Here is a 72,089-nt window from a genome sequence, read left to right as displayed (position 1 = left end):
AAATAACTGGTTTCAACTAATTCAACCGAGACTATTGCACAAGAGTAACAGTGAAAGTGAAAAGTGAAGTATATTGTTATTGTGGGTAAAATGAAGAAATAAAATTTGTTTTCTTAGATCCATATTTCTTTATCAACTGCATGCAAATATTATTCGTAGCATCACACAATATAAGGGAAATGGAACCAAAATGAAACATAACATAAAACAAAGGCCAAAATTGTAAACAATAAAGTTTATGTAACAAGTTCACATTCTAATTTAGAAATCCCAAAGTTCAAACTCAAAACTAGTGTTCTTTATTTATATGATGAAAATGGTGATCAAACCCAAAGTTCAAACTCGATTTGTTAGACGATATGTGACAAATACTACCTGCGTAAGCGATTAGCCAAATGGCATGAAGTTGGAATTAGGGGCTAAGCCTAGGGTTTTGCTTTCAAAAGACGGACCAAGTGATTTTGATCCTAGGGTTGCTTTCAAAAGGTGGATTTTTTTACAACAAAAATATTAGAAAAAACTTCTTACACCGGAGGGCGTGGAAGGAAAACTTCCCTCACTTTTGTTGGGTCATACCCCTCTTTCTTTCCTTTCCTTCACCTAAAAGCCAAGGAATGAGTGGGAAGCTTTCCCTTACTTTTTTTTTAATATTAAATAAAATAATTTTTTTTATTTATAATTTTTAAATTAATATCAAACATAAAATTTAATTAAAAGCAAAAAACATTTCATTAATTAAAATAAAAATTACATTAACCCTAATATTTAAATAAGTAGAAAAATAAAAAAAAAAAAAAACGCAAAAAAAAAAAATCAAATAACCTACAACATAGAAAACATAATTAATATCCTAATTTTATTTAAACCAAAATACGTCACTCGGAATCATCATCTTCGTCATCGCCTTGATCGTCTGCATCATTCTCCCCAACGTCACTCTCGTCGTCGAAATTTTCACTCTCGACGAACATATCATAATTCTCGTCTGATTCGTCAAACAAATCATCGTGAGATAACTCGTGCGGGGGCTGAATATGAGCCCTATAAATGTGCTCCACCAAATCAGCACGAAGGGCCTGATGAATGTCGCGATTGTGTACTTCTCTTCTATTCACCCTATACTCTTGTGTACCAACGACTTCTCCTTCGACATTTGGCAAAACTTCATTTTCGTTGTATCGGCATATCGCTCTTCCTTCGTCTTCAAGAATCATATTATGTAATATGATACATGCATACATTACGTGTTGTAACCTTTTCACCTCATATGACCTTGCTCCGACCGTTAGTACTTGCCAACGTCTCTTACGTACACCAAATGCTCGCTCCACATCCTTCCTAGCTGACTCTTGCGCCTCTTTAAACTTTTTCCTTTTCGGGTCGTTAGGACATGTAAATGATTTCACAAAAACAGACAAGGGAGGATATATACCGTCAGTAAGATAGTATTCACGCTTATATGCTACCCCATTTGCTTGAAAAGGTACATCGTGTGACTTTCCAAGGTAGATATCGTTGAATACCGACGATTGGTCTAGTACATTGATGTCATTGTTTGCACCAGCTGGACCAAATAATGCATGGCATATCTAAAGATCATGTGATGCGATAGCCTCTAGAATGATCATTGGCTCTTTGTGGTCGCCTCTCATGTACTGACCACGCCATGCGTTGGGGCATAATGACAACTCCAATGCATGCAATCGATACTACCTAGCATTCCAGAGAATCCATGCTTGCCTTCATGCACCGTAATTGGTGGATATCGTTAATAGTTGGTTTGCGCAAATATCGTTGCCCATAAACCAAACAGACCGCTTTGCAGAACTTGTACACACACTCCCGCACGGTACGCTCTGACATCCTAAAATACTCGTCCCATTTGTCTGCGCCCATATCGTATGCTAGCTGACGAATTGAAGCCGTGCATTTTTGAATGGGAGAGACATATTTTTTCCCCTTGCATCCATTATCCATTGGAAATATGGAAAGCGGTCTTCCAAATTGCCAACAATACGTAAGAATAGTTTCTTCCTCACCCGGAACAGACGTAAAAACTTTACAGCGTAGATGACGTCATCTGCAAAATAATCTTATATAATGCGATCGTGTCCGGCTTGTTGATTTCTACGTTACGACGACTTTCTTAGGTTAGGTCGTGCACGTGATGTTTCGCCTAGTCGGTTTAATAGTATGCAATTGTTTTCGCCATGACGGAACGGATAAATTTAGCCTCCTCTATAGCCGTCGAATCGGATGATGAAGATGATGACATTTTGAATAATATTTTTTAGAGAGAAATATAGAGAAAAATATAGGTTATGGGTTAAAAAAATGATAGAATATTTGAGTATTTATAGGTTAAGAAAAGGGAAAGAAAAAATAATATATATATATATATATATATATATATATATATATATATATATATATATATATATATATATATATATATAGCCGTTTGGATTAAAAAAAAAAAAAAATTCGCACAACCAATGGTTAGAAGAGAAAGAGAGTAAGACTCTCTCCCTCCACCCTCTTCCCGCTACTCTTTTCCCACACCCACGGTGCGGGTGTCTTCATGCGGGAACCGTTTCCGTGGTTTCCCCGCGGTCCACTCCGTCTGGCCTTAGAAATAAAACGAGATGGTGAATTTGTGGAAATTTGGTTAAGCCGGGGGGCTCAAATTATAATCTCATATTCACAAACGAAATTGATTGTGCAAGCACTTCGCAAGTACTAGGGAGAGGATGGTGATTCACAAGATTTGATGATTTCATAAAATAATGTCTATAGAGAAACTGTTTTACTAATTTGCTATGTGAGTTTATTTTCATGAAATAATAATTTATCATTTTATAATATAAACCTATACATAGTCATTTAGTGATATATCACTTCTATTTTTTATATCTTAGTGAATAACAATAAACAATAAATTTTAATTCAAATCGAAACATACCAATAAACAATAATAAGTCATTAAGGGCATCTCCAACTCACCTCATACTTCATTTCTTCCCCCATTTATTCCCCAATTCTTCTCCAATCCTACCCTATTTTCACCTCTATTTTTAGAGATATGAATAGTATTCCCCAATATATGGGGGAATACTATTCATATCTCCAAAAATAAAGGTGAAGTTTGGTTGTCAATTTTAGTCTTTCTCATTTTTATTTATATATTTTTAGTTTATTTTATCTACTAATTATAATTTAAATGCAATGTTTAATATTTATAATATCATGTTGTATACTAATTTATATTAATTAATCATAAATATAGAGTTTAATCAGTAGAGGGGTGTATTTGACAATATATAAGTTATAAAAATGAAATATTCTAGAAATGTACTTTTTAGGGTAGTAAATGAAGTAAGGTTGGAGATGAAACACTATTTACTCCATTTATGGAGGAAAAAATGGAGATGGATTAGAGATGGTCTAAGTCGCATGATGATATTTTTTTCATGTAAAATGTGTTATATATTTAATACATATTCAATGAAAATTTATTCAACATTTTAAACTTTCTTTTTACATCGAACTTTTTTATTCGAAACATTATTATAAATCTAGTTGCAAATATATTAATTTTCATAAAATTTTGAAAGTGGTCTTTGTATTAAGATACATTTTTCTCTTAGCTAATGTATCTTGAATTTTTTAGAATAATATGAATTTTAACAGAATTAACAATTAGTTATTGAAATTTTAATTTTTTTTAGAACGGATTGCTCGAGGCTTATTAACTTAAACTTTTGCACAACTTTCCGGCTCAAAATTTTGTGAGGGGTCGGCTCGAAAAAATTTATATCTTTCATTTTGACTTTTATGGGACAGTTCCATACATTGGAATTCTTTTACTTGGATTTAGGGAATAATCAAAAATATCAAAAACTAATCATGTTTAATTAAAAGTGATATGCAAAATAAAGTAACTACAATTATTGTACTAATCTATATTTTCAATAATAAATTATACGTAGGCCATCACTACAACAAATAAACTAAAAATTTCATAAAATATTTCATTTTTTTACGAAAGAGATTCTAGATCAGTGATAAGAAGTGTTGTTCTTTCTTCTTAAAATTTGTCGATGTGTCAAAATCTTGTATGTGACATATAAAATTAAATTATATTAGATTTGTTGTTTTGACAAAAAAAATATCACATGATTTTAAGCCATGAAAAATTGTAAACAAATTTTGACGATAGGAAAATAACGGAGATAATGACATGATTGTACGAAAAATGAACACCACTAAATCTAGGGATTATCAAATGGACTCTAGGTATTTGTACCGAACAAAACCACGTATCGGGTAACCACCATACTTAAACACATAAGAAAATTATCAGCAAAACATGCTAAAGTGCATATATCGATACTCACACCCCTATGAGCTCTTTAGTCCCTTGAGGTTATTCCTCGACCCGCGTACGAATCCAGTGCTTCCAGTAGTACGAGCCCAATACTAACTTCCACATCAACTCATATTTGTCTCGAGTCGTCCCCTCAAGACCCCAAGAACTCTACCTCCTCAAATCAGTTATGGACTCACCCTACTAGTTCCTTAGAACCACAACCAAGCGTGTAACACCCCGACTCTCAGGTATAAAAATTAAAGCTTATGTTCACATTCTTAGACCTACTCGACGTGTAGAAGCGGATCAGGCCGCATGATTTTAGGATGTCTACTCGACGAGTAGGAGGACCCCAACTCGACATATAGGAGCTGGAAAATGAAACCCTAAATTCCAGGGTCTTACTGTTGGATAAGGTGTCTAAGTCCATAACTATTTCTGGTCAGTACTTGACCCGACCCGGCATGGTCCATTTGGGTTGCATGGCACCATGCAATTGGATAGACTAAATGAGAGAAATAACACTTGGAGATTATTAATATATTATAAGTTCTAATATATTAATAATATTATTTGATTAGTTTGATCAAGAATTAATTTAGAATTAATTAAGTGATCAAAAGATAACTAATTAAATATATGGGTTGATTATGTAAATCATCCATATATTGTATAGTGGACTAAGAGGCTCCATGGACTATCAAGTTGGGTTCCACCCATAGGATGCTCCATGGGAGTTACAAACCCATGGGTCATGGAAATGAAGAGTCATGACACATTAGGGTTTACATGGTGTAACCCTAGATGTGTCAACACTATATAAGAGTCTCATTCTCTACCAAAATCGGCTACACATATGAAACAAGAAGGCTAGGCCGATTTTAAGAAGTGTGTGTTCTCTCAAAAGTCTTTCCCAAGAGCATTTGGTGTTGTGTGAAGCATTTGAGGCAACACACTTGGGGTGCTAGGTTCACAAGGTTTCAAGGAACATAAGCAACAACAAGGTAAGTTATTCTATCTTTCATTCAAGTTAAAATTGTTCCTTATGTATGCTAGATAGGAATATAACCTTGGAATTCAACTTTGCATGATAATTAGACAAACATAGATCCAAGGTTATTAGGGTTGCATGTACACTTAGGAAGTGTTAGAATGCTCAAAACCCATCATTTACATCATATTTAAAGGGTCATTAGCCTCCCTCTGACTCCCTTACCATCCCCCTTGAGCTCAGAAAACCCTAATCGTGCCATCTCTCCATTTTTGTGTGTTAAGAAGCTTGGAAGGTGGATTTTGTGAAGAGAGCTTGAAGTATAAGGAGCTTGGAGCAAGGAGAAGCTTGTGGATCTAATTTCTACTTCATCTTAGCATCATCTTGAAGGTAACAAGTCATTACCTTGACTTCTCTCTAGCTAGATCTCTTCATGCAAAGTTTTAGGGCTATTTCTAGTTTGTTGTGGAGTTATTCTGGTTTTAGGCATGATTTGAAGTTGTAACTTCAGATCTCTTAGCCCCTTATAGTCATAAAGTTCTAGTCTTTAGCAAGTTATGGCCTTCTCCTTACCTAAAACCTCTTCCTTAGCTTGGTTTTGGCCTTTAAGACCTTGCATGCACATAAAGTTTACAACTTTATGTGGTAACTATTGTGACATCCCTAAAATCACGGCAAAGAAAGACCGGTTTCATTTATGCTTTTAAAATAATTTCAGAGTAAATCCATTGATTTAAAAGAGTTGCAGAATTTGTCTCCAAAACATTACATGATAAAAATAAGATTTATCAAAGCATTTCTTAAATATCCTCGTCTTTTTACTTAGTTATTTGTAACTACTTATTTGCTTAAATTCTAATTTTGGGAAGAAATTCCTTCTAAGAAGGGGATGATGTGACAACCTGAAATTTCTATTTTGTACAAACAATATCAAGTCAATAGAAGTCAGAATAGTTGTAGTAAATTTTCAGACTTTTTAGTATAAGTTTGAGTATTTTAGGATTTACAATTAAAGAGATATCAGGAGAGAGGATGCACTAGGGTTTTGTGCAACTATGTTATTCCAAAACTTCATGATATTAGAGTTCATTGCTTGAATAAAATATTTTCTGCCAAAAACCCCAGGAGTATATATATATATATATATATATATATATATATATATATATATATATATATATATATATATATATATGGTTCTTAGCAATATTCATTCATTTGTTACATTTCCAACTAGAGAAAAGCCGAATTCTCTCTCACGGATCTTTGGACTTTCGTCCCAAAATGTGAGTACTTCTATCTAGGTGTATTATAGAGCTTATTATGTGCTTAATAACCTAGAAATCATATCAAAACAACAAGATTAAAGAGTTTACGGCCCAAGAACATCTTAGACCGTAAACCCTTCCTTAAGGGACAAATGAGTGCCTAGTCCTTTCCTTTTGCAATGAAACAGGCCTAGACTCGTATCCTAATGTATGTAGGACTAGAAAACACCCAAGAACACCAAGAGTAAGGTGTTCACGGCCCAAGAAGTTCTTGGACCGTGAACTCCAAACAAAAGGGCCAAAAGTGTGCTTTAAACCCTCCATAAGCCTTGGACACTAGCCTAGATTCACTCCTAGTTAAATTAGGGACTTGAAATCACCAAAAACCGATACCCATGAGAGATTATGGCCGTAATCTCTAAGGGAATTGGTCCCAGGCCTGTGAACTCCTCAAAGGAGTTGAAAGGTTCCCTAATATCTTCCACGGACTAAGCCATCAAGTAGCAATACTTCTAAGGGACATATAAGACTTCAAAACACCAAATAAACTAAGGCTTAAGAGCTTACGGTCATAAACTCAAGGGTTTACGATCGTAAACTCCTTGTTGTTATGGTATTGGAGAGTAAACTCAAGAATGGGGTCCTTTGGAACCCTAAACCCACTAGCCTTGACCTACAACAACTTAGATGCCATCCTTAGGGCTAATAACACTGATATAAAGTGTTTAGCATGTCTAGGAGGTCTTAACATTATCAATTAGTAGTTTAAGACTAATTGGGTACATATATGTGTGATTATATGTTAACTAGGATCATAGAGTGTGTTCAGGACTTCACTTGACACCTAGCAATCCTACATCTTCAGTACATCCGTAGCACTCACTACAGGTGAGTTCATACCCCTTAATCAATGGTTTAAATGTTTTTAAATGCTTTATGGGGGGGGGGGGGAATACAAGTTGAATACTTATAGTTATTACATCAATCACATGTGATTAATAACTACAAAACCAGTGATTTTCTTACTGTTCAAACTGTTTTACAAATTCTTATACTTATCAAATACATTTACTTAAGCTCTGTTATACTTATTATAAAATGCATGTCTATGTATGTATACTTATATAAGCAATGTTTAAAAGGCTTAGGAAGGCCAACCCGCCTTATTTTCTTTTCTCCGTTGGGATGTGGTCCGGTGGGGTATCGGGTGTCTGTCCGAAGGTCGTTTAACTATTAGTTATATATCATGTGTACATATATAGTCATATAGGTTCTTCCAGTCCATTCAATACCCTTGGGTATCAAGGGTATACTTCCATGTTCATACGTACCAGTTACATCACTAGTAAGTTACCATAGGGGTAGCACAGGAGGATACAAATACTATTACTAGAACAATGAAACATACAATGAGTCGGTTCATTCATGAGTCAGTACATTACTATACATGCTAGATAGAGAGAGAACATACATTACAGCTAGCACACGCAGAACATTTCAGTACATACAGGCTAGACAAAGAAAGAGTACACTTTCAGTTAGCACATTCATTACACATACATTCATGCAGTTATGTGAACCATTGAGCGGGTCATGGCATTTCCTTCCATGACCGCTTTTGTATCCCGAATCTCCTTAATTGGGGAGCGTATGAGTTTGCGTATAGATCTATACTGGATTGACTATCCTACACCTTGCTGCTCGCTACAGTGGGACTTGCAAGTCTACGGGTGCCAAATGTCATTTCTTACGGCGTCTTACATCGTCCTTTTACTAGAGTCGGTAGCAGGATACAGGTCGATCACATGTTACTTTGAACACCTTTTGTTTTAAGGTAGTTAGTACCATGGTAGTCACTTATTACAAATACTACGGTACGATAATATTTTCCCATTACATTCACTCCATGAATATTCACACGATGCACGGTAATGTAGAAACTATATTTTTGGTTAATGATAGTCAGAATTGGGAAAACACACACTCTAACAAGAGACATACACACATACACTAGATGCCTTGGTAGAAGGCTACAGTTAGTAGGAAACATAGGGTTTTCTAGGAGAGTTCGAACATTGTACAAAACATCTTACAGAAACATCTTACAAATGTTTTCATACAAAAACAGACATTAATATACTTATGATCTCACCAACATTAAGCTGATACTCGCTTTCAAATAACCTGTATTCTCAGGTCACCACTAGACAGGTACAGGTGCCAGGCTTTTGAGAAGATGGAGTTCATTCAAGACTCATCTTTTATTTTGATATGTATATTTTTGATGTCTATAACTTTGACAGAACACACATGTATGAAATTATATTATTAATGCAATGGATGATGTTGTTGCTTGTTTACTACTATTCATTGTTGTGATACTGTACATGACGTCCTCCGCCCCAGAATGTTTCCGCCATTCATGGTTTTGGGGTGTGACATACTAGGATATGATACCCGATACCATTAACCATTTGACCTTTGGCGTTTGCCCTAACTAATCTCAGTATCTCACAAACAAAATTGAATAAACCCTCTCTCGCTCTCCCATCTGTGATGAACAACAGAACGAACTCATGAAGAACGACGACATGCATGATTGAATCATTATCGAATGACGTTGATGCCTGAACGTGAACGAAGAAAACACAATGCAGTAGACAATCGATTTGATGCGATCCAAACCACAAACACACGAACCAAAATCTAACCCACGGACCCAAATCTGACCCACGAACCCGCCAACTTGGGAACCCGTATAAATAAGTGGGTTGACCGGTCATATATGGGTTTATGTTCCAAACCCGCCAACTCGTGACATAGGTATAGTTAAATGGGTCGTGTTCGGGTTGATATATTTTGACCCGCCAACCCGCCAACCAGAACACGACATGATTGCCACGCCTAGTGACAGTTAATATAACTATCTAATAATGAACCGAATACATTATGAAACTACCCCTAAGTGTAGATTACATTTTAACAACTCATACTAGAAGCTACATTAATTTTTAATGTAAGATACTCAATTGGGAATACATATGTTTTGCACATAAAGAACGACAGAACGAACTCATGAAGAACGACGACATGAATGATTGAATCATTATCGAATGACGCGACGCCTGAACGTGAACGACGAAAACACAATGCAGTAGACAATCGATTTGATGCAATACAAACCACAAACACACAAACCCAAATCTAACCCATAGACCCAAATCTGACCCACGAACCCGCCAACTTGGGAATCCGTATAAATAAGTGGGTTGACCGGTCATATATGGGTTTATGTTCCAAACCCGCCAACCTGTGACCTGTATAGTTAAATGGGTCGTGTTCGGGTTGATATATTTTGATCCGCCAACCAGAACACGACATGATTGCCAGGCCTAGTGACAGTTAATATAACTATCTAATAATGAACCAAATAAATTACGAAACTACCCCTAAGTGTAGATTACATTTTAACAACTCATACTAGAAGCTACATTAATTTTTAATGTAAGATACTCAATTGGGAATACATATGTTTTGCACAAGCATAAGTAGAGTGTGATATGGATTACGCTAGATATGTTGTTTGTTGTCATGAGAGTCAACTTAATGTTTGTAGGAGACCATGTCAAATTATATGAATTGACATATATAACTATTCCTAGTGACACGCGACATGTCGTTGATGTTCCTTATATCATATTGAAATTTACAGCTCTGTGGTTTCCTTCTACATGGGCAAGTTTCGCTTTTTGTATGGTTAGTCAATTAGTCCCTTTGGTTTGGTGTTCTCGTTCTTTTGTTTGTGTTATGAATAGAGGTTCAAGAACTCATGGAACAATATATGGTGAAATCTTTCTATTCACTCTTAAAACAAAAATGTTTCTATCGATCTTCATGAAAAACAGAGCTTGAAAATCCTAGACATGCTTCTATGAAAAAAAAAACAATACATCAATCAAATGTATAAAATTATTTTTAATCTCTGTAATCGGCATTACATTCATTTCAGTCTTTGTAATCCAACAATGATTTAGTATTTATTTTATCGGTTTTTCTTTTAATTGCAAATAAACAGTAGCTTAAACGATTTGCTTTTAATCGGTTTGTTGGTTCGGTCCCTTGAGGTTGCTCGTCATTGATCCCATATATATATATATATATATATATATATATATATATATATATATATATATATATATATATATATATATATATATATATATATATATATATACACTAGGCGAATGTTCGCACGTTTCGCAGAAACACTATATAGTTGAAATCTTTACAAATATATGTTTTTTTAAATATAACAATAACGTTGTTGTTAAATTTGATATAATAATTAGTATACTAAATTAATATAAAATATTGATTATTTTGAATTATATGATATTACACACATCTATTATAACTGTATAATCTCAACCATTTGAATGACTTCTACATGCGAGTTACTCATGAATAAAATTAAATATAATAAATGGCTTAATGCTATTTATAGTTTTTGTTATTGATAATTAATTTTTTAAAATTTATTTTCTTAACGTTTTAATTTCTATCATTATAATTATTTAAAATATCAGACATTGTTTTTTATTTTAAAGGTAAACATATAATCATTTATATAAAATAATTTTTAATTATTGTTATTGTAAGTTATTTTGAATTACTTATTTGAAAACTTTTAACGATTATACAAATATCTTTAGGAAATATGTTAGTTAAATTGATATTATAATTTTATTTTTTTCATTTAGCACTACAATTTATCACTTTTAGCTATTCAAAAAATATTCATTGGATTTTTTAAGTGGAACTAAAATTTATATTAAAGTTGACACTATAATGTTATATTTAAATTAACAGTTTAAGTATTTTGTCCAAACTGTTCCAAAGTTGTAGCTTTAAATTGATAATGATTTATATACAACAACATATTAAATCTAATAAATTAAGTATAATATGTTAAAAGTTAAAGACATAAATTTATAAATAGAAGTAAAGATATTATTTTAATGTTGAAATTTAGTTTATTTAAGATTACACTTTAGGTTTAATATTTATTTAATCTTATTAACCAAATTATAATCATTATTAGAAAGACACTATAATTGATCACTTTTAACTATTTACAAAATATTATTTGGGTTGTTTAAGTTAAACTAAAATTTATATTTAAGTTGGTCATGTAATGTTATATTTAAGTTTATAATTTAAATATTTTATATAAATTTTCAAAAGTTGTAGCTTTAAAATGATAATGGTTTACATCCGACAACATATTTGACCTAATAAATAAGTATAATATGTTAAAAGTTAAAAACATAACTTTATAAGTAAAAGAAAATATATTCTTTTCATATCGAAATTGAGTTTATATATGATTACACATTAGGGTTTATATTTATTATCTTTACAACATATTAGATCTAATAAATTAAGTATAATATGTTAAAAGTTAAAGATATAACTTTATAAGTAGATGTAAAAATATTATTTTAATATTGAAATTTAGTTTATTTTTATTACACTTTAGGTTTGATACTTATTTATCTTTATTAACCAATTTATAATCATTATTAGAAAGACACTACAATTTATCACTTTTAACTATTTACCAAATATTATTTGGGTTGTTTAAGTTGAACTAAATTTTATATTTAAGTTGATCCTATAAGGTTATATTTAAATTAACAATTTAAGTATTTTTATACAAATTGATCAAAAGTTGTAGCTTTAAAATAATAATGGTTTACATACAACATATTAGACCTAATAAAGTAAGTATAATATGTTAAAAGTTAAAAACAAACTTTTTAAACAGAAGAAAATATATTTTTAATATTGAAATTTAGTTTATATATGATTACACAACCAACTTATAATAATTATTAGAAAGAAATTAAAAAGTCATGGGAGTTTGAAATGAATGTGGTGAAAAGAAAAAAATGTATGGGAGTTTCAAATGAATGTGGTCAAAGAAAAAATACAAGCTTTATAAGTATATAATGATATATACATATATATATATATATATATATATATATATATATATATATATATATATATATATATATATATATATATATTATGTGTGTGTGTTCAAGTTCATTTGAGACCATGTTAATTTTGTGAGACCGTGATGCCAAATCTAAAAATAATTTTAAAATGCCAAATAAAAGGAAAAATCCGAAAATTCTTTTTTTAATTATTATTTTCGTCACTTTAATTACCTAAAGAAAATAAAAAAAAATTACGTTTTATTTTTTTTTTGAAAAATACGTGAAACATTCTAATAGAATACTAAACTGTAAATATTCTAATGTGATCTTTAGAATGTTAGAATATTCTACTAGATTTGTCAGATATGTAAAATATTCTACTATTTTACTAGAATATTTAAAAAAATGTATTATTTATTTATTTTTATTTATTGGTATTTTTTTATTTCTTTTTTTTTGGAAATAATAAATGACGAAAATAATATTTGAATTTTTTTTTTGAAAATTTTCAATTATTTTGCATTTTAAAAATGTTTTTTTTATCTACAAAATGAGTGACACTGATTGCGTCTCACGGTCTCACAAAATTAGGTCGTCTCAGATTAACCTAACCCTATATATATATATATATATATATATATATATATATATATATATATATATATAGGGTTAGGTTATTGTGGTCTAACTATCTATTGTGAGCATATATGATTAATTCTGGACAAATCATTTTAGTTATTTTAATAAAGTAATTAATACATATTACATGTTGAAGATATAATGAGTATTAATCATTTTAGGGTTAGATTATAATGTGGATAGACAATTATTGTGTGGACATGTGGACAATGCTATTCTATGAGAATTACTAAGTGAATAAATTTTTTAGTAATGCGAATACGTTAAATCTTACAAAAATATTGTCATTTTCATGCATTCTCATTAATTTTTATTTATTTTTGTCCTCAAACATTGTTTTTCACTCATTTTCATTCTAACAGAATAAGACTCAATAAACATTTTAACAGAATGAGAATAATAATAAAAAGTCTATAATAACTTTATAGACGATTTAACTAGTGAGAATTCGTGTTAATAACAATAGTTATGTAAAATTAAACGTATTTATATTATCAAGCAACTTATTTTCTTTGTCATTCTCACAGAATAACAGTGTCCAAACGAACACACAATAGATGTCAATTCATATATATATATATATATATATATATATATATATATATATATATATATATATATATATATATATATATATATATATATATATATATATATATATATATATATATATATCAAAAGGAACCCACCAAAGATATATTGGTGGGAAATTGGGTCCCACGTATAAAAATGAATCAAGTGAGAATGTCTTTTTCTTGAAGGAAATTCCATTGCAACAACTTCATGAGTTGAATCATTGCTTTGTCTGTTTGAATGAATCCCACACTAATCATCCCTTAATCTTTAATTACCACTCAGGATTCATCACCATCTCACCTTTTTTTTTTGCTTTTGCTTTAAATTACAGTTGTTTTGTTTCTTAAACTATTCTCATCAAGCATTTCTATGACCAACATGAATAAAGATAAATAAAAATCATCAAAATAGTGTAGTTAAAAAAGCATTAAGAAATAGTATATATATATATATATATATATATATATATATATATATATATATATATATATATATATATATATATATATATATATATATATATATATATATATATATATATATATATTTTTGCAAAATAAGTATGCCGGTAGGATTCATTGATCATTTTTGAGTTACTATTTCCAAAGCATAAAATATTTATTTATTTCCACATTTATATTTATTTCAGGGAATGCTAATATCTATCTTATAATTTTTAGCTTTTCACTTTTAAATTAATTTATTGGTATTATATAATTTACGATTTAGGTCTTTTACTATATTTTAATCTTATGGTTTTGGTCCTTTACATATTTTTTTATATTTTCTTTTTATTAAATTTTTTTAAGTTATACTTTCAAGTCTTATTTTCATCCGTCTCCTTCGTATATAATATTTTGGATTAAAACTTTATTTTGATATATTTATGGTCTATTAGATACAGTATAATTGTCACTGTGATATATATGGACTATTGATATTTGTATATTACATTCTGTATATGAATAGCAAATGAGTTACCACGCACATTAATGTTATGTTTCGTACTTATATAATTTTTTTTATATAGTTTGTATTTATTAATTTCCTTAAGATATATTTTCAAGTTTCATTTTCCATATCCTTTAAAAATAATTGTTTACATCGAAACTTTATTTTGATATTTTGTGGTCCATTTATATGGTTTAATCATCTTTGTGTTATATGTGGACTATAGACATTTGTAAATCACATTTTATATACGATTGCAAATGAGTTAAGTTCTGGTCTCTTACATAATTTCTTTTTATAGTTTTCGTTTTTATTATTTACAAACAAATTTTCCGCCACAATACGCGAGGGACTTAGATACTAGTTTGCTTCTAAATTGTCACGCTTAAGATATGACGGAACTTATGTTTACATTTGTATAAACATGGAAATTTTTAAGTAAATATAAGTATCACAAAATTTAGTACAATTACACGTGTGCATGACCCATGAGAATATGTATTTAAAATGAGTCCAATTTTTTACAAGTCCATGATCATGATATAATCATGTTCGACCTTTATTTTGAATTTATATTAATATTTAAAGGGTTTATATTAATATATTAACATGGAACTAAATTTATTAAAAAAGTTTCATGCTAAATTCATTCAAAACAAATGTAACATAACAAAGTGATAATGGGACATAAAGTTTGATTGTGACTAAAATAATAAAATTTCAATGATTTGATATTTGTTTTTGTTTTTCATATTAATTAAATAAATATATTAAGTTTGGCTCACTATTAAATATAGCAAGGCTTGGACATGACTCACTTATGGTTGCTAAGCATATTGATCAAAACATTGTAATAATTCTAGGCCTGACCTAGTGATAATGAGATAAGGAAATCAACCCAAAATGTTTATACAAATAGCCAAATCTTGAAAGTTTTCATCATTAGAAGCGGTAACTCTAATATTAAGAGGTGTTGATGATGGCTTTTGATCAAGAAATAACATTTCTTTATGGATATTCATATCATATACATGCAATTGTTGTATATGACCATAAGTACCTTCTCTATTTGCATATGCAACCAATGCAGATGATCAAAATACACAATGTTGGCAGTAACGTCACACTAGGTTCTTTACATCCTATCACTACTTTAATAGCAGTGATACTTATCAACACATCTTGTAGCGATATTTATTAATACACATTTATGATAGCCTGTATTGTTTTATTCAGAAATCATTGAAATTTCCGGCTATGTTTTAAGGACTAGTCCAACAATTAACTAATAATTGAAACTGTATTTGCTAGCTGATAAAAAATAATCTTCAGTAAACTAGTTGATAATTTAGCTGAAATATATAACATAACATAAAATACATATAGAAGATTGAGTTTTTTTAGTTGGAGTTTTGACTTAATTGGACATCAAAGTTTCACGATCTAAGCTCAGATTGTGATAATTAAATTATTGAACTCTCATTTTTGTTTCCATCTAATGGCATGCTACCGGCTTTGTGTGTTTTTACAAAAACTTTTGAATTAATTGAAAATCCACGTTATAGAAACGTCACAATTTAGTCATCTGAGTTCAAATCGTGATAATTACATAGAAAAGAATTTTTTTATAACTTTTAAAATTCTTTTAGAATTGTTTTATACTTATTTACAAAACATTTATAAATTTGTTTTATAATTATTTTTAAAAATTTGGTTTACCATTTTATAAAAATAATTACTCTTTCATACAACTTTTTAAACGAAATATTTAAGAATGTTATTTTTTTTTTTTTTTAATTTTATACACTGTTATACAACATTGTTTTACCATTTTCGTACAATCATTTCTAAAGGTTGTTTAAAATATTTTGTAAACTTTTTTTCCTTATACTTTCATTTGACTAAATGTATAATTGTCCCTCGTGAATGTGTCAAAAGTCACATTCAGTCCATATTATTAAAAATTAACCCGGGCCGTCACTATATCGTAAAAAGGTGCAACGTTGGTTTAAATTTGCGTGTTTCATCCCGTATGAGATATAAAATGACAAAAATGTCATTTGCAATTTATTTTTCATTTATTTGTTACATTATTGATTATTTTTAATTATTGAAAAATATTTTCATAACACTTTTCGTTTGATATATTATTGGGACATGAGCTTTGGGGTTGTACTTCAAAGCCATTCAAGAACTCACCCAAGGTTAACACTTAAAACTTAACCAATAAGCTCTAGGAGATTCTCCGACGATCGGACCATCACCACAATCGGATCATCACCACCAAAGGAGAAGGCATTGTCGCCAGAGAAGACAATCTTATCGTCACGTCTTTGTTTCGTTTATCTCATCATCCTTTTTATCCGATCTTAATGCATCCACTTCGATTTCCGGCGTGGACCTTCATCTTCTCAGATTGACGCTGCCTAGGGTTTCGAACATTCAGCTTCATGGTCTAAAATTTAAGATTGTCGCCTAGGGTTTTGAATCGCCACCTGTTTCATGATGGATTTTCACTTTTGGGGTTTCAGATCGAGCACCACCAGCACCAGTAATCTCTGCTTTCTTCGTGTGTGTAACGTCCCGATTTTCAATCAAAAATGTTCATTTTTAAAACATAATAGAATAACTCCAAAACCCTTTAGCAGAAGTCTTAAAACATAACTATTTCTTCGATGTGAGTATAATCACGCCGAAGCTTTCCCCTAATTAGAGGAACATCCTGAAAAACATTTATTCAACAACTGTAAGCGAATGTTTAGTAAGTTCTTCAAAATGCCACATACCATAATATACATACAAATCATACAAAATATGGCCTTCAACACTAAGTTGGTCTGCCAGAGTGTCTAGGCCTTTAGCACAAAGCTTGACCGCCCTCAACTCACAATATGATATGTCGACATATATAACAAACAAACAAACAATTCAATACAACATGCAACTGAATAAAGTAGTATCATTTCCTAACAACACTCTACAACATTACTACGTCCTAACATACAAATGATACATACTATAATATATAGTATAGTGAGAAAACTCACTTGAACAATCTCGAAGCAACTAAGTAAGTTGGTTTGAAGACGATTCAACCAACGTGTAACAACCTATAATAGACTATTACAGTTACTAACTTTTTGATCATAAAAAATGAATATTTAGATCATTCACTAATCCCAAAATATACTTTCATGGTTATCAAATAAGGACCAGCCAGTAAAGACTGTTGGGAGACAAGACCATTTAGACATATAGCTTTTCTAAAATCCAACAACCAGGCCAATGTGTCTATCTTAGACACATCTCCAGTAAGTAGACCAATCAGTACATAACTAGAATCAGTGACTAATCTAACTCTTATAGAATTCATAACAACGACTAAGAGTATAATCAGTTAAGCATAGAAGTAAGTGTAACTTACTTGATCTAACGAAGTGAGAGTAGAACTTCGATGCCTTCTTTCTTATATCTTTCCAAACTTCCAGAGCTTCTCTAACCAAACAACAGAACGAGAAGTCGTATCACAAGGACCGAAAATGCTCGAGGTTGAAAGAGTGTAACACCCGGAAACCAAAAGGCCAACTAAGAAAAGAAAGCCTCCAATCAAGAAGGCAACTCGTCGAGTTCAAGGGTGAGAACTCGACAAGTAGGAATGTTGTCATGCGTATTTTTGGAAGACCAACTCGACGAGTTGGACGGGGTTTGGGAAACCTTAGATCTAGGATTTTGCACCCTATTTAAACACTTTATGACTTAGGGTTTGGCCTCATTTCCAGCCTCCATTGTCCAAACCCTAAATCTCAAAACCCTAATGCTATTATGAGCCATTTTGAGTGTTCTTGGTGTGTTTTGAAGCTTGTGGAGGAAGGAGAAGCTTGGGGATTCAAGAAGAAGCTAGTAGATCCAGAGACTTCATTTCATTCTCATCCTTTTCTGGTAGGCAAGTATTAAACTTGCTTGGTAACTTCTTAGATCTCTTTATTATCATTTTATGGGGTTTTTGGTCCAAGAAGCTTGATCTTTATGTTATGGACGTCCCAAGGGAGTAAACCATCAGATCTGGAATCATGGAGGGTGATGGGATGTCAAGTCTACCAAGCAAATTACACCCTTTGTTTGCAAATAAAACGTAATATAATGGTAAAAAAGGGTATTGATCCTTGGGGAAATGGTTGTATTCAATCACCAATGCAATCTAAAAGAACTATGTAAATAAACTAACTAACTACAATTAAACTAAAAGGGGGTGTTATGATTGCTTGAAAAATAAAAGACTTGAATAACTAAAAGCTTGCAATTAATCAAGAAAGTGAGATGCTCAAATATTGGAGAGAATTGGTAAACCAAGGCAATTCAACACAATGAACATTTGTGTGTTTATCATTAGGATTTAACATGAAGCTTATCATTCATCCCAAATTGGTTATAGCAATCATGAAACATGATATGCCAAGATTTCTCATAGGTAGTATGGAGGTTGGGGAATCCCACAACACACCTTCTTAATCAAAATCAAAGATCCAATTGAAGCAATTGAACCCAAGAAGTTGATTAGCCTTAAGAATGAAGAAATCCCCAATTTCTAGAGGATGTCAATGCTTACACATCCATAAAAGAGTTATGATTCATAAGCTAGAGATGATTTCTACCCTCATAAAACCCTTGTTCTAAGTAAATTCAATGATTCAATGCTAAACCAAAGAAATAAACCAACAATTGCTTATTGAAGTACCAAGCTCATGATCAAAGCATTAAACAAGCATAGGAAATATGAACTAGAATCATAGACATAAGATAAATGATAAATAAGAATAAATCCTTCAAAAACCCACAAGCATTCAAAGGTTTTAGCCAAGGTTTACCAAAATAGAGGATTTAGCCACTCATGGCAATAGAATAATAATCACAAAAGTCTAATTGCATAAAGAAACTACCAATAACTTGGAAAGATGAAAAGAAATGAGTTTCAAGCTCCAAAATCGCCTTCTTCTGGTCTCCAATGTTGTAAAATCGAATTTATAGCTGATAGATGCCATTCCCCTAGGTAATGTCAAGCCAAATGATCAAAATGCCTAAAACTGGGCAGTTGCGCGGGTACCCGCGCGACGGAGATTCCACCCACGCAAGTCTTGCTGGAATGCTATTGGCTCATTTTTCCTCCACTAACCATACCACTACCAAAGAGTCCCTTGGTCTCCTCTATATTCCACATGATTCAAATTAACCAATCATCTTTTAGATTTAAATATGGATGCCCCAAGCCCAAAATAACAATCCATGATCCATCTTCAAAAGCCCACTTCATCCAAGTCTTTAGCTTTTTAAGCCTAAATCTCCTTTAGCGGATCTGCAAAGCCCAATAATGTCTCGGAAGCCCACAAAGCCCGTTCCAAGTTAATCCACAACCGTAACAAGCTCCAAAACCCTAAAAAATACCTCATGCAAAATAATAAGTCCCCAGTACGATCCATGATAAATAAAATACAATGCAATATTGATAAAAAGATCTAAAAATCTAAAATAAATTAATAAAAATAAGGAAATAAAATAAGCTATCAGAGGGCTATCTGTTGGAATAGTGTCTAAGGCTGCTTCTATATTAGGCAAGTATTTGACCCGATTGTGCATGGTCCTTTTGGGTTGCCTTCACCATAGCAACTTGATAGGATGATTTATTATGAGAGAATAGATATTATTAATATATTATGAGAATAATATAAGGAATAATAATATTGTTATTTGATTAATATAAGTCATAGATTAATTAGTATTGATTTGGTGACTTAAAGAGATTAATTAAATAAGAGGGTATAAACTGTCAATTGTTTGATAGTTACACTTTAGACTGTAAATCCTCCATGGATAGAGGATGGACGAATTCTAGGGCTTGGGATAGCCTCAAATTCGTCCAAGGCTTATCTTTGGTACGGATTTGGATTGCTTTGGGTAAGGATTATCCAACTAGGGTTTAAGGGTGAAACCCTAGCAGCATACAAGTATAAATAGACCCTTAGGGCATGTGAAATCGGTATCTCTTCTAAAGTAAAGTACCCCTGGCCGATTTCTTCCCAATCTCTCTCTCAAATCATCCTCTTTGCTAGTTGGTGTTTGTAAGCCATTAGAGGAGTGACAGTTGTGACTCTAGAGCTCCAAGACAACAAGATCAAACAAGAGATTCAAATGTAAACTTCTAGATCTGATTTTGTATTGTTATTATACCTAATTAGTCATTAGAAGTCTTGGATTCAAAGCATGTTTAATTAGAGAAAAATAGATCCGAGCATTAGGGTTTTGCATGCGCACATAGGAAAGTTCTTATGGCTAAAACCCATCAGTGGTATCAGAACCTAGATTGGTTTCTATTAAATTGTTGCTTGTTTGTTTGAATCTTACTTGCAAAATTCGAAATTTGTGTTTCTGAGTCATGGACTCGGCGAGTCCCATAGTGGACTCGGCGAGTTGGCCTGACTCGGCGAGACCAGAGTGGGTACTCGGCGAGTCCGAGCGTCAGGAAGGGCCAGATTCGGGATTTTTTGATATTTATCTTATGGAAACTTGCCTTTATCATATTAGATCAACCCTAATCCGAATTTTTGATATATATATGACTATAATCTTGATCTAATTAAAGATATTTATCAATTAATAAAATATTTAATTTCCTTATATGATAATTAGTTAATTATTTTTATTAAATTGGTAATTATCTTGCAAGAAATCTTAAATAAATCAAATATGGATAATTATGGAATTAATTGTTAATTAAAATTATTTATTATTTGATCCTCCATGTTTTAAATGTTTAAAATTTGCCCTCAAGTTTTGAAATTTATGTTTTGTGATTAAAAGTTTTAATTTAGGAAAATTTAAATTTCAAACCCTAGAATTTTACAAGTTTAAAATACAACCCTATACTAATATAATATTACAAGATTAATATATATATATATATATATATATATATATATATATATATATGTATAACTAAAATGCTAGTCTTACCGTTAGTAGGCCTCATTCACGAAGCCGATCTATAAGGTGGGTATAAGGTTGCGGCCTATAAAATGGCGCTTAATGGGTGTACACTCACACCCACCGCTTGCTTGATCGGTGGAGGGTCGTTAGCCGAACGGATAGGATAAGGCAACCTCATCCTCTCATTAAAAGTATAATATGAAATACAAAGTAACTACATGTTTTATAAAATTTCCCAATCTTAGTTACTTTAGGAAAAGTGAATTGATGCAATCCCATGAAATTACACTTTGCACCCTTGCTAAGAAGTTAGTGGAGCGTGTGTGGTTTACCGGCACACTAATTGGTTCTAAGCAAAGGGGCAAATGGTGATTCATTGTTTATCATAGTTCGATGGAGCGTGTGTGGTTTACCGGCACATCGAATAGGTGATCGTTACAATGAAGGCACCATGTGAATTTGCATGGTAATTCACACCCGCTTTGTGATCCTCGGTATCCCAGTCACAAACAAGAGGGGCATATCGAGATTTAAACATGTCATTGAAAAGTTTCAATGAATCTCATCTAAACCTAGGAATTCTCAAATTCATTTAGAACTTAAAGTTAGGTTTTCATGGTGGAGAATTAGTGAATCGTCATTCACTTACCTTCAAATTGTTTGCATGTTAGATTACGACATCCCTTTTCTAATATGTAAATATTGTTGTTGGATCCTAGCCCTAATTTTTCTTATTGGGTGATAATTAGGGATTCATATTCTAATGTATCTTTGTCCTTTCTATTTGTAGATATCGAACGCAAACAACGCTGCTGCTAGTTCATTCACATTGATGAGCCTTTGTCAAAAGGTCACCTTTGATGGAACGAACTTTAGCGAATGGATAAGATACATTCGCACCATTTCTCGCTATGAGGATAAGGAGTATGTCCTCGATGAGAAGCTCGAGAAAATTAACCCTGAAATCGCTACTCCAACTGAAATGACCGCTTTTGAAACTCATGAGCGCGATACGAAGGTACATTGCATCATGATAGCCACTATGAACTCCGAATTCCAAAAGTCCTATGAGGACATGTACCCGTACGAGATGCATCAAGACTTATTGGAGAGATACCACCAAAACACGAGACAAGAGCGTTATGAGATTTTCACTGACATGATTTCCGCTAAGATGGGTCATGGAGAGTCTCTTACGGTGCACCTGCAAAAGATGCAAAGGTATGTCGACCGTCTTCGCAAGTTGAATGTTGACTTTGGGGAAGACTTGGCGATCGACATGGTGCTTCACTCTTTGCCTCCAAGCTATAATCAATTTAGGATGACCTACCACATGAACAGAGAAGAGGTCACCCTAAGCAAACTCCAAGGTCTCTTGAGAGTCGCTGAGAGCAACTTCAAGGACAAGTCTGTTGCACCAACTCCCAACACACCCGCTGCTCCTGTCTTGGCTATTGGACAAGGAAAGGGAAAGAAGAGGAAGGCTTCGTCTAAGAACTATCGCAAGGTTAAAGCCCGAGATGGTGCCTCTTCTAGTGGGACCAAAGTTGATCCTGCTAAGCCCTGCCCTAACCCAAAGGAGGCAGAGTGCCACCACTGCCACAAGATAGGACATTGGAAGAGAAGCTGCCTAGAGTACCTACAAGCCATCAAGGAAGGAAAGATCAAGCCATCTTTCGCAGGTATACACACAATTAAATCTAATGATTCTAATCATGCTATTTCTTGGGTTCTTGATACCGGTTGTGGTTACCACATTTGTTCTAATGTGCAGGGACTAAGAAGAAGTAGGGATGTGGAGCAAGGAAGGATCAATCTAATCATGGGGAACAGAAGATCGTCGCCTGTGACCAAGATTGGAGTGTATTCTTTAGTGCTTAGGAATGGTTTAAGTTTAGATTTGAACAATTGTTGCTATTCGCCAGAAATGGCAAGAAACATCATTTCATTTCATGGTTTGTTTAGACAAGGTTTTAGATTTTCTTTTAATAATGAGAATGGTTCTATTTTAGCTTATCTAAATGGTGTCTTTTATTTTGAAGCAATACCGTGTAATGGAATTTATGAAACTGTTATGATTGTTGATAACTTAGGAAATGATGTTTTAAACATAGATTCTTCCAATAGTATGGATAAAGCATCCTTGTGGCATTGTCGTCTTGGACATGTCAACAAGAAACGCATAGCCCAACTCCAAAAGGATGGAGTATTGGAGTCATTCGACCTTAGGGAAGATGACACATGCGAGTCTTGTTTTCTTGGAAAGATGACTAAGTCACCCTTCGCTGGTTCTTGCGAAAGGGGTGAGGGTCTATTGGACCTAATACATACCGATGTATGTGGACCGTTTAGATCAACCACGAAGGATGCGAACCGCTTCTACGTGACTTTTACCGATGACTATAGTAGATATGGGTATATCTACTTAATCAAGCAAAAGTCAGAAACTTTTGAAAAGTTCAAAGAGTTCAAGAATGAAGTGGAGAATCAATTGGGCAGTAAAATCAAGATGCTTCGATCCGATCGAGGAGGAGAGTACCTAAGTCTTGAGTTCCACGATTATCTCAAGGAGTGTGGAATAGTTTCATAATTGACGCCACCTAGGACACCACAATTGAATGGTGTGGCAGAAAGGCGTAATCGAACCTTATTGGATATGGTTTGCTCTATGATGAGTCGTGCTTCACTACCTATCTCCTTTTGGGGGTATGCCTTAGAGACTGCCGCCCATATCCTTAACCGAGTCCCTACTAAGAAGGTTGCCAAAACACCTCACGAAATGTGGACAGGGAAAGCTCCCTCGTTAGCCCATATCAAGGTTTGGGGTTGCGAGGCTTTCGTAAGACGAGATACTCACAACAAGCTCGAACCTCGTAGTGAGCGATGTATTTTCATCGGCTACCCTTGGAAATCATTTGGATATCTCTTCTATAGACCGAAGGACAATGTTGTCTTTGTTGCGAGGAGAGGAGTTTTCCGAGAACGAGAACTCATATGCCAAGGAGACAGTGGGAGGCAAATCGAGCTTGAAGAGATTCAAGAGTCGATAGATGAAGGAACCTCTACCGCTGGCACTCAACCCGAGGAGGAAACTCTGGTTGATCCAATTGACGATTCCTTACCTCTTAGACGTTCCGAAAGAGTTAGAGTTCAACCCCAGTTTTATGTTTTTCATATTACTACCGAAGGGGACACGTATATTAGTGATGGTACACTAATAAACCTAGATGAACCTAATAGCTATAAGGAAGCCATGGTAGGCCCGGAGTCTGCGAAATGGAAAGAGGCAATGGATAGCGAGATCCAATCCATGTATGATAACCAAGTTTGGAATTTGGTTGATAATGTGCCCGGACGTAAGACCGTTGGGTGCAAATGGATCTTCAAGAAGAAGACCGACGTGGATGGAAACGTACACACATATAAAGCGCGATTGGTTGTGAAGGGCTTTACTCAAACTCCCGGAGTTGACTATGATGAGACCTTCTCACCAGTTGCGAAGATAAAATCTATTAGAGTGATGCTAGCGATTGCCGCATTTCATGATTATGAGATTTGGCAAATGGATGTCAAGACCGCTTTCCTTAATGGAAAGTTGGCTGAGGATGTTTACATGGCTCAACCAGAGGGGTTTGTGGATCCGAAGCATCCGAATAGAGTGTGTGATGGTATGTCAAGCCCACCAAGCAAATTACACCCTTTGAGTGCTAAATAAATGTAATATAATGGTAAAAAGGGGTATCGATCCTCGGGGAAATGGTTGTATTCAATCACCAATGCAATTCAATAGAACTAGTGAAATTAAACTAATTAACTACAATTAAACTAAAAGGGGGGGTTTTTGATTACTTGAAAACTAAAATATTTGAATAACTAAAACCTTGCAATTAAGCAAGTTGATGAGATGCTCAAAGGTTGGGAATAATTGGTTAACTAAGGCAATTCAACACAATGAACATTTGTGTGTTTATCATTAGGATCTAATACAAAGCTTTTCCTTCATACCAAATTGGTTATAGCAATCATGAAGCATGATATGCCAAGATTCCTCATAGGTAATATGGAGGTTGGGGAAGCCCACAACACACCTTCTTAATTAAGATCAAGGGTCAATTGAAGCAATTAATCCCAAGAAATCAATTAGCCTTAAGAATGAAGGAATCCCCAATTCCTAGAGGATGTCAAATGCTTACACATCCATAAAGGAGATATGATTCATAAGCTAGAGATGATTTCTACCATCATAAAGCCTTTGTTCTAGATAAATTCAATGATCCAATGCAAAATCAATGAAATAAATCAACCATTGCTCAATCAAATACTAAGCTCATGATCAAAGCATCAATTAAGCATAAGAATTGCAAACAAGAATCATAAACATGAAATAAATTGATAATCAACATAAATCCTTCAAAACCCACAAACATTCATTGGTTTTCAGCCAAAGTCAACCAAATAAGAGTATTAGCCACACATGGCAACAAAGTAACAAGAACAATAATCTAATTGCATAAAGAAACTACCTAAGATTTGGAAAGATGAAAGGAAATGGTTTCTAGCTCCCAAAATTGCCTCTTGCAGGTCTCTAATGGTGGAAAATCGTCAATGAGCCTCTAGATCTGATCCCCAAAGGTTATGGCAAGCCAAAAGACCAAAATGCCCAAACTGGGCAGTTGCGCGGGTACCCGCGCGACGAAAATTTCACCCGCGCAAATGTTGCTGTAATGCTATTGGTCCACCAAGCCACTCCACCCTTCCACTACCAAAGATTCCTTTGGTCCCCCCTCCCTTGTCCATGTAATTTGAAATGCACCAATCATCATTTAGCCACCAAATGGATGCTCCAAGCCCAAAATTAGAAATTTATGATCCATCTTCACAAGCCCAAATAATCCAAGCCAATAACTTTCAAAGCCCAATTCTTCTTCTTTGATTCTGCCAAGCCCAATAATGCCTCGGGAGCCCACTAAGCCCGTATCCAATCAACCCGCCACCGCAACAAGCACCGAAAAACCTACAAAATATCTCATGCAACATAACAAGCACCCGGTATGATCCATACTAAAGAAAAATAAATAAATTACAATGCATTAATGATAAAAAGATCTAAAAATCTAAAAATAAACTAATAAAATAAGGAAATAAAATAAGCTATCAGTGTGTAAGCTTGAGAAGTCCATTTATGGACTTAAGCAAGCGTCTCGCAGATGGAATCTTTTCTTCGATGAGAAAGTCAAAGAGTTTGGATTTGTACGAAGCGAAGATGAATCGTGTGTATATGTCAAAGCCAGTGGGAGTATAATAAGCTTCCTCGTTCTATATGTCGATGACATACTACTCATAGGAAACGACGTCCCGACTCCGCAGGAGGTTAAGTCCTGGCTCGGGAAGTGCTTCGCTATGAAGGACCTCGGAGAGGCTTCTTACATTTTGGGAATAAGGATAGTGAGAGAAAGAAGTAAGAGACTAATAGGACTTAGTCAGAACACTTACTTAGAGAAGGTACTAAAGTGTTTTAGTATGGAAAACTCGAAGAAGGGAGAATTACCGATACAAAGTAATGCCAAGTTAAGTAAGACTCAAAGTCCGAGTACCGAAGCTGAAATAGCAGAAATGAGCCGAGAACCATACGCTTCCGCAGTTGGCTCAATCATGTATGCTATGACTTGTACTCGCCCTGATGTAGCCTTTGCTTTGAGCATGGTTAGTAGATATCAAGGGAACCCTGGCAGAGCCCATTGAATTGCGGTTAAGAATATCCTTAAGTACCTTTGGAGGACGAAGAAATGGTTCTTAGTCCTCTGAGGGAGTGATGACTTGAAGGTGCGAGGGTATAGTGGCGCCAGCTTTCAAACCGATAGGGACAACTACCGTTCGCAGTCGGGCTGGGTCTTTACCCTGAATGGAGGAGCAGTGACTTGGAAAAGTTCCAAGCAGGAAACCGTAGCTGATTCAACGTGCGAATCAGAGTACATTGCAGCGAGCGAAGCGTCGAAGGAGGCAATATGGCTGAAGAACTTCATTGGTGACCTTGGAGTTGTACCTGCCATAAAGGAGCCCATAGAGATTTTCTGTGATAATGAAGGAGCGGTTGCCTTGACCAAGGAACCGAGAGATCATGGTAGATCATGACATATCGACAGAAAATATCACTTTATTAGACATCATGTAGAAGAAGGACAACTCGTAGTGAAGAGGATATCATCAGAAGATAACCCAACAGATCCGCTTACGAAGGGACTGAGTAGGGTTAAGCACTTGCAGCATGCTAGGAGTATTGGGCTGAAAGATGATATTAGCATAGATTAGATAGTATTAGAAACGTGTAATAGATAAATGTAATTAACATTTGATGATTAAATAAAGGATTTTTATTTATGAGTAATGTTACTGTCTTATGTTAATTGTTTAACTATTGTTTCACTTTGCATGTTTTGACTTCCAGAATAATTGAGTTTATTAAGAATAATCGAATTATTCAAAATTGTCCACAATCGTTCATATGTTGGAAGTAGATATGAATGAAGATTGTCGTGAATTGGTGCGTAGATTGTCTAAATGGTATTAGACATAGCAAAAGATTGTTGCGACGTTCATGAGTGCTTATGAACTAGTTTTGAGCATTGGAACAAACCTGCGCTTGCTGGAATCACCTTATGGAATATGATATAAAAGGGTGATCGCAAGACGATAATATCATATAGTCTTAAAACTTAGAGATATGGTTTGTTATTTGTTAATTAGTTGTACATTGATAATGCGAAAACACATCAGTAACTCGGTGTTATAAAATGCATTGTTGTGTATAGTTGGTTAATGAATAAGTAAATGCATATAAGTCAAAGTTTATCTGTAACTTTTATCCTAAGAAGGTAAAAGTGATATCTCGGCTGCTCGATGATTTGATTTGACTTATGTGCCGGGACCGGTCAGAACTGAATTGATGTGTTCGATTAAGTTCTATGTCGAATAAATCGGAGATCGAGAAACCTAAATGCTTGACTAATCATTCCATAGAATTGTCAGCATGATATCTAACAGATGACTGTACGATCCCTTATCTAAAGGACAAGATTGATTAGATCAGAGTTTGACAGCGTCTTTGAGAGCTACGATTGCGAATCGGATTGTACTTGTGCATATAGTTACTAGACTTATCCAAGTGGGAGACTGTTGGAATAGTGTCTAAGGCTGCAACTATATTAGGCAAGTATTTGACTCGATTGTGCATGGTCCTTTTGGGTTGCCTTTACCATAGCAACTTGATAGGATGATTTATTATGAGAGAATAGATATTATTAATATATTATGAGAATAATATAAGGAATAATAATATTGTTATTTGATTAATATAAGTCATAGATTAATTAGTATTGATTTGGTGACTTAAAGAGATTAATTAAATAAGAGGGTATAAACTGTCAATTGTTTGATAGTTACACTTTAGACTGTAAATCCTCCATGGATAGAGGATGGACGAATTCTAGGGCGTGGGATAGCCTCAAATTCGTCCAAGGCTTATCTTTGGTAAGGATTTGGATTGCTTTGGGTAAGGATTATCCAACTAGGGTTTAAGGGTGAAACCCTAGCAGCATACAAGTATAAATAGACCCTTAGGCATGTGAAATCGGTATCTCTTCTAAAGTAAAGTACCCCTGGTCGATTTCTTCCCAATCTCTCTCTCAAATCATCCTCTTTGCTAGTTGGTGTTTGTAAGCCATTAGAGGAGTGACAATTGTGACTCTAGAGCTCCAAGACAACAAGATCAAACAAGAGATTCAAAGGTAAACTTCTAGATCTGATTTTGTATTGTTATTATACCTAATTAGTCATTAGAAGTCTTGGATTCAAAGCATGTTTAATTAGAGAAACATAGATCCGAGCATTAGGGTTTTGCATGCGCACATAGGAAAGTTCTTATGGCTAAAAACCATCACTATCATGGCATAAAGGTTCAAACTTTATGGCCATTGAAGCCCCGTGCAAGCTATAGGATGTCATTTTGGCCTTTTAAGCTCCAAAAGGCCATGCATGGAGAGAAAGGTGGAAGCTTTACACGTTATTATAGTGTCCAGGGTCCATATCTCAGTTTATATACCTTGGTTTAAAGTATTGATGGCTTTAGAATCAAGATCTAGTTCCTAAAGAATTAGGGTTTGAGCTAAACCTGTTAGGTGAAGGTATAACGGGTAAAGTTGAAAACTTTACCCTTACAAGAACATTTTCAATGTACATGAGAAGTATGAAGCTTAGATATGAAGAGTAGGGGGTTAATCCATTAAGATGCAACAACAGACTGAAGAACTCGGCGAGTCTAGAGGGGAACTCGACGAGTTATGTCGATTTGTCCCAATTCTATACAAGGTAGAACTCGACGAGTCTGAGGAGGGACTCTACGGGTTGACTTGTTTTATCATGATTACGAGCAGTAAGGGAACTCGGAGAGTCAAGGGGATGACTCGACGAGTTGAGTCAAATCGGAGTGTTGACTTTGACTTTGACTGGGTGTTGACTTTGACCTCGACTTTGACTTGGACCAAGGATGACCCTGGAGGGTTAGGATGTATGGAAAGGGTTCAAAAGGGTTGAGTAGAGTTCATATTTTGGACAAGTGTATGTGACGGGATGGTCTTCTACCCGAGTGAGGACTTATGGTTAAGTTATGAGAATCCCAGACTTATCTAATTTGTATGATGATCAGTAGCTCAGGGAGTCGAGAGATCAGCAGTTTCGGGATGTGATAGCTATCAATGAGAGGTTTATTCATGGGATTCTACAGTCATCTTGTGAGGTGAGTTTTCTCCTGTAGGAACAGGTCGAAGGCACTAATGCCGACCCATTTATGTATGTTAGTATGTTCCGGGCTAAGGTCCGATGTCGGGCGGTGCCCGAGGAATGTTTGTATGCTTGATGTCTTTGTGATTCTTTCATGTGCTTGTTTTATATGTTTTCAGAATTCGGTCCGATGTCGTGGAAAGCCTGAGGGATAGTTGAATGCTTTTAAATTTCAGTTCGATGTTGGGTGGGGCCCAAGGAAGGTTTATAGGTATGTTTCCAAACTACGGTTCAATTTCGGGTGGTACCTGATGAAGGAATGCATGTTTAGTTATACTTGTTGTCTTTATGATACTTGTATGTGCTTGGTAAGGAGGTGAGTGTGGGCGGGGTCCCATATCTCATCACTAGCTGGGGGTGGACGGGGTTCCATCTCTCACCATTAGCAGGGTAAGGGCGGGGCCCATGATAGGTGAGGCCTTAAGACTAGAGGACATAGTGTTGTGTATGATTCTTTACGTATTAATATGATTATATATTATTGTTTGTATATACGTAGCGGGCAGGGCCCAAAGACAGGCGTGGCCTGGTAGAAACAGATTTGTATACCGATCAGGGCTCGATGCCAGGTAGGGCCTGATGTCGGACTTTGTCCGATGCCGGTCGGGGCCCAAGGAAGGGGCGGGGGCCCAATTTATGTGATTATGTGTATGGTATGTGGTAGTTAGGGAGACTCACTAATCTTCGTGCTTACAGTTTTCATTTTTGGTTTCAGGTACTTCCGGTAGCAAGGGGAAGAGCTCAGGATGATTTGCAGTGCACACATCATTGATTTAGCCTAGAATATTTATAATCTAATGTTTATTTGACAGATGTTTATGAAATTTTAAGATACACGATTTATGATTTTTGTATGATGTTTGATAACTATGGTTTTCATAATGATTAAAAATGAATTTTTTGGACTGTATCATTAGGGTGTTTCAAAGAGAGACTCTTGAATCAAGAAAAAGGGGTAAGGAAGAAGTAAGGAGGGGTGTCCTCTATTTGTACGTTGAGGAATTGAAAAGCGCATCATGCTTTCTTAAGGGGAGCGTCACATTCCCTAATCAGTCTGACTATTTCTTTCGTGCATGCTACCTCGATTAACATGTACACAACCTCGACTGCAAATGGAAAGTGCATTAAATAAGGTGCCCCACACTTTTGATAGACGCCCAAAATTCAAAAATTTGACAGAACTTTGAACAATCGTAATTGTAACGACCTAAATTTTTGTATACAAATATTTATAAAAATTATGAGAGTTTGATCTACATGAGAAATTCTTCTAAAATTAAAATACTTTAAATCCAAGTTTTAATCACGAGTTTATAATAATAATCTATCTATTAAATAAGCAACAAGGAAAAACTACAATTTAATAAAATTATTCTTCTAGTCTCGGTCCTTGTGCTCCTTTATTCTCATGTACCAAGGTTGCTTCCTAAACCTGCAAACATAAAAATATCTATTACATCAGACCATAGGTCTAGTGAGATATATTTTAATCTGGTTTCATGTTTCTTCTACTCTTTCTTTCTTTTCTTTTCTTTCTCTTACTGTGCAATGTAATATCTTTCTCTTAAAAGCATACGATTTTATTCTTCTCATTCACTTATTTCTTCTATCCATTCTCATCTTTACATAATCTTAATGGAGATTATTGCTTATAGCCATAACAAACCGCAAATATTACTATGAATAATAGTGTATTTTTGGGTTACACGCAAGATCAAAATAAAGCATAACAAAAAAGATATTTATATTAGGTACGTGTTTTGTTAATTAATTACTAGTATAATGAATTATTTAGAAAGCAAAAGAAATTTGGAATATTCTATAATGATTTGAAAAGCCTAGATGATTACAAATATATTTGGTAATTATCTTTAGGGTTTCAAATCATCTCTCTATATAAAGAAGGGCTCAAGTCCGGTTTTGTGTGCATGTGAAATTACCCTCCTACCTCAAAAGTTAGGAAACCCTAAGAAAACTCTAGAAGAGTCGGAGCTCGTCGCCATGCCATGGTACACCATTTGCCACATCGTGGTTAATACCAGATTCGTGGAGTTTTGTGTCTTGGGTGCGATCACAAGAGAGGAACTCTGCGCTGGATTGTCAAGTTCGATCAAATGGCTAGACCAAATAAGTTGAAGAAAAATACAAATGTATGATTAGTCTTATTAAGTAATTTTATTTGTGTAGATTGGTTGAGTTAGATCTGATAATTATGAGTCTATAGATCAAAAAATGATTGCTTCCACTGTCCCGATTTGGTCCTTGATTAGGCCGCTAACCATTCAGTTGTATCAGAGTGTCTGGGTAACTCAAGTCTATTTCACTTAGGTTTTTTCATTGGATGTATGTTAGGGTTTTTGTGTGTATTATTTATGATATTTAAATCTCTTTAAATAGTCTAGAAATTTGCTTTGTTAAAATCGAATATGTTTATGCTTGATAAAATCACTTTCAGGTCGTTCTCCCTTGTCACGATGACGTGGTTGGTCCACCACCTCGTGGTTCCTATTGATGTTGGATCAGGATCGCGACTGCCTCGTCTCCACACCATGGTGTTCAGCTGAGAACTTAAATTAATATTTAATAATGGTCCTGTTGTTTTTCTGTGTCTCACGACGTGGTTTCCTGTTCCCCACGTCATAGAACCTGAGTTCCAAAATTATAAATTTGTTCCTTGATTTCGGTTGCTTCATTCCTTCTTTGATTTAAAAAACATACAAACTAGCCTTTATAGTAAAAGATAAAAGTCAATTTGATTTAATTATAAGATTAATAAAAAGACAAAGGATTTGCACTTTAATAACTTAATTGTAGACTTACATCTTTTTCTTATTCAATTGAATTAAAAGACATAAAATGTAAAAGTGTTTAAATTCCAAAAGCGTATATATAGTAAAATTGTATTTATATATATTAGACTAAAATACAAACATTTCATCCTTGCATGTTTCTCAATGTACATTGTTAGTATTACCACGACTAGGCTCACCCACTTTAATGTTATAATGAAGGTTCTAAACAAGTCTCATCGATTCATAATGAGGTTGGCTTTTTAGTGGCATTTAGTGCTCGCTGCCCTCATCGTCTTCTTGTGTTTTAAGTAGAGCTATCGAAAGGTTTGATAGGACAATTATACAAAGTTAAAAGTGTTAACTTAATAAGTAATAAAACAAAAAAAATCTCGTTTTATAATAATGTGAATCTTATGCATCCCTTGAAAATTACACATTGTGGTACATTCTTTTCGACGTAAGCATGTGTGGCTTAGCGACTCGTAAAAAGAACAATATAGTCAAAGAAAGGTATATGGTGATTGCGATTCTCAAGCGTTAAATTCGCATGGTTGATTCACCATTTGGATTCATGATCCTTGACTAATCTAATCATGAATGCTAAATGAGCATTATACAAGATTAACATTTTACCGACATAAAGTCAATAAACCTCGTTTTCTAGGAATCTCATAAAAATTAAGATCGAGAATTGTTTTTCCAGCTAAATAACTGCATTGCGTAATTTTCGGCAAATCCACTATACATCGTGAAGCCAAATATGGATCCTATCATTTTAATTAATAATTTGATATTGGGTAATTATCTTAAAAGGATTTTTTGTTCAAACTAATTGTGTTTCTTTTCCTTAATAGATGGCTTCTAGTTCAAGTGTCCCTCCGACCACTTCATCAAACTTCTCACTACTCTAACTCCTCTCGCGAGACAAACTTACTGGTCCAAACTACCTTGTTTGGATTCGCAACCTGAGGAACACTTTGAGGTATGAGAAAAAGGAGTATGTTTTGGATGAGAATTTGGATGAGGAGATTTTGACGATGCAACTAAAGAAAAGGCTGCTAAACATGAAAAACATTGCTTTCACTCTATCAATATCTCATGTCTTATGTTGGCAACCATGTATCTAGAACTACAAAAGAGTTGCAAGAATCTTTGGGCGTACGACATGAACGAGCAGCTCAAAGACATGTTTCAAGAGCAAGCTCGAACTTAGAGATGCAAGGTCATCTAAGCAATTTTAGGTTGCAAGCAACATGAGAATGGTTCTGTGAGTGCTCATGTGCTAAAACTAGAAGGGTACTCTAATAGACTTGAACGTCTTGGCTTCCCATTCTCTTAAGAATTGGCTATTGATGTTATTATTAACTCTTTGACTAGTGCATACAAGAAGTTCACCATGAACTACTATATGGATGGTTTAGAAAACAGTAGCATGGAGCTACATGGAATGCTCAAGACAGCTGAGAAAGCATAGTTCTATCGAGGAACACAAGTTCAACTACTCCTATTTTGGCTATTAGGTAATGTGGTGTCAATAGGAAAAAGTTCTCTCATCCCAATGCTAAGAGAAAAGGAAAAGGGAGAGTTGGTGCTTTCAATCCCAAACCTAAGAATGACGTTTCTAACTTACCACTTGTGAATGAATCTAAAGAATCCATATGCTACTACTACCAAGAAAAGGGCCACTGGAAACGTAGTTCCCGTAAATATATGAAGGATGTCAAGAAGAACAAAGCCAAGGGTTTTGGCTCTTCAAGTATGTTTACAATTGAATTAAATTTGGCTTCGACTTCTAAAAATTGGATACTTTACACCGAATGTGGAACCCATATTTGTTCTGATGTGCAGGGACTAAAACAATATAGGAAGCTGAGACATGGGGAGCTCGATTTGATCATGGGGAACAAGAGCAGGGTATTTGTTACCAAGATTGGAGATTACAAACTTTCAGTGTCACCTAGCTTTTCAATTAGTTTATTAGATTGTTCGTATTTTTCTTACATGTAGAGAAACATTATTTCATTTTATGCATTGTGGCATGACGGTTTCACTTTTGGATTTGATAAAATGATGCTAGTATTTTGGTTTATAAAGATAGTAATCTTTATTTTAAAGAAAATCCTTGCAATGACATATATGAATCTGTGATTGGTGTAAGGAAAAATGATAACTTAATCTTAGACATTAGTTCACCTAATTTGGATAAATCATGTTCATGGCATTGTTGTCTTGGCCATATAAATAATAAGAGAATCGTCAAGCTTTAATAATATGGGATCGTGGGACCATTCAACCTTGAGCTGAATGGAGATTGTGAATCTTTTCTAGTTGGAAAAATGAAAAAGTCTTTGTTCATAGGTAAGTTTGATAGAGGAACAGATCTATTGGACATCATCCATTCGGATGTATGTGTTTCATTCAGACACATCACTAGACATGGTGAAAGATACTATGTCACATTTATTGGTGATTTTAGTAGATATGGGTATGTTTATCTGATTAAATATACGTCGGAGACATTTGAACTATTCAAGAAGTTCTAGAAGACAATAGAGAACTAATTAAGAAAGATAATCAAGATACTTCATTCTGATAGGGGCGGAGGGTATCTTAGTGATGAATTCTACGATCAACTTAGAAGATGTGGGACAACCTCACAACTAGCTCCACCAAGAAAACCACAACCCAATGGTGTGTCTGAGAGGAGAAATTGAACCTTGATGGACATGGTTTGTTCTATGATGACTTGTGTTATACTTCCAATTAGTTTCTAGGGGTTATGCTCTAGAAAATGTGGCTTACATACTTAAGCTAGTACCAACTAAGAAGGTTGAAAAAACAACATTCGAAATGTGGAAAGGGACTCGCCCCTCTCTTGCACAAATCAATGTTTGGGGTTGTGAGGCTTTCGTTCGTCGAGAAGTGGTTGACAAAATTGATCCCAGATCCGAGAGGTATCACTACATTGGTTATCCAAAAGCTTCTTTTGGATACTTGTTTTACAAGCTTACTAAGAACCAGGTCTTTTTAGCTCGTAGGCAGTGGTAGATCCTTTAAGGGGCCAGGGGAGGCCATGCCACCCCCCCCCCCCCTCATTTATCAAAGCATGAACATTAAATATCTTCATACATTGTTTACTTTGTCACACTAGTATTCAAGTTTTAAAATTATATTTCAAGATAAATATAATCTGTAAAGTGTCAAGGTTGTGCATAAAACTATAGAAGATCGATCCCAAATGTAAATTATATCCTTTTAAACTACACCCGCTAAAAAGGGTTTCAAAGATATTTGAAAAAATCAAAATAATACCCCTCATTTGTTATTTGAAAACTCAAAATCCCTTAAATATTTTGAAAATCCCTAAACTCAATACAAGAAAAGATTTAAAATCTTTTAAAACAAATCAAAACAATTTTAAGAAAATATTGTGGTTGCCGCTCTCACCCGCTCCCCCGATTTGGCCTCTGGCTAAATGCTTGAGTCACGGTCATTGCTCTGTGCCTCCGCATGTCCGCCTCTCACTAGACATATGATATTGCCAGTTTCATGGTTCGTCCGTGATTCTGGCTGCTGTTGTTCGTCGGCCAGCAATATGGCTCGCTCTCTCGCATATAAGTTATTATTGCTTTTCTTTTTAGTATTGGAGCTTCTTTATCCATTGTTTATAGATGGAACTTAAGAACTTGGGGTGGGTAGATAGATAGCTAGTGTGCATTTCTCTCGTATAAAACATAAAATAGTATTAAATTTTATAACACTGTGTCACTACACTGTGATGCATTATTGAATGATAAATTATGAAATGCTAATTCTTTATAGTTTTATAGGTAATAATTATTGATTGCTTAATATGTTAATTTCACGATACTTCTTATATGAAGCTATATGTTGTTAATTGTTAATTAAATTTGTGTTAATAATTTTATATGTTTAGTTTCTAGTATTGTTAATTGTTTTCTCTGATTTTTTGTTTAGTGTTTTGTATTATAGGACAATCATGGAAATTTTATGCATTCACTACTGAACATATTTATATGAATATAAATACACATATACCGATATAGGTTCAAATAAATTTAGTTACCCCCCCCCCCTTTATTATTTGTGCTCTAGTTCCAACCCTGATCGTAGGGAAATTTTCAATTAAAGGGGGTTGATATTTCAAGAAACTATTGGGAGCCTGATTGATCTTGATGAGATTCAAGAATCAACCAATAAAGATCCTAAAGTTGACACCAGACCTCAACAAGAGGTTAAAGAACTTGTTGAGGAATCTAATATACATCTACCTCCATCTTGTAGATTTGATAGAGAATGTCATCCACCAGAGTTTTATGGATTCCACATTACTTAAGAGGATGGAAAACTGTTGGGCGATAACGAGCCGCATAGTTATCGAGAATCCATGGAAAGCCAAGAGGCTGCAATATGGAAAGAGGCAATGGGTAACAAGATTCAGTCTATGTATGATAACAAAGTATGGAACTTTTTTGATCCTACCCCCGGCCTTAAAACCATGGGGTGTAGATGGGAATTCAAAAAGAAGACGACCATGGATGGGAATGTGCAGACTTATAAAGCTTGATTGGTTGCAAAAGGTTATACTCAGACTCAAGGAATTGACTATCAAGAAACTTTCTCACTAGTAGCTATGATTAAGTCTATTGGGATACTAATTGGCATAACTTCATTTCATGACTATGAAATATGGAAAATGGATGTAAAAATCTATTTTCCTTAACAGGAAATTGACTGAGATGTTTTACATGGCTCAACCATAATGTTTTGTATAATCTAAGTTTGATAATATGGTATGTAATCTTGAGAAGTCCATTATGGACTTAAACAAGCACCTCGCATGTGGAACGTTTGTTTCAATGTGAAAATCAAGGAGTTTGGTCTCTTAAGAAATGAAATCAACTGTACGCCAAAGTTTAGTGAGTGGGAGAGCAGTTGTTGTAGCACCTGGTTCCTGGTACGTAAATCTTATTTGAGTATTTCTCTTCTTTTAGCCTTGGACTCGGCGAGTCACAGGTCCGACTCGCCGAGTAGATGCGGGACCCGGGACACGTTTAAGTTGTCGACTCGGCGATTCCATATCCTGGACTCTGCGAGTCACAGCTATTGGATGAAACCCTAAGTTTCAGGGGTTTGCATCCTATTTAAACGACATATCCGCCCCAACCTCGCCCCCATTCACCCTCAGAGCCCTGTATCTTCCTCTAGCCGTGCTTCCTTGTGAGTTTGAAGTGTTTTTGTGGTATTCTTGAAGTTTTTGAGGGAAAAGAAGAGGGAATCAAGAAGAGGAGAAGGAGGCCAAGCATCTTTGTGTCATTCCAACGTTTCCTGTAAGGTATAGCTCGTTTCCCCTCTGTTTTTAAGCTTATTGTCCCTTATAGCTCCATTAGAGTCCTTTTTGAGCCATTTCCAAGATTGTGTATGCTTGAGGGTGCGTAATAAGTTGATTGGCCTCTAAATCTAGGCAAGATTGAGCTCCAGGAGCTCAGATCTGTTAGCTTTATGGACCCATGTTGCTTGTTCACCCTAGATCTACCCTTTTGAGGCATTTTGAACCCTAAAATCCATATTGGTGAATATCTACACGTAAAGTTGGAAACTTTACGTGTGATTCGTGTCCTAGAAGCCCAGATCTGTGAATGGCATGGACTGGAATCGAGCAAATCAATGTATTTAGTGGGTGCATGGCAACGACTCGGCGAGTCTGTTCGCGAGTCTCCGAGTTTGTCCCCGTTTCGTAGTGTCGAGTGAGCAGTGAGTCACAGGGTGTGACTCAGTGAGTCGGAAGCTGAACTCATCTATGGAGGTACTCGGCGAGTCAATGTCCTGACTCGGCGAGTTGTTCATACAACTCGGCGAGTCTTAGCATAATTGTTCATCGGATAAAGATGAACTCGACGAGTTGTTCATACAACTCGGCGAGTAGGATGAAGGACTTAAGTATCTGTTAAGAAGGAGAACTCGTCGAGTCGTCACCTAACTCAACGAGTAGGAACGGGATTCAGGGCAAACGTTTGGGTAGGGACTCGGCGAGTTGGAAAGCCAACTCGGCGAGTCGGGTCAACTGGAAGTTGACTCTGATTTTGACTTAGGTCATGATCAGGGGTGAAATGGTCATTTTACCCAAAGGACAATTAGCAGTGTTTGATTGAGTATATTTTGGGAATTGCAGCCAGAGGATTTCCGAAGCAGCAGCAGCAGCAGTAGACAGTCAGTTCCCGCTCAGATCAGCAGCTACTTCGAGGTGAGTTACCTTCCAGTAGCGGTGGGTCTACGGCCACAATGCCGGCCCACCAGTAGGAGTCGTATGTTAGACGATTGTCTTTGTGATATCATCTAGGTTGCTACTATCTGATATGTTATATGCTAGCATGATATGTTATATGTGATAATAGTAGAGTTCAGTTGTTAGGACCGGAGGGTAGTCAGACACCCCAGAAATGTCTGACAGTACGTGATGATATGTTTGCATGCTGGCCTGTTATGTTATTTGCGATAGTGGTAGTAGGAGGGGACTAGTCCCCGAGGGTCGGTTGTTAGGACCGATAGGTAGTCAGCACCCCAGAATGGCTTGACATGGGTAGTCAGCACCCCAGAATGGCTTGACACGGGTAGTCGGCACCCCAGAATGGCCGTACCGGGTAGTCAGGCACCCCAAAATAGCCTGGCAGTATGCGTGTTATTTGTTTGTATGGTATGTGGTACGATGGGGGAACTCATTAAGCTTTGTGCTTACAGTTTGCAGTTTTGGTTTCAGGTACCTCTTCATCGAAGGGGAAGGAGCCGGCGCGGTAGCGGCACATCATACACACACACTGGTTTCCGCACTTACGAGATTCTCTGGGATTTATACTCTAATATTTTGATGGTTGTATGATTTGACTTTTAGACATGGTTTACGTTTTGTTATGGCTTGATCAAACAATGTTTTTAATTATTAATATTTTCTAAAGTAATGTTTTTAAAACGAAATTTTTGGTCGTGAAATTTGGGTCGTTACAGTTGTCTTTCTTGTCATATATGTTGATGACATTCTTCTAATAAGAAATGACATCCTAAAACTTAATAGTGTAAAAGCTTGGCTTGGTAAAAGTTTTGCTATGAAGGACTTGGGAGAAGCTTCTTACATACTTGGTATTAAGATCTATAAGGATAGATCCAAGAAACTGATAGGAATTTTCCAAAATACATATTTAGATATAATCTTGAAAAAATTCAAGATGGAAGATGTTGGAGCATGAAAATGCTCTACAATGTTGAGTGTTTATTAGGTCAGAATATTTCCTTGTATGAAAAGTATATTCCCTCCACTTGTATATACAGTGGAAGTGATGGTCATTTTATTTGTAAGTGTTCACTATTTAGACTTTGTAGTTTAGAGAGAGTGTGGTAGGATCTCTCCCACCAAGGGAGAGTTCTCTCTCCCAATCCATGAGTGTTATTTTAATATTTTGTATCTCTCTATCTAATCACTACAGTTTTACTCACATATCTTGTTTATCAAGTTCATACACGATTATCTTCATGGTAATATCTTCCGCATTGATTCAATCGAGAAAATGGGAACCTACAAGTGGTATCAGAGCGAAACCTTGAAGATCTCACAATTAGTTCAAGGGAATGATCACGATTGGTTTATTATCTTGAATATTTTCGTCATACTGTGAGTTATTTACTATTATGTTGGTGATGTTGCTAAAAAAATAAAAAATTTGCTGCTACTGTTCGTACATTTTTTGATGCTGTTAAAATCTGTGTTTATGGAGAAAAATATGTTTGCTGAAGAAGATGAAGTTTCCTTTAAAAGTGTGGTGTTTGATCTTGTTATCCCATGCAACAAGATGTTTAGAAAAAGACAAAAATATGGTTTTGAGGTAATAGATTGAACAAAAGGTCATGAGTTCAGAGTATGTGATTTTTAGAGTGTTGGGGTATTTATTTCGGAATGTACAAGTTATTTTAGCTATGATACAATGCTTAAATGCATGTATATTCCAAGATAAAAATGAGCTGTAAAGGTGATTTTCCGAAATGACATTAATTTTGATGTGTTGGGCAATCAATTTCCGAGAGTACAATTTTTGGCTGGTAATGTACAAGCTTATTATTCCGTATGTGTGAAGAGCACATTCTTTGAAGCATGCGGTTTTTGCGCTGAAAAAGAAATTGACGTGTCAGACTAATTTTCTATAACAAGAAAGTCAAATGCACTTATGGAAAAGAAAGATTGGGGAACACAACTCACTGTGATCGTGTGTGTAGTGCACGCACCATACAGATTGCACCACATCCCCTACCGAACCCCACTGCACTTTCCTATTTATCTCTTTTGTAATAAAGCCTGCATATATGCTCTTTCCATGGGTCCAATCCTCGCGTGCCTGACTTTTTACTTTTGTCAAGCATTAAATGTTCTTTGCTTTTGGAGACAATAATGCAACCAGGTATACCAATCCTTCATCCAACGAGTGAAATTCACGCACTACTCATCTCACTCCACCTCACGTCTACCAGGTCCTACATACATTTAAGATGAAGCCGACGTCAGCAGTGCCCGGGACCCACCTCCTTTAAAGACAAATTGAGATACGTGACTTTCCTCAAACCCATACCAATTGATTTTTTTACTTGCATGTGTCAGTGGACAAGCATGCACGCATCGGTCCTATCTACTTTATAGGGTGTAATACCTTTTGGCATATCCTCTCTTCACTTCCGAGACCCACTCACTGGTCCCACATACATCCAATTCATTTTTGTTCATGTGTGTTCTGAGACTCTCCATGTGACCCCACCCACTGCATTCAATTTAACCTTTTGTCCCATCTTCCTTTAATTCCGAGACCAAAACTCGATCCTAAGACTTAAGTGAATCCATATTTAGAGATGGATCCCATTTCGTAGTCCTAACCCATTTCATAACCCACCCAATTCAGCCTTACCCAATCTCGGACCTTTCCAACCCAAGCTTTACCCATTTCGCATCCTCTTGTCTCTAACCCATTTTAAACCTTTTTGTTTACCCATTCTGGACCTTTTGTTGTTTCTGACCCAACGCTCATGTTTCGACCCACCAAGCCCTTATGGATCCACAATGTGAATCCATCTAACCTCTAACCTTTTATTAAACTCTGAAAATTTTATCCCATTCATTTTATTTTATTTCATTTTTTTATCTAATTTATTTTCAAGTTTTTTTTATATTATAACCAATTTATTCCTTTTTTTAAACCAATTAACTTTATTTAACACCTATTATTTAAAACCCATTTTTTAATACCAATTAATTTTTTAATACCAATTTTTTTTAAAACCAATTATTTTTTTAACACTAATTTTAGCCCCATGGTTCAAGGCTTCACACTTCTTGCTGATTATGAGAGATGACACAGTTGTTTCAAAGATTATTATTTGTGTCTCACTTCTACCGAGCTACTCGCATTTGCAGCCTCATATTTATGTGCTTCAAAGATTGATCATTCCAAGGTTTGCATTTTTACTCCCTTCAAACTATATACATATGGACTCGGACCATTGTTTAGGTGTTCGGGTTTGTATTTTGGTTTTCGGCAATACTTCTGTTCAACATTATGATTCTTTAGCAGCGGGTTTATTATATATATTCTACAATGTTTGTTCAGTTTGGCAATAAATCACCAAGTCTACTTATGACCGAGAATAATAACCTCGTTTTTACGGGTAGATGCTCACATCAAGGGGGAGCGTGCGATGCTCCATCATATCTGACATATTCTCTTGCTTGGTTTCATGATAATTTTTTATCTTTAATGCATGGTCGATCAAAAATAGGGGGAGAATCATGAACATCCATTTTGGTTTATTATTGGAGTTTTGAGTTAGAGACATTTGAAGACGAAGATTGATTTAGTAGTGTGATGTGGCACTGATTTTTGGTCTTCACAGATCGAATTTTTGGCACTACTAGATGTTCTTCGGATTATGGTTATTTATCTTCAGACTCTACATTCTAGGATGTATCATTTTTGTTTGCATCCGGTTTAGATCTTATGATTTCTCGAGTTTGGATTTGAGATATTTTGAAGACGAATATTATTTTAGCGATGCGGCATGGCACTTAGTTTTGATCTTCCGATGAAACTTTTGGCATTGCTAGACAATGTCTTCAAATCACTACTAGAAAAACAGCCTTTTACGACGCTCATTGCGCGTCGTAAAAGGCTCAGACGACGCGCAAATGCGCGTCAAGGAAGGCCCTGTCATAAAGAGAGACGACGCGCATTTACGACGCTCATTTATGACGCGAAATTACGACACGCAATGCGTATCAAGGAAGGCCATGTCATAGAGGAAGACGACATGCATTCGCGTGTCGTAACCTTACGACACGCGTGTTAATGACACGCAATGTGTATCAAAAAAGCCCCTGTCAAGAAAGACCATGTCATAAATGAAGATGACACACATTTTTGCGTATCGTAAATTTAAATGTTTAAAAAAAATTATATATTTATTAATTTTTAAATTAAAATTGCATTTAGTTTCTTTATTGCATCCTTTAAATCTTAACAAACCTGCAACTCTTTTAAGGGCACTCTTTCTCATGTACCTCACTTGCATATTTCCAGTTGATCACCTTCCAGATGTTCTTTAAGTAATCGGGCCTGACATTTTTATACTGCAAATTGTACAAAAACACATAAATAAGTTGAAATGTGTACAATTTTTATACCATACAAAAATGAAATTTGTTTAAATGCATGCTCCGAAACATCTATGCCAAGCAAAGGAACCAAACTTGGACCTTTTGTAACCAGTGGGTCCTACAACAGAGATCAAATTTCAATAATTTGATTTCTGAAGTTTAATAGGGATACTAATTTGTTTGAATAAAACTAGTGATAACTTACCTGGTTTGATGTGGTTTCAACCACAAGCCTCTTCAACTCTATGTCAACAGCAAGCCACTGCCAAAATATATCATAAGTTTAAAATAACAAAAAAAAAAGTTGAAAGAAAAAACCAAAATGACAAAATAAAGATTAAGGAACATACCACCCATCCAGAACCTTGCACAGCAGCGCCTTTTGCGTTCTTTTTAGCATTCAATTTTTCCACAGAACTAAAGCTCTGGTTGATAGCCGAGCCCAAAGAACCATGTGGTGGCTCGCCACCTCCTTCCTGCAATAAGGTTTTAGGGTTTCAGTTTTGGTCAAATTATAGTGCTCGGAAGTCAAAATTATCATCTAAATCAGAAGAAGAAGTCAAGAAACTAACACTGGTGGGAGTGAGATTCTTCCAGAAAATTGAGTGATTTACATGACCTACTCAGAGACATAAGGGTAGATTAGATATCTGTGGTTGTATGAATATTATTATCCTCCTAGCATCAAATTTGTCCTAAATGTGTTGTTCAGTTGTTTCACTTTAACCTATTTAGGACTTGAAGAGGAAGTTTCCAATCGAATTATAGTGTTTAACCTTGCAAGAAAGACCCATTACAAGAAAGACCCATTACAATCATAGCTCTTTGTACCCATAAATCATCACATAAATCTTCGTCTTCCTTTGTTCACAAATCTTTATTCCACCCACCCCACCTTAACACACCCAAGCTATCACCAAATCTGAATTTTTTTTCAAGACTTTTAGGAGATTTACATCTAACTCAGTACTGAATCATGTCTGCTGAAGCCATAATAGGCTGGTTTGCATAAAGGTAACTCAGTGAGTTATTCATGAACTCGTCGACAAACTCAATGCCACCTCCGCCGCCGTATTGCTCGTCCTCAAACCCACAACCGGTGTCGACAGGTTGGTACATAAAAGCGATCATCTCGTTCAGAGACTGTAGCCGGTGGCTGAGCTCCGCCACCTGAGCTCTCAGAACAGAGTTCTCCGCCTCCACACTTATGTAATGCTGGGTGGTGATACTGACGCTTAATATGATCTGGTTGTTCTCTTTCCTGAGTTGATTCAGCTGACTCGTGAGATCATCCAGATGCTTTTGCTTCCTCTTTCTAGATCTCCTTGCAGATTCACGATTCGAAATCATTCTCTTCTTCCTCCTCTGATCCCTCAATTGCTGAAGATCTTCATCAGACCCCGAGTTCTGAATTGGGTATGAACCACCTGATGATGTTGTCGTACCACTAGAGGAAGCCATTAGAATACCTTCAAGTTTGAAATTGCAGATTCGAAGAGAGAAAATGAAGATTTTAAACAGAACCCAAATGGTAATAGAGCTTCAAATTGATTATTATTATTATTATTTAGATTTATCTATCTATTAATATATATATATATATATATATATATATATATATATATATATATATATATATATATATATATATATAAGATATTGATGTAAATTCGTACATAACGCTTCTAGCAAGTATTCAACCAAAAACACTGAAATCGACAAGATAGGAAATTATAATGTTTAACCTTCGCCATTGAACTTAATAGTGCTCTGAAATTTGACAACAGTTGAAGCATCTCCCTTGCTGATAGCATCATCGAGCTGCTCGATAGCTTTATTGTAGTTGGTTATGTAAGTCCAGTGGTGTTTCTGGTGATGGAGCTGCATGATCTCTCCGCTAATCGCCGACTCCAGTGCGCCATAATCGTAGGAAAGATCGGGAAGCGTAAACGTCTGCAATCCACACACATGTTGCTAAAACTTGGATATCGCACCTAGGGTTTTAGCAGTCGCGAGGGTTCGTAGAGCCATGTGTTCCAAAAATAGATGGAGAAGAAGGGAATAATCTTTGTACCTGATTTAGGGAATAAAAGAATCTTTAGAGATTGAATGTAAGAGAAAGAAATCCAGGGCATATACATGAAGAAGAAGAGAACAATCTTCGAACCTGATGCCTCCTCCGCTTTTGCTTTCTTTCTCTTGATGTTTCCGATTGTACCTTGAACCTCTGACTTTCGATCCCAAATCTGACTTGTAACCATCGATTTCTGATCTTCAACCTCTAATTCGAGTCATATAGTTTCGAATCTCAGAAAATTTACCTTGCTACCTCTTATTTTTGATGAAAGAGGAGACTCAAATCTGAGAGAAAAATGAGGAATCGATAATTAGGGCAAGAGGGAAAGAAGAAAAAAAGGAAGGCGGGGTTTTTAATGTTTTAGGATTTCATTTTTTCACTTTCCCCCTGATTATTAAAGGATGGAACGCGTTCCCCCTGATTATTAAAGGATAGAACGCGCGTTCAAATTAAATTTATAAAGCGACATCCTTAGACGACACGCATCTTATTATAGGTGCCTCCGTGTTTTTTTGTTTTTGTTTTTTGGACACTAATTTAAGGGCACGCAATAATGCGCGACCTAAATTCTTAAATTTTTTGAAGAGATTACACTTTTTTAATGTCACTCTCTTTTGCGTAACATAAATCAATGAGTGTCGTCGTTTGCGCGTCGTAAAAGGGTCTTTTTCTTGTAGTGAATTCACATTATTTATCATTCAGACTTTATTTTTGGATGCTTTACATTTTCAGCAGGTTATTCTTCAGATATTATTTGGTGCATTATCATTTGATTTCGGAATATTAAATTCGTTGTGTGACTCGAGATTGTGTTCTTCAGTTCTACAGTCGAGGGGGAGACTGTGAACATGATTGGTTTTTGGGGACTGATCACATTCGAAGATTGTGATTTCATATTTTTATTTGGAGATTGGGTTCCTCTGTATATTCTTTGATGCTAGAGATTCCATTGTCATATTCCGAGATCATGACTACTTTAACACTTCCGAGACGCTTTAGTACTAGACCCACCAGACCTGCCTGTCGGATGTTCTGCCTTTTATCACTGCTTTACGCTCACCGTTTCCGAGCATTTAGGGGGAGATTGTTGGAGCATGAAAATTCTCTACAATGTTGAGTGTTTATTAGGTTAGAATATTGCCTTGTATCAAAAGCATATTCCCTCCACTAGTATATAAAGTGGAGGTGATCGTCATTTTATTTGTAAGTGTTCACTACATAGACTTTGTAGTTTAGTGAGAGTGTGGTGGGATCTCTCCACCAAGGGAGAGTTATCTCTCCCGACCGATGAGTGTTATTGTAATATTTTGTATCTCTCTATCTATTCACTACAGTTTTACTCACATATCTTGTTCATCATGTTCACACACGATTATCTTCTTGGTAATATCCTCCACACCGATCTAATAGAGAAAATAGGAACCAACAGAAGACTCTAAGAAAAGATTTGTAGCTATGAAACGTTGCACAGTTTTAAGTAATACTCAATGTTCCAATAAGAGTGAAGAACTAAACAAAATGATTCGAATCCCATATGCTTCGGTTATAGGGTCAATCATGTATGCCATGATATGTACAAGGCCAAACGTCTCAATCGTAGTCAAGAACATTTTGAAGTATCTTAGGAGGATTAAAAATATGTTCTTCTTTTATGGTGGTAAGGAAGAGCTAAGTGTTAAAGGATATGTGGATGCAAGTTTCCAAAATAACAGAGATAATTTTTTGATAACAGTCTGGTTTGGTACTCATGATGAATGGAGGAGTAGTGACTTGTAGAAGTTCCAAGAAATAGACTATAGCAGACTCAACTACAAAGTCAGAGTATGTTGCGTCCAAGAAGGAAATGTGGCTAAAGAAGTTCATCAATGATTTAGGTGTTGTTCCAAGAATAGTTGAACCAATTTAGATCTTCTGTGATATCGAGGGTGAAGCTGCTTTGGCTAAAGAACCTCGATATCACAAGGGGACAAGATATATACTCAGAAAGTTCCACTATAGAAGGAAGCTTGTTGAAGACGGAGACATTATTGTGAGTCGAGTTCCCTAAGAAGATAATTTAGTCAATCCGTTCACCATGAAAACAATTGTAAGTCAAAGCTTAGTGAGTTCCCCCTAAGTACCACACACAACCAAACAATATACATATTGCATGTTGGATCCACAACCTCCTGATTGGATTGCCCTGGCCACGAGTGCACATTTCATACCGATTTTCGAGAGCATATTTGCAGAGAATTTAGCTGACATTTATATCCGGGAGGTGGTAGTTCGGCACAGGGTGCCAGCCTTGGTAGTTTCGGATCGGTATGTTAGTTTCACCTCCAAGTTTTGGAGGAAGTTTCATGATGAGTTGGGTACTCAGTTGCATTTTAGTACAACATACCACCCTCAGGCTGATGGCCAGAGCGAGCAGACGATTCAGACACTCAAGGATATGCTACGGTCTTATGTGTTGGATTTTAGAGGGAGTTGGGATACTTACCTTCCATTGGCTGAGTTCTCCTACAACAACAGTTATCATGTCAATATTTACCGACCACCATTTGAGATGTTGTATGGAAGAAGGTGTAGGACCCCGGTTTTTTGGGGGAAGGTCGGGCAACGAGTCATGGGAAGTACAAAGGTGGTACTCAAGACTACTGAGTTGATCCAGCAGGTGCGCGACAGGTTGTGAGTCGTGCGAAGCCGACAGAAGATTTATGCCGATTGGGGGCATTCGGACCTAGAGTTACAGGTAGGGGACTTGGTGTTTCTAAAGGTGTCATCTTGGAGAGGTGTCATCTGATTTCGGAAACGTGGAAAGCTGGGCCCCATATTTATCGGACCTTTCAGGATTTCGGCCCGAGCAGGCAAGTTTGCATATTGGCTAGATTTTCCCGATGAGCTCATCCAAATACATAGCACCTTCCATGTGTATTAGCTTCAGAAGTGTATGGCCAATGAATCTGTAGTTATTCCTCTGGATGATATTTAGGTTGATGACTGCCTAAATTATGTGGAGAGACTAGTTGCAATCTTAGATCAGAAGATAAAGGCTCTACGCAAAAAGGAAGTGTCACTGGTCAAGGTCCATTTGCAACCTCGGAAGGGTTTCGAATAGACATGGGAACCCGAGGCTGAGATGCGAGAGCACTGCCTGGATTTGTTTGCGACAATAGACTTCAAGGGTGAAGTCTAGTTCAAGTGGGAGAGAATTGTAACATCTAATTTTTCTAGGTATTTGCTTTTGGACCTTTGAGTTATGAATTGTTTGCAAGAAGGTTCCCCAATGGAAATTCTATGACTTTTGGGTGTTGCTTGAGTACGTTGGGCATACACGTTGGTACGTTGGGCGTATTGAGACCTACGCCAATATGCTACGCGTATGTGGTTAAGACCAAAACCGTAATATTTAGGGTTTGTGCACTATTTAAGCACCATTATATACCCAAGACCTTTCCATTTATCATCCTCCATCCCAAGATCGACCTTCCTTGCAAACCCTAGTTCATTTTGAGCATTTTGAGCTTTTGGAGTGAGTTGTGTGCTTCCTTGTTTGTAAAGAAGGACCTTCAAGGAGTAGGCTTTGCTCTCAAGACTTTAGATTCAACATCTTCTCTTCATTGTGCTCCATTTGGATGTATAAATCTCCAAACTTGGCTTATGTTTCTTTAGATCTTAGTTAAGCCTTGATTTTCATCTTTTTGTCCCAAAACCAAGAGCTTGGTGAGTAGGAGGTACTTCAAAGCCTTTAAAGTGTCCTTTCAGAAGTTTTAAGTCGTTTTAAGTCATAAAAATGCAAGCTTGGATCTTGATTTATCCCCATGCAAGAGTTATAGTGTAGGAAAAGGTTTGAGTAAGCTAGGTTTTAGTGTTGGGCTTCTTGTAGCCATGCAAAGGCCTAAAGTTTGCAACTTTATCGCCTTAGGGGTCTTATTAAGCTTAGATCTGAAAAACAGTCGTAAGGTCTTAAGGCATTAAGACCTTATTATGGGTTTTGCCTTAGGGGAGCGTACGCTAGGCATACCTCCCAGTACGTCGCACGTACGGCGCCTCATTCATGATATATTTCTCGCATCGATTGAGTCCGTTGCATGTACCAGTTGGTATGTTGGGTGTATGACCCATTCCAACTTTGATGATTTAGGCCTTAAATTGTTGGGTTTTTCTTGTTGAGCTTGGACCATTGATTTCCATGGTGATAGGTCATTTCTATGTTTGGGCCCATTTTGGACTTTGGATGAGCTTTGGGGTTGGGCCTAGGACTTTATTAGGCTTAAAAGAAAAGGATAAATTGGCCCTTTTTACTATGGACATTAGCCAATTAATGTAGGTTTCAGCTTTAGGTTACGTCCCAATTATTAATTAGGGATTTATTTGTTTAGTTAACACAAGGATCTTTCCAGTCCAGCTGTAACATCCTGAGTTCGGGTATGTCAATTTAATTATTTATTTATTGTTTTATTGAGGAACTCGACGAGTTGATGCCTCAACTCGTCAAGTAGAGTATGATCTATTGGCGCATTTTCGCGAACGGACTTGACGAGTCGGTGCTGATTAGGAAAACCCTAATCCCCGGGTTTGGGAGCCTATTTAAAGACCTTTATGGCCTTCATTTGCGGCCACCTTGTTCCAGAGAAACCCTAGAGAGCTGAGATAGTGAGTTTGAGGGCAATAGGAGGCCATTTCTTCATCTTTTGTGTGGTTTTTCTTGAAGGAAGAGAGGAGCACAAATCTAGAGTGTGAAGGGGACTGGATCTGAGCTAATCATCTCATGATATCATATTTTGAGGTATAATCCTTTTGCATTTCATGTTATATTGATGGACTTCTTGATTTTTAGGGTTTTTACCCTCATTTTATGGAAGATCTAGTGAGTATGAGGTCCTCTTTGGGATTATGACATAAGATCTAGACCATGAGAGGTCCCTATAGTCATTACCTTCTAGCTTTTTGCAAGCAAATAAGCAATTGGAGACTAGGTTGCCATTTCTAGTGTTATTTCTCCATTTGAGGCTTGAATTGGGTTGCATGCACGTAAAGGTTGCACCTTTACATGACTTTTGAGTGTTTAAGGGTTAGATCTATGATTTGGCTAAGCAGGTCTGACTTCAGGAGGTTGTATCAGCAAGTCCATGGAGGAAACTCGCCGAGTCCATATGTAGACTCGACGAGTCGGACCGGGTTGCCCCGGGGTCTGACTCCAGTGGTAACCCGGTGAGTTGAGGGGTGACTCAGTGAGTCAAGTGAGGCTTAGAAAGGGAAGAGTGTGTGGAAGATGGGACTCACCGAGTCGTCGTATGCACTCGGCGAGTCTGGTCAAAATGGGCAGTTGACTTTTGGGTTGACTTTTAGGGTTTGTCAACAAATAGGCCTTGGGCCTGTAGAGGGGTAGAATGGTCTTTTACCCTTATAGGGATTTGCATGAGAGAATATCCAAATTGTGAAGAGACATTTATTTAGTGAAATTTATTATTGTGACTAGGCGGAGGCTAGGGCAGTATTCTGATATCGAGATTTTACCGAGATTCCTGAGGTGAGTCTTCTCACTATACTTTACCTAGAGTGGTAATCAGAGCTATGTGACAGTGTACCTTGTATGCTATTTATGTGTTGTGATTCTATGTGATATGTGATATGCATGATTCAGAGTTTACAGAGTTAGGACCAGTGGGTCCACAGAGTTATGGGACCAAGAGGGTCCCATAGAGATATTCGACCAGAGGGTCATCAGAGTTACAACCTTGAGTGAATGATATGTGTTTATGTGGTATTTTGGGAAACTCACTAAGCATTTATGCTTACAGAGTTTTGTGTATGTGTTTCAGGTACTAGTGATGATCGCGGGAACGCGCCGGCATGATTTGTAAACACTCATGGAGCTTTTGTTATATGATTTTGGGAAATGTTTTTCTATGATGACAGTGGATACATTATGTTTATTTTTATCTTATGAATGAAAGTATGTTTTAAAATTGTGATTTTTTTTTTGAAAATTTAGGTGTTGCACCAGCAGCCCAAGCATTTATCTAGTTTTTCAGCAGTTGAGGTGAGTTTCCTCACTAGATCCTTGGGTCGAAGGCACCAATGTCAGTCCATTGTTTGTTGTGTAGAGTGTTAGATGCCTTGTTATAATTATATGGAACACCTGGATCTTCCCCCTGGCATTTGCATGAAAGACCAAGTCTTACCCCTAGCAGTTCTATGAAAGACCAGGATCTGGCCCCTGACATTTGTATGCAAGACCGGGATTTGGCCCTTGACACTAAAGTAAAGACCATGGCTTGCCCATGGAAGGAAATGATTACATGAATATGATTTGGCCTATATCATTTATCTTCTTCCATGTCTGGTATGTGGTACTTGGGGGAAATCGCTAAGCTTTATGCTTATAGTTTATGTTTATGGTTTCATGTACATCCAGTTCCAAAGGGAAGGGCCTGGCGTGATGGCATATCATCCTCCCCTCACGATTACTATAATTTGATATATTTGTACTTTGATGTTTTGGATATTATGATTTAATGTTGATTCTGAACGATTTAATAAATGATTTGATAAGTTTTGAAAAGAAAAATTTATTGTGGTTTTTGGGCCATTACAGAGATAGCAGATTTGCTTCCAGATTTTGGAAATCATTGTTGTGGTCCCTAGGAACCAAACTCGACATGATTACTGCATATCATCTTCAAACAGATGGACAAAGTGAAAAAACAATAAAAACTCTAGAATACATGCTCTGTCCTTGTGTGATAGACTTCGGTAATGCATGGGATACTCACTTACCGCTAGTTGAGTTCTCATACAACAATAGTTATCACACTAGCATAAAGGCTGCTCCATTCGTGGCCTTATACAAACGCAGATGTCATTCTCCGTTATGTTGGGCAGAAGTTGGAGATACTCAACTGGCAGGAAAGCATGTGGATATACTTTACGTACTGTTCATGAGATCATCCATTAAACAACGGAACAGATTGTTCTTATAAAGGAATGATTGAAGGCCACACGTAGTCGTCATGAAAGCTATGCTGGTGTGAGACACAAACCCCTAGAATTCAAAGTAGGAGACCGTTTCCTACTAAAGGCCGCACCATGGAAAGGTGTCATTAAATTTGGAAAACGAGGTAAACTAAATCCCCATTACATTGGACCTTTTGAAATCCTAGAAAGGGTTGGTCTGGTGGCTTACAAGCTCAAGTTACCTCAAGAACTCAACAAATTTCACGACACCTTCCACGTGCGTAATCTCAAAAAGTGTCTCTCTGTTGAGAACCTTGTCGTTCCTCTCGAGGAGATACAATTCAACACTACACTTCATTTCATGGAGGAACTGGTGGAGATCATGGATTAAGAAATCAAAAGCCTTAAACAAATCCACACACCTATAGTAAAAGTCCATTGGAACTCTCGTAGAGGGCCGATCTTTACTTGGGACCGCGAGGATCAGATGAAACAGAAGTACCCGCAACTGTTCAGTGGTGCTACCTTCACTAGTGGAACAAAATACTATAGTACAAAATAATTTCGAGACGAAATTTATTTAACAGGGAGGTAATGTGACATCCCGAAATTTAGGTCTAAAGGTGTAGACGGTCAATTCGCCATGAATTTCTTTGTGTCACACCCCCGAACCAGACGGCGGAACGTCCAAGGGCTCGCGTGATTTAAATTGAAATATCATCACAATGAATATACATGAACAACACATACATCACCAACATTACATAGTACAACTGACATTGTTCACATCAAGTACATTGTTTAAACATTACACATCCGTAACATAAATTGTTTGAGAATTTTTCAAAACATAACATCCTAACACACTTGGTATTGTTGTTCGGTGTATCTGTTACCTGAGAATACAAGTTATTTTGAAAACGTCACCATATATAATGTTGGTGAGTTCATAAGCATGTTGATATAAAATTTGTTTGTATCGTTTGTAAAACCCAGAAAATCGGATATTTTATGTACAAAAACCGTTTGCGAAAAGCTGCGATGATCCCATAAGTGCATGTGTATGTGATTTCTAAACAAGTAAGATTGATTGTTATTCAAAATTGATTATCGTATTATAGTTGTTGTGTATAGGATTGAATAATGTTGTTCCCCCGGAAAACCCGATGTTTTCCGATATAAATAGTATGATAGTTTTGTATTATTGTATCATCACAACAAATGAATGTGTTTTCCCCTGATTACTTAGATGGTGTTGGATCTCGATGTGAGTCGTTATAACCATGCACTTAGATGGAGTTGGATCTCGATGTGAGTCGTTATAACCATGCATAATAATGACTAGTTCGTCTGTCTTGGCATTCTAGCGAATGCCGGAATTGATTTAAGATTTTGTCACCCTAGACTAGTCGAGTCTAACTATAGTGAACAGCTCAGGTGTGGGGGAGTCACCCCCGTATAGATCTATACACAATCTCTCGCTCTCCCTCCAGGAGACTCTGGTTACAACTATAGACTACGACCGACACTAAATAGTGTCACCCATTATTTCCCACGAAATCCAACTGACTTTAAATAACCTTGTTTATCAATCAATATTTATGTTTACTTGAATAACAGAGATAAGCCTAACAGATGAAGAGAAGAGGGCAACAGAGGCCCACTAATCATGTATGTTATTATAGGCTATCAAGTATGAGACGGGCACGTTGGCCCATCATGCATATGTTTGATTTGGACCTTACTAGCAATACCAACAGGCCACTGAGGCCCAATAACATGTAAAAGCCATTGATGGTCCCTTAGGCATGTAATTGGGTCACAGGAGGCCCAATAAACATGTGTGAATATATCGGGCCCAATAAACATGATATATAGCACGTATAGAAGGTACTTGAGCCCAACTTTTGAATCGTTTATGTTTTATCGAGTTTAAGTTCGTATTGTTGGTATTCGTGGTATGTTAGATGTTTATTCGCAATAACAAAACATTTTAACGTTTGATTTATAACGAGGTTTTTATTATATGTATATATATATATATATATATATATATATATATATATATATATATATATATATATATATATAAAACTATGCGTTATAAACTTGATATTTTTAACCCCAAAAGTTATAATAGTTTATTTGGCCTAAAAACATTTAGATTAACCATTATCACACATTTTTCTATAAAGATGACAATTTTAGTCCCTTTTTACGAAAATTTACATTTTTGGTCCTTACACTATTTTTATTGACATTTTCCACCCAAACTTTATTTGAATAGTAATTTCAGTCCAAAACTATTGCATTTTTCATTTCCAGACTTTATTTGAAAAAAGTTACATTTTTGGCCCAATTTCCGTAAGTTTTACAATTTTGACCCCAAAATCAAAAATTTTGCATTTTTAGTCCAAATTTGGTAATAAACTCAATTTAACCCCTGAAAAAGTTTATTTACATTTTAGACCCATAGTTTGTTAAGTTTTCCAATTCATCCCCTCTAATTCTCATTTTTTCGCAACTTTGGGCCCAAAACCCATTAGGCCCACTTTTAAGCCCATTTAGCTAAAATTTATGTTTTTGATCCTTTGAAAAGTGTTATTTTCGTAAAAATCAGCTTTTATGCAAATATTCAACTTATAACCATCAGAAAACAAACAAATTACAATTTATACACAATCTTTGTTGTTTTTGCAAAAATGACACTTGTAAGGTTCTTTTGGTTTTGTTTTTCGCTTTTTAAACTTAAAGACCCTCAGATCCATGATGTATATTGTTCATGTTTATTTCACCCTTTTTATTATAGATCTCGAAATATAACAAATATTTCACATTATCACAACTAAAAACCAAAGAATTCACATATAGCATGCAAACACACATAGATCATCACATAATACTTGTATTCTCCCCCCAAAAACAAGTAAAAACTGGAAAACAAGGGGGTATGAACTCAACTTGCTTTGTTTCTCACGGTTTTGAAGAAGAATGAAAGAAGATGGTGTTGTTTTTGGTTCTAGCAAGCACCTTGAGTGGATTTCAAACTTGGATGGTTTCTAGGGAGCATGATCATGAAATTAGGGTTGTAAGAAGAGTGATTAAGTGTAGAAGGAAAACATGTTTGCAAGATCTTACCACTAGTATGTAATTGGAAGTGATTTTTGGATGAAATTTTTCTCGAAGCCCTTCTGATCTTCAAAAGTTTGGAGGGAGGACGGAGATGTTCTTGAGGGAGTTTGAAGTAAATTGAAATGGTGATGTGTGTGAGTGGGTAGCCTCAGCCGAAGATAAGAAGAGAGGAAGAGGAGAGAGGTGTGAGTTGATGGATGCTTAGAAGTATGAGATTTGGCTCTTTTCTTGGTGGGTAATTAGCATGGAGAACCACAATGTAAACTTGAGGTGTCACCATTTACTCCATGCATAATCTTTTCCTTTTTTTTTATGATGATGATGGGCCGCGAGGGAGAAAGAAGAGAGATGGAATGGGCCTTTAATGCTTGATTCCTATAATATGAGCCCTAATTTGATGGTTTTCGGCCCATTGGGCCTTTAAAGTAGTTCACGGCCCAAATCTTATATAAAAGAATGGATTTGAGTCCATTAAGGCTAATTGGATTTGTCATGGACCAACAAGGCCCATTAAAGGTAGAGTAGTCCATTTTAGACTTATAAGGCCCAAAAAGGTTAAATCTCATCAGATTGGGTCCAATGAGAGCCTATTTAAGAGTTCTAAGCCCAAAATAGTCAAATTGGAAGCCTATTGGTCCATTAGGCCCAATAAGGAAATCCTAGTCCATAACGGACTTAAACCGGGATTTTTAGGGTTTCCAACCTTTTGTTAACTATTTGAATGTTTGTTAAGAGTGTTTGATGGAATTTTGTTGTCATTGAATAAGCATCATGCATGCTTTCAAGTTACAATGTTATCCTTGTTTAATGTTTACAAAGCATTAGAATTCCTAGTTGTGACGCTTTGTAACTTGACCTATTGGGATTTAATCCATATTTTGAAAAATAAAAAGTTTCATTTCAATTAAAATAATATATCAGATGGTATTTTACTTTCAGTTGTAGAAAATCCCAAACGAATCACAAACAACAAACTGTAACCCTAGGTAATACGTCTGAAAAACTGAATTTTCATATTAAGCATCTGTGAGCGAAGAAAACACTCTAGTCTTGTATTACATGTTCACTTGTTTCCGGAATATATATAACGTCCAAAAGGGAGTTCGTATGCAAAATATACGTCGGTTATAAGAAACCAAACCGGTATTTACTGATTTTCTTAAAACTGCATAAATTGATTCAATCCATTGAGGCACTTACACATATCATAAGGAAATTCCGAGAAAATTTTTGAACTCAGGTTATTGTCTATTATTTGATTCCATACTTAAAACTATTTTTAGCAAAAATATTTGCAAAAGTCGAAAAATCGGACGTTTCAGGTCAATTAGACGCAAATCATTAAACGTGATTTCCCGGAATTCTACAAGTCGAAAAATTAATCCATTCGGGTTTTGAAATCTTAGAATTTTTCTCAATCATTCGCCACTTTCAAAAAAAAATGTTAGGTATCGGTATTTTGGCATGCAAATTTAGGAGTGTTTTAGGGCATTTTTGAGAAAGTGACATCACTAGGTCCCACCCTTGCTTGAATGCATGATCAAAATCAGCCATGGAACCTCCCTTACCTCCCTTACCCACGTAACCAAACCCTCCCCTCCTTCCTCTTACCTCTTTGAGTGTACTCCTCTTCCAAAGGTACAAGGCATGATGGTTCTTGAAATGTTTGACCTTCCTAAACAACATGGGAATACACCATTTATATATACAATAAAAGGAAGCTTTGGCTTCTTATTTCCATCACAAAACACAACCAAACTCCCTCTCACAATTCCTCCCTTTTTTTCCTCCTCTCTCTTGGTCAAGGTTCTAAAAGGCGTGAGGCGTGGCGTGGCGGCAAGGCCAAGCCTCAAGCTTAACGAGTTATGGCGAGCCACGGCGTTTTTCAAAGCGTGATGTAAGGGACGATTTTGTATTAATTTATAATTATATTACCGCATAAATATAAATCTATATCAAATATACCTAGTTTTTAGAAGTGTTATATTAACAACTAATAACAGAAAGTTAATAAAAAACACAATACTTGTATGTCCGATTAGAAAAGGTATAAAAAAGAGCAAAAAAACGTGTCTCAAATGAAAAAACACACGCCATAACACGCCATGACACGCCATATCACGCCTTGCCACGCGCCACACCTAACAGCAACGTTATGAAGCTTTTCGTAACGGCGACGCCGCGCCTTATGCCATGGCGCGCCTTGGTGCCCGCCATGGCGCGCCTTTTAGAACACTGTTCTCAGTTTAGAAACACCACCAAGGACCACCATCCACCACCAAAAAACACCACTACAACCCCCTCTTCTCTTGTTGTTTCACACCGCCCATCCACCTCCCAACCTACTCCGGCCTCCTCCATCCATTCAAACACATGCTTCCTTCCCCCTCTCTTTGTTCTCACCGCTATAAAATCAAATCGAGGCAACAAAGCTGCCGAAGCAGCTCTGCCACCCCACTGCCACCTACTGCCGCTACTAGGCAGCCTTCGACCACCACCACCTTGTGCCTCTTCATGCTTGATATTTGTTGTGGAATTTTCTATGTTAAAGTATCGATTTTATAATTAATTCACTGGTTAATTCAAGTCCAAATCATTAGTTAAAGTTTGTGTTTTCTCGAAGTGTTTCTCAAAGTTAACCGCACTCTCGACTCTAGTTCACAAATCATGCTTCAAAAGGTGAGTGTTTACGACTATTTTTTAATTTTTTTTACATATATTAGAGGGGAACACATGTGCTCACTACTTTGTTTAGAAAAAACTAATTACAACAATGTTATCATTTTATGTGAAAATGCAACTTACTTAGTATATAAAATGTTATTTGACAAGTAACATGTTATGTACATATAAACTAATCTTCAAACATGATATAAGCATATGTTATGTTGTTTAAAATAAAACAACTAGTTATATGAACATATTCTAGTTACTACTAAAGTTACGATTTTTATGACATTGTATGTCATAAAAACTTTACCACCTTTGTAGTGATTCAAAGATCAAAATTATATCATGCATGTATATATATATATATATATATATATATATATATATATATATATATATATATATATATATATATATATATAATATAATATAATATAATATAATATAATATAATATAAATATTATAACTTATAATTAATACATGTACTTATGATCTCTAATGTGAAACTTGCCTCTTTATAAAAGCGGGTATATTACACTCTTACGTATATACCGAACATACTCGGCTTTTATAAACCTTATGCAGTGAAATTCATTTTGCCTAGTGACTTATCCACACATAAGTTAGGCCTAAGATTTATTCATATACCCATACTACTATAGTTGTTAATCCTCGAAGAGTATGTATAGATTTATACAGTGTTGACATCCCCACTTAAGATTGCTAGCTATAACCATGACCGATCAATTGAAGCGGGTGATTATTAGTCATTGCTACAACATCCAATGAAGTGTTGTAGGGGATACTTCAGGCACATAGCTTGATTATAGGGCTCACTATAATCATTAACTATCTCTCTCTCTCTCTCTCTCTCTCTCTCTCTCTCTCAACCATGGACTTGGTTTCTCTCTTTATAAAATACTAGGCGAATGCCCGCGCGTTGCGCAGAAGTATCTATATAACTGAAATCTTTACATGTTTTTTTAAATATAACATTAATGTTATTGTTAAATTTGATATAATAATTCGTATATTAAAGAGATATAATATATTGATTATTTTGAAGAGTAAATTACACGAATGGTCCCTATGGTTTGGGGTGATTTGCGCGCTTGGTCCCTAACTTATTTTTTTTTAACTCTGAAGGTCCCTACTATTTGTTTTTGTTACGCGATTTTTCCCTACTGTTTGTTTTTGTTACACGTTTGGTCTCTGTCTTATCTAAAAAGACTATTATTTAAATAGAGAAAAAATTATGGGGTAGGTAAGGTAAGGTGAATGGGTGGGGTTGTGCGTGTGATTATTTAAATAAATTTGAAAATCAAGGGAAAAAATAGTTTTTTTAGGTAAGACAGGGACCAAGTGCGTAACAAAAACAAATAATTGGGACCTTCCAAGTTAAAAAAAATAAGTTAGGGACCAAACACACAAAATACTCTAAACCATACGGACCATTCATGTAATTTACTCTGTTTTGAATTATATGATAATATATATATATATATATATATATATATATATATATATATATATATATATATATATATATATATATATATATTAAAACTACATAACCTCAATCTTTTGAATGTCCTCTACCCACGGGTTACTTATGAATAAAATAAAATATAATATATACTTTAATGTTATTTAAAGTTGTAGTTATTATTAATTAATTTTTTAAAATTGATTTATTTAACGTTTTAATTTCTATCATTATAATTATTTAAAACATCAAACAATTTTTTTTTTTTTTTTAATTTTAAAGGTGACAATATAATCATTTATACAGAGTTATTTTTAACTATTGTTATTGTAAGTTATTTTAAGCTAATTATTTGAAAACTTTTAACGATTATAAAAATGTCTTTAGGAAATATTTTAGTTAAATTGATATTACAATTTAGTTTTTGCATTTAGCACTATAATTTATCATTTTTAACTATGCACAAAATATTGTTTGGGTTTTTAAGCGAAACTGAAATTTATATTGAGGTTGTCCTTATAATGTTATATTTAAATTAACAATTTAAGTATTTTGTCCAAACTGTTCAAAAGTTGTAGCCTTAAATTGATAATGGTTTACTTACAACAATATATTAAATCTAATAAATTAAGTAATATTAAAAGTTAAAGACATAAATTTATAAGTAGAAGTAAAAATATTATTTTAATATTGAAATTTAGTTTATTTATGATTACACTTTAGGTTTGATACTTATTTAACCTTATTAACTAACTTATAATCATTATTAGAAAGACACTGCAATTTATCACTTTTAACTATTTACAAAATATTCTTTAGGTTGTTTAAGTTGAACTAAAATTTATATTTAAGTTGATCTTGTAAGGTTATATTTAAATTAATAATTTAAGTATTTTATACAAATTTTTCCAAAATTGTAGCTTTCAAATGATCATGGTTTACATACAAGAACATATTAGACCTAATAAATTAAGTATAAATGTTAAAAGTTAAAAACATAAGTTTATAAGTAGAAGAAAATATATTCTTTTAACATTGAAATTTAGTTTATATATGATTACACTTTAGGTTTTATATTTATTTAACCTTATTAACCAACTTTTAATCATTATTAGAAAGAAATTGAAAAGTCATGGGAGTTTCAAATTAATGTGGTGAAAGAAAAAATGATAGCTTTATAACTATATAATGATAATGATGATAATGATAATGATAATGATTTTAAGTATGCATATACTTTTGTTTTCTCTCACTACAAAACATTTTAAAGCATTGTTTTATTTACATGGAAAAATAATTTTTAAATATTTTAAAAGAACCATTACTGATCTAGCAGAAAACCTGTAACACTCACCAACCTTGTATTGACCCTGAAAGCTACATGTATTCTTAGGGAATCACTGAACAATCATTTCAGACGAGGGAATAGTGATGGAATTCAGGCAACCTAGTTTACCATCTTTTGTTATATTTGCCTACTCGTTTAGGCAATTCATGTACTATGTTATCATCTGTAAGAAACTTGTATACAAACTTCAAGATGGAATACAAATATTGTTTGTTTAATGTTGTTATTGTGTTATATATTCAATTTATCTCTTATCCATGAACTAAGTCGCACAACCTGACATATTCTGCCGCCTCGGCCGGGGGTGTGACAACTTATAAGCTTTCGACTAGAGAATTTCTTGCATCTTGCAGGCTCGACAATGAGGATGCAACAACCACATTTTAGCTTATGGGTAAACCATATGTACCCCGTTCGAAAGTTTAGAAAATATTGTCAAAACTATTGTAATTTTTTTAGAAAGAGTTGTATGAACATTGTAAAATAAGTTTATAACAATTTTGTAAATAAGTATAAAAATGTTGTAAAACTTTAAAATCTTTTATATAAAGTTATAAAATTGTTTATGTTTTTCAATGGCTTAAATATAATGATATGAACTAAGATGAGGAAATGTTGACGTTTCTGTAATTCAGATGGTCAATTATGTAAAAAAATCATTTGTAGAAAACGGTGAAACCTAGTGTAGCATATTATAAGCTGAAATAAAAATAAAAAAATGATAGTTCATTGAGTTAATTATCAGGATTTGAACTTAAATGGATAGATGATGACATTCGTAAAACTTTGATGGTCAATTAATTCAAACCTCATTTTATAATATATAAATGCTATGTTTAGGAGAATTTTTAAAGAGCTCAAAAAACTCGTTGAAACACTAGTTTGTGTGTGTTTAAAATAAAGATGGTTTATGCGCTATTTTTTGTTTTTAAAATGTGACAACCTAAAATCATACAAAAATCTAATTATGATGTACCAAAAATAGTATTAGTCGTAAGCTAAAATATTACAAAACCAATATATGTAACAAGTAAACTAATATCAATGAATACAATTTATATGTTTCACATTGCATCTTCCTTTTAGGTTTAGACCAACAAATACTAAGAAATTTTTAAAAAGGGATACACTATGTTTTATTGGTGTTTGTGTATGTAAAATTGAATATGGAACAAGTACACACATGTATAACAACCCACCCCCCCCCCCCCCCCCCAGAAAAAAAAATGGAATAAAATCGAATTTGGAACAAGAACACACACATACACATACAAGAAATCCAGAACATTAACATATTTAAGAAATCCAATTTTGATGATGTGTGTACGTTTCACGATCATTTCTAATATGTGTGTGTGTTAAAGTTCTAAACTCTAGAAATCGGATATAAACTTGTGTGCCTGACAAGAACAAGATGTAGACCTAATTTCTAAATATTTGGAAGTCTAGATAAGAACATGATCGTTGGAAAAATCATGTTGCTCGGAGACTTGCTAGAGAAGATGATCAAAGGTGACTTCGAAGGTTCCAACATGAACAAATATGATTTACCTATAAAACTAGTAAAGTTCAATTTTACACAGAAGAAGTTCAATTTTACACAGAACAAAGTTCTTTACCCTTACAAGTCATTTTCATTGTAACATCTAGTTTTGGGATGTATCTTATTTTGGGATTCTGGACCGTAATTCAACCATGTAAAGGCCTTGGACTTCAAGGTAATAGACCTTAGACCATATTGAATGGTGGTGATATTCGATAAGTGATTCAAACCATGAATTATACTTCGGGTCTAAAGGGGTAACATGGGAAAAGTAATATTTCAGACTTCTTGCATGAATGATGATTTTAATTCGGTGTGTTTTTATTCATAAGTGATTAGATAGATTTATGGTGCTCGTCAATACCTTCGCAAGGTATATAGTGATCACCGAAATCGATTTTGAAACAAAGAAGTAATGACTTTTTAAAGTTGGAGTTGTGAAGTTATCTCCTACGTTGAGCGTAGGAAAGTCCCATACGATGAACGTGAGGAAATGTTGATCGATATTTTAATGACCTACGTTCAGCGTAGCTACGGCAGATCAAAACGCTAAATCTATGGCTATGAGCCATATTTAAAGGCTTTATGAAATGTCCCAAAAATTAAGAAAAATAACTTTCATTTTTAAATTAATAAAACTATTATCCAAGACATCATCATAAAACCATGGTGGAAAAGGGTGTATCAACTACATCATAAAACATTAGAGTAATCATAAAAAATGCGGAACAAGGTGGTGTGTGCACTGCAGTCATCCCGAGGTCTTCCCCTTGAAACCAGAAGTACCTGAAAACATAAACTGAAAACCGTAAGCACAAAGCTTTGTGAGTTCCCCGAAATTCCACATACCATACATAATAAACACATAATGGGCCCCGCCCGTCATCGGGCCTTGCCGGGCATTGAGCCCCGTTTGGTATACAGATCTGTCAGTTATTGGGCCCCTCCCAGAATACATAAAAACATATAAAAACATAAACATGTAACACATGCAATAATCACAAAGGTACATAGCCTACAGAAGGATCAACGGTCCCTGCCCGACATTGGGACTTGCTTGGTAAGCATACAAGCACATAACACATGCAAGAGTCATGCAGACATCTAACATCCTAACATAAGAACCATGGGTTGACATTGGTGCCTTTGACCCGCTAAACAAAGTGAGGAAACTCACCTTTAACTGTTGAAATACTCAAATGAATCTCTGTCTGCTGGTCTGGAAAATCCTCGTGTTATCACCACAAAACAATATCCAATTAATAATTGGGTCTTGATCCAAAATAAAGAATCTAAGCTTCTTAGCCAATAACCAGGGTAAAAAACCATTTTAACTTTTTTCTAACTTGGTCCAAAGCCAAGGCCCAACCCAACTACTCAAAAGGCCCAAATCCTAAATGGCAACCCAAAATCTAATCGTGGCCCAATCTTCCAAATTGGGTCGAAAACCCATCATGGGCCTAAATCCAAGGAAGCCTAATATGCTAGACAAAAAGCCCAAATCAGAATTCTAATGGCACAACATGGACCAAATTCAATGGTCCAGACTCCAACAGGTGGTCCTTATGTCGTGACCAACCCATAGTCACGTCTTGAGCACCAACTCGAACCAGTCCCGACTCTGCAAGCCAAATCAACCCATCAAGAAGGTTCCAGTCCCTGTCACGTCATGACCTTAACCTGAGTCATGTCATGACCTAATCTGGACAAAATAGTCGGGATGACCACCATTCTCACGATGCACCGGTTTTAATCCTCAAGTCGTGAGATCTATACTGACCAACTTAAAGCATTAAGCTCTTATTCCCCACAACCATAACTTGGGACTTTCCAGAGGGTCTTCCTTTACCCAAGGGATGATAAAAATTGTAGCTTTTCATTCATGCATATCCAATGCATGACTCAAACTCTTAATAGGCCAAGAGTGGGGAAAATGAGATCTAGACTCGAACTTGGAGTCTCAAAGTACACCAAAACTCATATCCAACGACTATATTATATAGAATAACTCAATGGTCCATAAAGCTACTAGATTTATGGATCCTAAGCATGCAATCCAACCCAAAAATGCAAAAAGGAGCTTAGAACTTAGATCTAGCGTGCAAGAGGTAGAAAGGTCCAAGCTTTGAGACATACAATGGTCCAAAAGCTCAAGAGATTGCATGGTAAGAGCCAAAATGCCAAGAAGTAGTGTAACTAAGGTATTCTTCCACTTCAAAGAGCCAAAAACCACCAAAGAATGATTCAAAGATCTCAAAATGCCTAAAGACTTCAACAGGGTTGAGATTAGGGTTTTCTATAGGTTTAGAGGGTAAGAGAGGCTTAGGATAGGTAAGCCTAGCCTCTCATTCCCTTAAATACTCATAAATTAGGGTTTTGTGTCATTAAGTTATGCTCACATCATGATACCTTATGTATCATGTCGTGAGACTCCAAAATACGTGTTAACAGGTCAATGGTCCCTCACGTCGTGATCCCCAAGATCTCACGACGTGAGGATCCTCGTAATTCAAAATAAATGAATGAAGTTTAGTACCTTAGAGTTCTGGATGTTAAAATTCTCCCCTAATTGAATCTAACATCATCCTCATAGTCCGCTGACCCAAATAACTTCGGGTAGTGCTCCCCCATTTCATCCTCCGGCTCCCACGACCATTCTGAGCCCTTGAGGTGCTGCCACTGAACTTTTACCAACTCAACCACCTAGCCTCAAGGTTTTCGTCTTCCTATCAAGAATTGTCACCAGTCTCTCCACATAATTCAAGCATTCATCCACCTGGATATCAGTCAATGGGACCACTATAGAATCATCGACCAAACATTTCCGCAGCTGAGAGGCATGTAACGAGCTATGAATCTGACTGAGTTCCTACGGAAGATCCAAACGATACGTAACCCTGCCTATCCGGGCTACAACCCTGAAAGGACCAATATAGTTGGGGCCTAATTTGTCCCTCTTCCTGAATCGGATGACACCTTTCCAAGGTGACATCTTCATAAGACCCATGTCCCTAACCTGGAACTCTAGATCTAATTGGCACTTGTCAGCATAGATCTTCTGCCGACTCTTAGCTATCTGGAGTCTACTTCGAACCTTTTATATCAACTTAGTGATCTTGAGTACCACCTCGATACTCCCCATGACTTGATAGTCGACCTCACCCCAACAAATTGGGGTCCAGCATTTCCTCCCATAGAGCATCTCAAAAGGAGGTTGATAAATCATGGCGTAATAACTGTTTTTATACGAAAATTCCGCTAATGGAAGATACGTATTCCAACTCCCAAAAAAATCCAAAAAACATGCATGAAGAATTACCTCCAAGGTCTGAATAGCCTGCTGGTTTTGATCGTCAATCTGCAGATGGAATGTCATGTTGAAATGGAGACGAGTACCCAACTCGTCGTGGAACCTCTTCCAGAATCTAGAAGTAAATCGGATGTCCCTATCTGTAACCACCGAAACTGACACCCCATGCCGTGCTACGACCTCACTGATGTATACCTCAACCAACTTCTCCACAGAGATACTCTCCTGAATCGGAATAAAAAGTGTGCTCTTGGTCAATCAATCCATGATGACCCAAATCGAATCCACTCTGTGCGTAGTCCGAGGCAACTTCATAATAAACTCCATGGTAATCTCCTCCCATTTCCAAATGGGAATATCCAACGGCTGCATATTGTTGTGATGTCGCTGATGCTCGACCTTGACTTTCCTGCAAGTCAAGCACCTCTCCATACACCAAGCTACATCCCGCTTCATGTCGGTCCATTAGTAATTAGGAGGAAGATCTTTATACATCTTCGTCCCTCGGGATGAATGGAGAACCTCGATTTGTGCGTCTCTTATATCAGAACCTGACACACACCACCCCAATATGGAACCCATACCCTCTGATGAGGATTCAACAACCCACTGCTATCATAATCAAAGGAAGCTACCTGACCCACAAAGTGAGGAAACTCACCTCTAGCTACTGAAACACTCAAACAAATATCTGTCTGCTGGTCCTGAAAATCCTCATGCAATCATCACAAAACAATATCCAATTAAAAATTGGATCTTGACCCGAAATCAAGAATCTAAGCTGCTTAGCCCATAAATAGGGAAAAACCATTTTAACCTTTTCCTAACTTGGCCCAAAGCCAAGGCCCAACCCAACTATTCAAAAGGCCCAAATCCTAAATGACAACCCAAAGTCCAATCATGGCCCAATCTTCCAAATTGGGCCCAAAACCCATCATGAGCCTAAGTCTACGGAAGCATAATATGCTAGACAAAAAGACCAAATCAGAAATCTAATGGCCTAACATGGCTCAGATTTAACGGTCCAAACCCCAACAATTGGTCCTTACGTCGTCACCAGCCCATGGTCACGTCGTGAGCACCAACTCGACCCAGTCCCGACTCAGCAGGCCAAATCAGCCCATCAAGAATGTTCTAGTCCTTGTCACGTCACGACCTTACCCTGAGTCACATCATGACCTAATCTGGACAAAATAGTCGGGATGGCCATCATTCTCACGACGCATCGGTTTTAATCCTCACGTCGTGAGATCTATACTGACCAACTTAAATCATTAAGCCCTTATTCCCTACAACCATAACTTAGGTGAAACATCCCAAAAATACAGTCTGAAAATTTCGTTTTTAATATAACCAAAAACCATAAATCTGAGTGTCACATAAACAACCATGATAAAATACTGTGAAAAAGATGTATCACAACTGTATCCCAACATATCAAAAGCTTAATCAACTCCCAGGACCAAACTAAACTGTGGTGTGTGCGATGCCATCATCCCGAGCTCTTCCCTTTGCTTGCGGAAGTACCTGAAACCAAAACTGAAACTGTAAGCACGAAGCTTAGTGAGCTCCCCCAAACTACCACATACCATACAATACATATAAAGCACATACTGGGCCTTGCCCACTGCATCGGACCGAAGTCCGGAACTAGCTGCATCGGACCGAAGTCCGGAACTGACTGCATCGGACCGAAGTCCGGAGCTGACTGCATCAGACCAAAGTCCGGAACTGACTGCATCGGACCGAAGTCCGGAACTGATTGCATCGGACCGAAGTCCGGAACTACTCATCATAGCATGGCATAACACATATCAACTAACATAAACACATATACTGCATACTGCATCGGACCGTAGTCCGGAACATATAACACACAACGTGCTTGAATCACGTAGACATCAAGCATACTAAACTACTGCTTCGGACTGAAGTCCGGAACTGCTACTAACTCAACGGGCCGGCGTTGTGGCCGTAGACCCGTTCCTACTGGAAGGAAACTCACCTCGTGAACTGGCTGCTGTGTGTATGGCTCTGGAAGCTAACTGCTGCTGCTCCGGTATCTCCCCGGCTACAAATCCATAACACACTCAATCAAATGCCAATCACTGCACTGGGTAAAATGACTCTTTTACCCCTGGTCAAAGTCAACTCTCCTGATCAAAGTCAACTCTCCTGGTTAAAGTCAACCCACAGTTGACCTGACTCGCCGAGTTGGGCCGCCAACTCGCCGAGTCCCTATTCTCACTTCTCAACCCTACTCAGTGCTACTCGTCGAGTATGGCATCAACTCGACGAGTTCCCTTTCGAATCAAACACTCAGGCAATATGCATCCGACTCGCCGAGTCGTATGAACAACTCGACGAGTTGTTCTTCAAGCTAAGAAGATTACCTTGGACTCGCCGAGTTGTATGAACAACTCGTCGAGTCCCTCCATCACTGAGTCTGACCTCAAACACGCTGAGTCCACTCTACCACTCACTGGTCCCACTCGGCATCACTCAAAAACGGAAAAATCGGGGACTCGCGACTCGACTCGCCGAGTCGCTTGCATGCAGCAACTCTAAACTCGATTCTGCTTGAATCCAGTGTATAAAACTTATAGATCTGGGCTCCCTTAACTCGATTAGCACGTAAAGATTCTATCTTTACGTGCCCATATGCATCCATGAAGCTAAAATGGCTCAAAAAGCATAATAAAGGCTAGATCTAGGGTTTTCATGCAAAGTATCTTCAAAAACGCAATAGATCTGGGCGATACAACTCCTAAATGAACAGATCTAAGGATATCTTGACCTATTAGGGCATCCATACAATCATAAGGCTTGAGACAAGCATCAAACTATTTCTAAAAGGGTTCTAATGGAGGTTTAAAGCATAAAACGAGAGGAAATCCGAAGAATACCTCAATGAACTCTGGTTTGCTCTTGGATCTTTGCTCTACACCTCTTCCCCTTGCTCCTTTCGTCTTCTTCTTCTTCAAGCCTTCAAAATTTCACACAAGAACACTTAAATCACTCAAGGATGGATTAGGGTTTCTCACAGCTCTCTGAGGGTGAAGGAGGCGAGATTGGGGCTATAAGGTGGTTTAAATAGTGAGCAACCCGGGGATTTAGGGTTTCTTCCAGGCAGGCAGACTCGCCGAGTCCCGAATATGGACTCGCCGAGTCGCCGACTAACACGTGCATAAAATCCCGTCCCTACTCGGCGAGTCAGGCCATGAACTCGCCGAGTCCCTCTTGCAAACTTCTAATTAAATACTATGGAATCTTCATACCGGAGACGGGTCGTTACATTAGGACTTTCCATAGGGTCTTCCTTTACCCAAGAGATGATAAAAATCATAGCTTTTCAGTCATGCATATCCAATGCATGACTCAAACTCTTACTAGTCCAAGAGTGGGGAAAATGAGATCTAGATGCAAACTTGGAGTTTCAAACTACACCAAAACTCAAATCCAAAGACTATAATATAGATAATGACTCAATGATCCATAAAGTTGCCAACTTTATGGATCCCAAGCACGCAATCCAAACCAAACAAGAAAAAAGGATCTTAGAACTTAGACCTGGCATTCAAGAGGTAGAAAGGTCCAAGCTTTGAGACTTACAACGTTCCAAAAGCTCCAATAGATTGCAAGGTATGACCCAAAACCCCAAGAAGTTGCTCAACCAAGGTCTTCTTCCACTTCAAAGAGCCAAAAACAACCAAAGAATGCTTCAAAGATCTCAAAAATGCATAAGGACTTCAAGAGGGCCGAGATTAGGGTTTTCCAGAGGCTTAGAGGGTGGAAGAGGCTTACGATGGGTATCCCTAACCTCTCATTTCCTTAAATACCCAAAAGTTAGGGTTTGGGGTCATTAAGTCGCACTCACATTGTGAGACCATATGTTTCATGTTGTGAGACTCCAAAATAGGGGTCAGCAGGTCAATGGTCCCTCACGTCATGATACCCAAGATCTCACATCATGAGGACCATCATAATGCAAAATAAATGAATGAATTTTAGTACCTTAGGGTTCCATATGTTACACTTTAACTCCTTGATATCATTGTATTGCTCAGCCTCCACCATCCTAAAACGTTCCTTTGAACCCCTAGCCATCAATTGTGAGTTTTGGAGCTCTTAGAGAATTTTTTGTGCTCTTTGAAGGAAGAAGGTGTTTGTGGAACCAAGTGTAAAGCTTCAAGTTGTGTAGATCCAGGATTTTCAAACCAATATCGATCTAATATGGTTGTGAGTTTTATGCTTTTGTCCCCATTATCTTGGTCCTTGTGCGCATTAGTTACTCCAACCCATTTGAATGCATTCTTATGATATTTTTGAGGTTATAGAGTCCTAAAAATGATAGCTTAGGAGCTCTCATCCATCCGTGCATGGGTTTTTGAGTAGAAGTTGGTTTTATAGACTTAAGGTTTGTATTTGTGCTCATTCTAGCCATGCAAATGGATAAAGTATGAGACTTTATCCATTTAGACATTCATTTAGATCATATCTGAAGTTTAAGGGTTTGTCTTTCAGTGTAAAGAGTTTAATGGAGTCTTTGGGAAGCAGGGGTTCTACGATAAGTGGAGATCAGTGTGCTACACTGTGTGTAAGTCAACTGAGGGCTGACCACTGACTTTTTGACTGGTTTGACTTTTGGTCAACCATTTTAGGACTTAGTCTTGGAAGGGAAAAATTTTCTTTTGCCTAACGGAGGTTTGATTGTGAGCCTAGACCTTTTGAGAGTTGGTTATTACCTTAATTGCTAATTAGGGTTTTATTATGTATATGTCTAGCAAAAGGAGACTTGATGTTGTCGACTCGAGTGTATAATTTATCTTGTCTTCAGGATTGAGGTGATAATTTTCACTATACTATGTATGATGCTAGTTGTATTCGTGATACTTCCGTGGAAGAACAAGCGGTGACCCCTTGCATATGTATGAAAGACCAAGTGATGGCCCATGGCAATTGTATGCAAGACCAAGGTCTGGCCCCGATGGTTATATATAGGATGCTAGTTGTCTTTGGGATGCTTGCATGGATGAACATGAGGTGGATCTTGGCACTTGTACGTAAGATCAGGATTTGCCTCCTAGTGTGGCAAGAAAAGACCATGATTTGGCTTATGGCTGATAGTGACTTTAAGACTATGGGTGGCCCATAGCATTCATTATCCTGTGTATGTTATGTGGTATTTTGGGGAACTCGCTAAGCTACAATTTTGTGGTTTAAACATTTCTAGGTACTTCCAGTTCCAAAGGGAAGGGTCTGGCTTGACTACACAACATCCCCTGATGGCTTTTCTGCACCGATTGTTATTGTTTTACTATGATGTCCGAAAGATAAATTTTACTCTGATTGGTTTTAGAACAAATGGTTGCATGGAATTGATGGTTTAAAAATGAAATTTTTTTTTGGTATTTCTAGGAAGCGGCATTCATTTAACTATTTATCTAATAAAGTGCAATGTTTTCCTTGAT

General features: G+C 36.0%; 3 protein-coding genes across 3 annotated transcripts; all 3 read right to left on the bottom strand.

Annotated features, from left to right (window-relative positions):
• Positions 1-875: 875 nt before the first annotated feature.
• Positions 876-3,027, bottom strand: LOC122194835 (uncharacterized). The gene is made up of 2 exons (XM_042896100.1): positions 3,004-3,027; positions 876-1,589 (listed from the first exon to the last, which is right to left on the bottom strand). The coding sequence occupies exons 1-2, from the start codon at positions 3,025-3,027 to the stop codon at positions 876-878; spliced, it is 738 nt and encodes a 245-aa protein (XP_042752034.1).
• A 40,923-nt stretch (positions 3,028-43,950) lies between these two features.
• LOC122194834 (superoxide dismutase [Mn], mitochondrial) lies at positions 43,951-46,140 on the bottom strand. Its single transcript, XM_052767006.1, is given in 6 exon segments — positions 43,951-44,095; positions 44,163-44,227; positions 44,315-44,371; positions 44,460-44,585; positions 44,682-44,728; positions 45,855-46,140. Coding segments are annotated over 6 exon segments (687 nt in total). The 3' UTR covers positions 43,951-43,989.
• On the bottom strand, positions 45,006-45,668 carry LOC111904145 (bZIP transcription factor 11). The gene has a single exon (XM_023899918.3). The coding sequence runs from the start codon at positions 45,568-45,570 to the stop codon at positions 45,073-45,075; it is 498 nt and encodes a 165-aa protein (XP_023755686.2). The 5' UTR covers positions 45,571-45,668; the 3' UTR covers positions 45,006-45,072.
• Positions 46,141-72,089: the final 25,949 nt, after the last annotated feature.

The sequence above is a fragment of the Lactuca sativa genome, chromosome 1 (genome assembly GCF_002870075.4).
Source record: "Lactuca sativa cultivar Salinas chromosome 1, Lsat_Salinas_v11, whole genome shotgun sequence".
NCBI lineage: Eukaryota > Viridiplantae > Streptophyta > Magnoliopsida > Asterales > Asteraceae > Lactuca > Lactuca sativa.
This window is presented reverse-complemented; position numbering and strand designations above follow the sequence as displayed.

Bases quoted from the DNA above. Each gene is read 5' to 3' on its own strand.
- LOC122194835 (XM_042896100.1), bottom strand. From the start codon at position 3,027: ATGGGGGAAGAAATGAAGTATGAG. The intron at 1,590-3,003 runs GTGAGTTGGAGA...CATGATCTTTAG, and splicing joins GGGAAGAAATGAAGTATGAG to ATATGCCATGCATTATTTGG.
- LOC111904145 (XM_023899918.3), bottom strand. From the start codon at position 45,570: ATGGCTTCCTCTAGTGGTACGACAACATCATCAGGTGGTTCATACCCA.